The sequence below is a fragment of the Garra rufa genome, chromosome 13 (genome assembly GCF_049309525.1).
Source record: "Garra rufa chromosome 13, GarRuf1.0, whole genome shotgun sequence".
NCBI classification, from domain to species: domain Eukaryota; kingdom Metazoa; phylum Chordata; class Actinopteri; order Cypriniformes; family Cyprinidae; genus Garra; species Garra rufa.
The window spans coordinates 25,472,135-25,537,152 of NC_133373.1; the positions used below are offsets into that span (position 1 = coordinate 25,472,135).

At 35.3% G+C, this 65,018-nt stretch overlaps 4 protein-coding genes across 4 annotated transcripts in view; 2 read left to right on the forward strand and 2 right to left on the reverse strand.

Annotated features, from left to right (window-relative positions):
• Positions 1-17,832: 17,832 nt before the first annotated feature.
• On the reverse strand, positions 17,833-20,724 carry pigh (phosphatidylinositol glycan anchor biosynthesis, class H). The gene is made up of 5 exons (XM_073816751.1): positions 20,456-20,724; positions 20,161-20,370; positions 19,234-19,317; positions 19,055-19,142; positions 17,833-18,964 (listed from the first exon to the last, which is right to left on the reverse strand). The coding sequence occupies exons 1-4, from the start codon at positions 20,630-20,632 to the stop codon at positions 19,068-19,070; spliced, it is 546 nt and encodes a 181-aa protein (XP_073672852.1). The 5' UTR covers positions 20,633-20,724; the 3' UTR covers positions 17,833-18,964; positions 19,055-19,067.
• A 2,177-nt stretch (positions 20,725-22,901) lies between these two features.
• On the forward strand, positions 22,902-37,400 carry zfyve1 (zinc finger, FYVE domain containing 1). The gene is made up of 11 exons (XM_073816635.1): positions 22,902-24,234; positions 26,398-26,902; positions 27,038-27,252; positions 27,460-27,566; positions 31,019-31,127; positions 31,221-31,318; positions 31,404-31,521; positions 31,614-31,784; positions 31,868-32,048; positions 35,500-35,616; positions 36,751-37,400. The coding sequence occupies exons 1-11, from the start codon at positions 23,752-23,754 to the stop codon at positions 36,981-36,983; spliced, it is 2,337 nt and encodes a 778-aa protein (XP_073672736.1). The 5' UTR covers positions 22,902-23,751; the 3' UTR covers positions 36,984-37,400.
• Positions 37,401-41,142: 3,742 nt separating this feature from the next.
• Positions 41,143-53,611, reverse strand: wdr21 (WD repeat domain 21). The gene is made up of 14 exons (XM_073816674.1): positions 53,580-53,611; positions 53,111-53,250; positions 52,646-52,701; positions 52,396-52,553; positions 47,500-47,582; positions 47,306-47,408; positions 46,866-47,009; positions 46,727-46,776; positions 45,246-45,325; positions 45,056-45,148; positions 43,923-44,020; positions 42,086-42,265; positions 41,857-41,971; positions 41,143-41,775 (listed from the first exon to the last, which is right to left on the reverse strand). Exons 2-14 carry the CDS (start codon positions 53,215-53,217, stop codon positions 41,543-41,545), a joined length of 1,500 nt encoding a protein of 499 aa, XP_073672775.1. The 5' UTR covers positions 53,218-53,250; positions 53,580-53,611; the 3' UTR covers positions 41,143-41,542.
• A 2,693-nt stretch (positions 53,612-56,304) lies between these two features.
• The window catches only part of LOC141348453 (chromatin-remodeling ATPase INO80-like), a 58,216-nt gene continuing 49,502 nt past the window's right edge, over positions 56,305-65,018 (forward strand). The window contains exon 1 of the mRNA XM_073852753.1: positions 56,305-56,478. Within this exon, the coding sequence (XP_073708854.1) occupies positions 56,305-56,478 (174 nt within the window). The remainder of the gene's footprint in view (positions 56,479-65,018) is intronic.

Genomic DNA, 65,018 nt, shown 5'->3' on the forward strand with positions numbered 1-65,018 from the left:
GAATTTGCAAAATGTTAATTATTTTACCAAAATAAGAGAGATCACACAAAATGCATGTTATTTTTATTTTTATTTTTTTTTGGCACTGACCTAAATATTTCACATAAAAGACATTTACATATAGTCTACAAGAGAAAATAATAGTTGAATTTATAAAAATGACCCCGCTCAAAGGTTTAAATACACTTGATTCTTAATGATGTGTTGTTATCTAAAGGATTTTTGTTTAGTGATAGTTGTTCACGAGTCTCTTGTTTATCCTAAACAGTTAAACTGCCTGCTGTTCTTCAGAAAAATCCTTTAGGTCTCACAAATTCTTTGGTTTTTCAGAAGTTTTGTGTATTTGAACCCTTTCAAACAATGACTGTATGATTTTGAGATCCATCTTTTCACACTAAGGACAAAGAAGGGACTCATATGCAACTAATAAAGAAGGTTCAAACACTCACTCATGCCTCAGAAGAAGAAAAAACGATGCATTAAGAGCCTGGGGGTGAAAACTTTTGAAAAGAATAAAAATGTGTCATTTTTTCTTATTTTGCCTAAATATAATTTTTTTTCACTTAATACTGCCATTCAGAAGCTACAGAAGATACTTAATTGTTTCCCAGAAGACAAAATAAGTTAAACTTTCCCTGATATTCAAATTCAAAAAGTTTCCACCCCCCAGGCCCTTAAACCATCATGTTTTCTTCTGAAACACGATGCATTAAGAGTTCATTGCTTCAATAAACTCCTAATTTGCTGCTTATTAATAGTTAGTAAGGTAGTTGATTGGTTATACTATTTTTTTTTTCATACTATGGAACTGTTTGGTTAGCAACATTCTACAAAATATCTTCTTTGGTGTTCAACAAAAGAAAGAAACTCAAACAGGTTCGGAACAACTTGAGGTTATTTTTGAAGTGAACTATCCCTTTTACTGATGAACTGGCGTTGTGTTGATCACTTGTCATTATTATGTTTTTATCAGCCGTTTGAACCCATTGTGACGGCACCCATTCACTACAGAGGATTCACTGGTGAGCAACTAATGTTTTTAAACGTTAAAGCAAAGCTATATGGTTTCACCATTTAACGAATTATAATTTTCTAAACCAAATTTAGACTTCTATCACAACTGTTTACATTTAAACTTTTACATGTAAACTTAGACCTCATACAACAGTAAACATTGTGTCGAATTGCAGAAGTAATGGCATAATGCCATTATTACCTGTTTAATGACAGAAACCACAGAGTGAAATTGTCATAGACATGATGGTATTGCTCATGTTTGCAACAAAGACTCTGGTAAGCCCAAAAAAAAAAATGAATCACTTCCACTGTAGGGTTACACTCTTGCTCCCAGAAGAGCATCCTGCTTAAATGAGTTGCACAACTTGACTAATTCCTGTTGCACTGAAGTGAAGCATTATGGATTATGAGGACTAGATTAGGTGTCGCCACTCCTAACAATATGAAAGATCAAATGACACATGACCTCATGTTTGTTCGACCACAGTCTATGTGAAAGCTTGGATAAATGGAATCAAAAAATACAGTACTTTTTCATAAAAAAAAAACAAAAAAAAAAAAACAAAACATCTATAATAGTACATTTCGACCTCAGAGAAATACAGGAAAGCGAGAAATGACAAATTTCTATAATTAGTCTGACATGAGGTAATTAAACTAATCTTCTCTCCTTGTAAATTCAGCCGTGTTCATACACACCCACGGTTCTTGGAGGATGCATTTGTGCTTTTGAGTCTAGGATGATACCGCTTTCCACATGTTGAGCAACAGAGGCCAGGCCTGACAGGTTTAGGTTCCCATGAATGGTGAGGTGTTCATCTCACTTTGTGGTTAAAGAAACGGTTACTCACCTCTTTGTTAGCTTTCTTGCCCGCCCCCTTTCCCAGGCCTCAGACTAAACTGACTAGTGCCTTCTCTGGCACGCAGCCAGTTTCAGTGAGTTTCACTCCTGTCACATTTAACTACAGGCCTCCTGAGAGGAGACAGGTACATAGTCACAGACCCGGCCTGTTTCTGGTCAGCCGAATCACGGATTACTGTTATTGCCAGAGGCTGATTGGCAGACAAGATCATGCATAGGCCTTTGGGACTTGTTTGCGGCTTGTTTTCTTGTATTAAAAAGCCTTCTGATTTGAATTGTACTAATTTTTTTATAGTATTTATAAATATTATAAAATTATTATTTTTTATATTTTTGTTTTCAATTATATTTTAGTTCAAGTTTGAATAATTTTTGTCATTTTGTATTTTGTTATTTCAGTATTATTTATTTTCTATTATGTATTTCTAAATATTTTAATCACCTTTTATTTTTATATTTTCTGTATTAAGCATTTTGCTTTTGTCATTTAGTATTTTTTTTATATTTCTATTTAGCAATGTTATTTTTGTATTATTATTATTATTATTATACTATTTATAAATATTTGGACCCTAATTATAAATAATTAGCTTTTATTTTTATATTTTCTGTTTTTAATTACATTTTAGTTCATTTTATTAATTTTGCTTTTGTCATTTTTTTAATATTTCTATTTAGCAATGTTATTTCAGTATTATTTATATTTTTAAATAGTATTTATAAATATTTTAATTAGCTTTTATTTTTATATTTTCTGTTTTCAATTACATTTCAGTTCAAGCTTGAATAATTTAGCATTTTGTATATTTCTACTTAGCAATGTTAGTTTTGTATTATTTATATTGTAGTATTTATAAATATTTTAATTAGCTTTTATTTTTATATTTTCTGTTTTCAATTACATTTTAGTTTGAATGTGAATAATTTAGCATTTTTTTATATTTCTATTTGGCTTGATTTCATTTAATTTCTATTCATTCAGCCTATATTTTTTATTGTTTATTTAAGGCTTTTTATTTTTATTTTATATTTAAGTTTTTCTTGTCATTTTTTTTTATATTTCTATTTAGCAATGTTATTTCAGTATTATTTATGTTTTATTATAGTATTTATACATATTTTTATTCAGCTTTTATTTTTATATTTTCTGTTTTCGAATACATTTTAGTTCAAGTATTAATAATTTTGTTTTTGTCATTGTATTTTTTTACATTTCTATTTAGCAATGTTATTTCCGCATTATTTTTATTCTATTATAGAATTTATAAATATTTCATTTAGCTTTTATTTTTTATATTTTCTGTTTTGAATTGCATTTTAGTTCAAGTTTTCATAATTTTTGCTTTTCTAATTTTGTAATTTAAAACAAATTCTGTTTAGCCATATTATTTCAGTATTATTTATATTTGATTATAGTATTCATACATATTTTTAATTAGCTTTTATTTTTTATATTTTCTGTTTTGAATTACATTTTAGTTTTAATATATTTGCTTTTGTTGCTTTTGTTATATTTCTATTTATTAATGTTAGTTCAGTATTATCTGTATTCTATTTTTAGTATTTATAAATATTTTAAAATGAGCTTTTTTTATATTTCCTGTTTTTAATTACATTTTATTTCAAGTAATAATGTTGTTTTTTGTCATTTTGTTGGTTTTTAAATATTTCTATTTATTAATGTTATTTCAGTATTATTTATATTCTATTTTAGTATTTATAAACATTTTAAATTTTTTAATTAGTTTTTATTTTTATATTTTCAATTACATTTTAGTTCAAATGTAAATAATTTTGCTTTTGTCGTTTTTCTATATTTCTATTTGGCTTGATTTCACTCAATGCAACATTTCTATTCATTTAGCCTATATTTTCTGATTTTTATTTTATATTTAAGTTTTTCTTATAATAATACTACTATTTATATTTTATTTTATTTTCAGTTTTATATTTCAATGAAAACAATTTTATTAATTTTATTTTTGTTAGTGTCTAAAGTTTTTATGACATTGTGTTCCCTAGATATGGCTAATGTTCATGAGCTTTATTTGACCAATTTATTAACTGCCAATCAAAAAAAACAAAAAGGTGTGCACGCAATAACTTAGAAAATTAATAACACACCTCTTAAAAAAATGATTTGAGTTATATTTCATGTCTGTAGCATACATTTTGTTGTAAAAAAATGAACACTAAAGTTTGAACACTAGTAAAAGTGATAGTAAATGTGTTTTTTTACAATTGCTTTTAGTTTTCATGCATGCAAACTACTTAAAATGTTCTTTACATACGGAACAAAGCCTCATTAGCTTTACAAATTGAAAATGTCTGCATGTAATTCAATTAGCTAATAGTGATGTTTTTACTTTAAATGTAGAATTTCATTGAATCTTTCTAATTAGATAACAAATGTTGTTGTGGAAAAGAACCCTGGAGCAAGGGGAAAGTTTTAATCAGGAAAATAAAAGTAGTGATAACGGACAGCTCGAGGGCTTCTCCTATACTCACAGCTGTTGTCTGCCGAACTGCCTGTAGGCAGTAACGTTACACACTCCCACACTCACTGTCATGTTTATTTGATTCATCCCCAGTTTCGGGTGTGTGGCTTATAAGCTGTTATGGTTTCAGTTCTCACACATGTACTGTAAAACAGAATCCTGTTAAATCTGTTCCTGGCTGTATTGACGGATAACTGGTAAGTAGTCATGTGATCCTGTGAACACTGATTACTTGATAACATGTACATAATGGATTGCCTCATTAGATAATGACAGTTCATCAGCTGCTACAGTAAACGTCTTTCAGTCCGTCTTCAAAGAAATCATTCCTGATCCTCAAACTGGAGCCCTTTCACAAGACTGATGAGCTGATAATGACTTCAAACATTTGATACAAGCCTTGATTGGATTGTTCAATGTAATGGTATCATTTTGACCATTGAACTAAATCAATTGCACGGCTCTTATGCCATTGACATGTCGCTCTTGTCCACGTTATGGTCTGACCTTTTGAAACCCATTAAGCAACTGCTGAGTTGGACCAACAAAAGATCTATCTTGGTCAACATAAACACAAAGATGCAATCTTGTCACAATCGTGTTACATGCTGACATTTTGTTTTACCTTTGATTTCCATTTTTATTGCTGCTGCTGCAAAGTAAGTGCAGGAACTTACTGTATTTAAGACATACTGCTGCAGCACAAATAGCGTATATAATAACCGTAGCAGATCTATACAGGTGGAGCTGGGGAAGTGGAGGGTTTCAGAGGAACTCTGAAATAATGCTGCGAAATGCTACTAAATGTTAACCAGCTATTTAAATGTAGCAGCAAGCTCATTGGCTATGTATGCATCATGAACCAATTAGCTTGTGGCAAGAAGTTGAACGTTGTGAATATCAACGACCCATCAGCCTGCAACATCTATAGTTTCATGACAGAACTTAGCATATATTTAACAGATGAGAGAAATAATAATAAAAAGTAATACAACATATCAACATATATCAAGATTGCTAAAATTTTAATTAAAATGAAATAGTTGAAGTCTAAAGTTTACATACACCTTGCAGGATCTGCAAAATATGAATTATTTTAAAATAAGAGGGATTATACAAAATGCATGTTGTTTTATTTAGTACTGACCTGAATGAGATATTTCACATAAAAGAGAGAATAAGAGAAAATAATCGTTGAATTGTTAAAAATCACCCTGTTCAAAAGTTTACATACACTTGATTCTTATTACTCTGTTGTTACCTGAATGATCCACAGCTGTGTTTTTTTAGTGATAGTTGTTTATGAGTCCCTTGTTTGTCTTGAACAGTTAAACTTGGTTTTAAAAAAAAATTGGTTTTTCAGCATTTTTGTGAATTTGAACCCTTTCCAAAAATGCCACTGCCAATTTACACTGAGGACAGCTGAGGGACTCATATGCAACTATTACAGAAGGTTCAAACGTTCACTGATGTTTCAGAAGGAAACACAATACATTAATGCATTCATTTTTTGAATTTGAAGATCAGGGTAAATGTAACTTATTTTGTCTTCTGGAAAACATGTAAGTATCTTCTGTAGCTTCTGAAGGGAAGTACTAAATGAAAAAATATGATATTTAGGCAAAATAACAAAAATCTATACATCTTCTTTCTGTTCAAAAGTTTTCACCCCCAGTTCTAAATGCATGGTTTCTCCTTCTGAAGCATCAGTGAGCGTTTGAAGCTTCTGTAATTGTTGCATATGAGTCCCTCAGCTGTCCTCAGTGTGAAAAGATGGATCTCAAAATCATACAGCAATTGCTGGATAGGGTTCAAATACACAACGCTGAAAAAACACAGAACTGAAGGATTTTTCTGAAGAACAACAGGCAGTTTAACTGTTCAGGACAAACAAGGGACTCATGAACAACTAACAAACTCACCAACAAAACAAAAAACACAGCTGTGGATCATTCAGGTAACAACAAAGTATTAAGAATCAAGTGTGTGTAAACTATTATTTTCTCTTGCGGACTATATGTAAACATCTTTTATGTGAAATATCTTATTCAGGTCAGTATTAAATAAAAAATAACATGCATTTTGTACGATCCGTCTATTTTGGTAAAATAATTAACATTTAGCAGATTCTGCAAGGTGTATGCAAACTTTTGACTTCAACTGTAGAATGAAAATTTTATATAAAACATATAATTAAATTAATATTTTAAAAGTATTTTTTATACTTTTAAAATTTTTATGCTTTTTTGCTCATTGGAAAATCACTTCATTAATGTTGCAGCGAATGTGAGTCAAGTCTTCTGTTGATTTTGCTGTAGAGCATTCAAAACGGGTCAGCTCATTTTAGTTAAGATGCTAGAAGCTCTTTACATTTTGAACAGAGTCAGACACATACAGTCATGTTTCTAGACAAACCGGCAACATACACAGCCAATATACAGTTCCAGAAACATCAGTAACTTTATTGTAATGATGAGATGCCTCTGTAAAGATAAGTGAATTAATTATGATAGGTCCATCAAGGGTGAGAATCAGGAGGCGGTGCCTTTCTCACACTTTGCATGTAGGGGTGGGGGTGCAGCCACACGAGCCAAATAAGTGGCGCAACTGCAAGTAGGGACAAGATGATAACAACAACCAACAGTATCCCACACTTCTCAACCACCCGAGCCAGTACCAGACGAGAAGGCAAGCTGACATCAGAACATATTTACCAATGGTGCATCAAGTCACATGAACTCTAGCCAAGCTTGCTAAGGCTTGCTGAATAACAAGATCATTGGCTGATGAGAACACTGTCGCACAATCACTGTTCCACATAAGAAACCTATTTATTTTACAAAAAGCTGCATTGTATTCTACATTAATTACTCACCCTCATGTCGTTCCAAACCTGTAAACCTTTGTTCATCTTCAGAACATAAATTAAGATATTTTGATGAAATCCAAGAGCTTTCTGACCCTGCATAGACAGAAAAGCAACGATCAAAGCCCAAAAAGGTAGTAAGGACATGTGACATCAGTGGTTTAACTGTAAGTTTATGAAGCTATGAGAATATTTTTTGTGTGCAAAGAAAACAAAAATAACGACTTTCCAACCTGATCTCATGAAGAAAACGTACCTGTGGGAACTTTTTTGCAAGACGCTAAATACGTACTGCCAAGGACGTTTTGTGACATATTCGATGTGAAATATCCACTGAGTGGCGCTAAAAGAGTGCTCGTTTTTTTTTTACTCGAAACAGATGAACATACATATGGTATGTTTTAAGTGACGTTGGTTTTGTATGCGTCACCTCAATTCTAACTCGAAATGTCTGTTGAGTGGCGCTATAACTCTAATGCTCCGTGACGTTTTAAAATAACGTACCATCTGCACTACAGCTAAACCTACCCGATAGTATGAACAAGTGAGCAAATGTGATGTAAAAACGCCATCGCGAGCATGCTGTTTTAGCTTGTTTTTCGATCTTACATCTTTCAGCTCTTTCATCACGAGTCATGTTTTCATGGGATTCGTATCCAAGGATTCCACATCCGAAATCCAATTCCATGCCAGCTGAGCTACCGAGCAAGCTTGTTACGGCCGGAAAGCAAAACATATGGAGCTGTAATCATAACTGTGTATGAAAATGATTACAAGTGCTCACTGTTTTACCTCCTCTAATGTTCATTTCTGTTGGTAACTGCAGTGATATGTACTTGTTGGTACGGAAAAAGTTCCCACAGGTAAGTTTTGGTCATGAGATCAGATATTTTGGTTCAAATAAGTAAGGCAGAGCAAAATTGCAAGTCATCCTCTCTGTTGAAATCTTTAGAGTATGGCTGGGCAATAAGGCAGAAAATTCAAATCTCGATTTTTAAGTACGTTTGACCGATTCTCGATTTTTTTTAATCTTGATTTTTATCTAGTCAACTGGAAAATGTAACTACAACATGATTCAAGTAACTTTTTCTTTACCCTCTAGTTAAAGAAAATTCTATTTCTGGGATCATTTAGAGTCCTTTGAAGCTGCATTTAAACTGCATTTTGGAAGTTCAAACTTGGGGGCACCATACATATCCATTATATGACGAGAAAGTCTTAAATGTTTTCCTCAAAAAACATAATTGGACTATTTTAATGATGTCCTTACTACCTTTCTGGGCCTTGAACGTGTCAGTTGCGTTGCTGTCTACAGAGAGTTAGAAAGCTCAAACATAACTTAATTTGTATTTCAAAGATAAACGACATGAGGGTAAGGAATTAATGACAGAATTTTCATTTTTGGGTGAACCATCTCTATAATCTTAGAGTTGGCACAGCCATTTTTAACTTGAGTGTGCCAGTAGCTTCCAGCTTTTTTAGCTGTACAAAAACAGTCTTTTATATTGTAAAGACATATTTGTTCTTCCTTCTTCCTCAGCTGGGATCGTTTAGAGCCCTTGGAAGCTGCATTCAAACTGCATTTTGGAAGTTCAAACTTGAAGGCACCATACATATCCATTATATGGAGAGAAAGCCTTAAATGTTTTCCTCAAAAAACTTAATTTCTTTACGACTGAGGAAAAAATAACATGAACATCTTGGATGACAAGGAGATGAGTACATTATCTGTAAATTTTTGTTCTGTAAGTCGTTTTAATCCTTTAAAGCTCTTTGCAGAAGATGCATGAACTACAAGTACATCTTGTACAAACTTGTCTTACACATATGTTAAGAAGTAAAATGAGGAAATTGCTTTAGGAAATTCTCAAGTCAAGGTAATTCAAATTCAAAATGATTGAAGGTATAGTACCTAGAGTATTATTGTGACTATCAATGCTCTGTAAAAACAATGAACAGCAGCTTTCAGCCTGTAATCATGATGCAAACATGAAATTTCAAACATACAGTAGCTCTTAAAAGGTTTTTTATTTGATTGCGCTGCTTTTCAATGTTTTTTTTTTATTTAAACGTGGACACAATTGACTGTTGCACTCGTGCCTCTAGCACTGTCTCATAAAACAGCATTTTAAAAACGCGGTGCTCAATTTAACAGAAGTCCAATCCCATTTTCTTGCATGTTTTTTTTATTCCACTGAATGGTACCAACGATATGAGCGCGTCACACGTGAACGGTTAATCACGTACGCAGACATGAGGTTGAATAGTTATTTTCTCTTCACTGTTTTCATCTGCATATTGTCAAATTTTGTAATTCTATTTTCTACATTTTTGATTTCCAAAAAATAAAATCGTGGCAAAATGTTACATTCAAATTAATACTTTAGTTGTGTTTATGAAGAAATTGTTGAAAAGACATTATTTTTGTTTTCTTTGTGCACAAAAAGTATTCTCATAGCTTCATAAAATTATGGTTGAACCACTGATGTCAAATGGACTATTTTAACAATGTCCTTACTACCTTTCTGGGCCTTGAACGTATCAGTTGCGTCGCTGTCTACGCAGAGTCAGAAAGCTCTTGGATTTGTGACCCTGGACCACAAAACCAGTCTTAAGTCGCTGGGGTATATTTGTAGCAATAGCCAAAAATACACTGTATGGGTCAAAATTATTGATTTTTCTTTTATGTCAAAAATCATTAGGAAATTAAGTAAAGATTATGTTCCATGAAGATATTTTGTAAAATTCCTACTGTAAACCTATCAAAATGTAATTTTTGATTAGTAATATGCATTGTTAAGAACTTAATTTGGACAACTTTAAAGGTGATTTTCTCAGTATTTTGATTTTTTTGCACCGTCAGATTTCAGATTTTCAAATAGATGTATCTCGGCCAAATATTGTCCTATCCTAACAAACTATATATCAATAGAAAGCTTATTTATTGAGCTTTCATGTGATGTATACATCTCAGTTTTGTAAAATTGAACCTTATGACTGGTTTTGTGGTCCATGGTCACATATATAAAAGTTGTGTTTCAAAGTTTGAAGTGAGTTTGGAACAACATGAGGGTAATTTTAAACTTGGCACAGCCATTTTTAACTTGAATGTGCCAGCAGCTTCCAGCTATTTTAGCTGTACAAAAACAGTCTTTTATATTGTAAAGTGATATTTCTCATCATATTATTTTAATTTATCACCATTATCATACAACCACTGGTTTATAGCACAAATATTTTTTACCATTTCCTACACTTTGTTATTCTTCTAGTTAGCTCCCTGTTGCAGCTAATGAATCAAAAGTCTCACATAGTTACAGAAAATAGCTTAATTTTATGTTTCAAGGATATCACGGAACTCTAGAATGCTTGATTTTGATTGGCTGATAAATATTACAGTTTTGTAGTTTGCCAGTTTATTTCAGTCATCAGTTACAAAGCTTCCAACAACAGCAAAGGAACCAGGAAAAACTACAAAAGATATTGTCCGGACTTGTATCTCCCCAACAGACACAAACAGAAACTTCCTTCCTTTTTTTGCTTTATTACATTTACTACATTTCTCATTAGTGAGGTGAAACATGGCTATTTTTAAGTAGCTTAAGAATGATAGAAAGGTGCTGCTGCTGAAGACTGCTATCAGACGAAGTCAGATTAAGTTCTTGATGCTGAGCTAAGAAAAGGAAGTGTACAAGAGCCTTATAATCCTTTGTTAGAATGATCTGGGACGGTTCAGACATAAGTGTTATCATCTGTCAGCTCTAATCGTAGTATTACTGTAAGAATGCAATGCATGCAGGACTGGCATGTGGGTCAGCTGTGTTTCTAATGACATCTACTAGACGTTAAACTCGACTGGTTCTTGCGTACTCAATCTGAAAGAATGGGAGCCGTCAGAGTTTTTGGAAGAAGCTTTACATATTTTTTTTTGTTAAATGATGGAAAAAGACACTGGAGCACCAGTACCACTAAACCCAAACTAGCCAGTCTTAAAAAAGGATGATAACAGCGTTCCTTCAACACTAAAGATAATACTTATTTGTTAGCATTCACAAAAAAAGATGATGATGCAACAAACTAATTTCCCTTTTGAGTTTAAATGTTGAGTTTAACCAAGCTATGAAAACACATACTGTGTCTCTGAATGTAAGTATAAAGAATATACAGAGCAAAGGTCATTGATAAGAGGTAAACTGATGATTTAAACCGAAGTCTGCACGAGGAAGATTTGTTAACAAAGCGAACGCTCACCTGACCGGCTTTACAAGCTCTCTCTCTCTCACCTCTCATCTTAAAAGCCACTGAGTCAAAAGAGCCGGTTTGACTGGAAGAACATCTACCCTGTCAGCCCAGCCTTCAGATCAACTGCTGGTGAGGTAATGTGAGCTGAGAGCTGGGTTAGCACATCAACATCCGCTTCCACAGACTTAAACAATGATATCTATAGATGATTAAGCTCCAATGAAACTGAGGGTCACAGATTAATGTAATTCTTGAGGAAATGACGTATACTTGCTGCAATGTTTAAAACTCGTTTTTAAAGAGGAAGCTATTAAACGTCATTTTCTTGACATCTGACAATGTATGACAAACCTTTTTTACATACACCTTGCATACTCTGCAAAATGTTTATTTATGAGAGGGATCATACAAAATTCATGTTATTTTTTATTTAGTACTGACCTGAATGAGACATATGTTAACATATAGTCAACAAGAGAAAATAATAGCTGAATTTATAAAAACGACGTTCAAAAGTTTACATAGGCTTGATTCTTAATACCGTGTTGTTACCTGAATGACCCACAGCTTTGTTTTTGTGTTTTTGTTTAGGGATAGTTCTTCCTGAATCCCTTGTTTGTCCTGAACAGTTAAACTGCCCACTGTTCTTCAGAAAAATCCTTCAGGTCCCACAAATTCTTTGGTTTTTCAGCATTTTTCTGTATTTGAATCCTTTCCAACAATGACTGTATGATTTTGAGATCCATCTTTTTACACTGAGGACAACTGAGGGACTCATATGCAACTATTACAGAAGGTTCAAACGCTCACTGATGCTTCAGAAGGAAAAACAATGCATTAAGAGCCGGGGGTGTAAACTTTTGAACAGAAAGAGGATGTGTAAATTTTTCGTATTTGCCTAAATATCATTCTTTTCTTTTTTTAATGTAGTACTGCCCTTCAGAAGCTACAAAAGATACTTACATGTTTCCAAGAAGACAAAATAAGTTAAATCTACCTTAAATTTATCCTCAAATTCCAAAAGTTTTCACTCTTCACGGCTTCACGGGTTCAATTACACAAAAATGCTAAAAAAGCAAAGAATTTGTGGGACCTGAAGGATTTTTCTGAAGAACAGTGGGCAGTTTAACTGTTCAGGACAAACAAGGGACTCATAAACAACCATCACTAAACAAAAAATAAGACAAAAACATAGCTGTGGATAATTCAGGTAACAACACAGTATTAAGAATCAAGGGGATGTAAACTTTTGAACGGGTAATTTTTATAAATTCAACTATTATTTTCTTTTGTGGATTATGTGTAAACATCTTTTAAGTGAAATATTTTATTCAGACCAGTACTAAATAAAAAAAATAACATGCATTTCGTATGATCCCTTTTATTTTGGTAAAAAAACAAAAAAAACACTTTCCAGATTCTGCAAGGTGTGTGTAAACTTTTGACTTCAACTGTATATACTACTGTTTAAAAGTTTGGCCTTCGTAAAATGTATGTTTTTGAAAGAAGTTTCTTATGCTCACCAGGGCTCCATTTAAGTGATAGAGTAAAACAGTACTATTGTGAAATATTACAATTTAAAATAAGTTTTCTATTTTTACTTATTATTATTAATTTAAATATGACTGAATTAATTACTTTTAAGCATTTTATTTATTAGTCCTCTCATTTAACCTCAATAATGCATTCCCAACAGATTCTTTACAATAACATCTGGGGTGTGGATTTGAAAGAAAATGGTGTCAGTACAACTATTGTTATTTTCATTTTATTGTAATGAGTTAATAGAGTCACCTTTCTGTTTCATTAGTGCCTGGCCTACTGTCACAAAAACTGCTGTTTATTCCCTCCCTGCCATTCTCAGGGGCTTGGCAGTATAGCAAACTTGAGAAATTAATTTAAGAGGATATCTGGTGGATATTTCTAGGTGAAGGTTCACAGCGAGGCAGATGGAAACTGCACGGTCCAAAACAACCTCAGGGAGAAAGACAGATCTTAACTCTGCAAAGCTGAAAAAAGCCATTTTATAACAGGCTACTGCAAGGCAAAGGGAAAAGACGCCGTCACGTTCCCATGGGTCAGTTCAGGTAACAAAAGATGCATAGCCATAGCACCTGTCCTATGTTTCTGAACACAGAGAAGCTGAAAAGAGTTTAGAAGCCAAGATTTAAACGAAAACTTTGGGCTGAAGGGGTGGGCTTTCTGGTTGAATTTCCAGTAAGAGTTGTGTTATTCAGAGAGGTATGGGGGATGGACAGCATTGAAAAACACAGCAGTATAGCTTCCTGGCTAAAACTATCAAGGCTTCTCCTTTTTCAAAGGCTTTATAATGCCCTCAAACTTTTTTATATCCTGTACAAGTTAATATTTGCTATATTTGCATATCTGAAGTCAATAACTGAAGCAAATGCTGTGAGGTTTTCCGTGTTGTGTTGCTCAGCACTATTTGCATATGTTATCACACAATACAGAAAGCACACAAACACACTTTAGGGAGGGTTTATGTCGCTTCCCGGTAACATAATTACGTCCAACCCATGAGTTTGCAACTGCATACAAAAAATGGTGGCCAGAAGATTACAGCTGGAGAAGGGAGTCGCTCCAGCAGCCCATATTCTATCACCAGGGTGTTTTTGTGTTGCCTCATGGCCTGTGAATGTTACACCTTAGCACATAGTAAAAGTCCACCGGGAGGCAAAGTAGTGTCGGGAGGGGAACTCCCATCACAGCGGGGTTCCTGCACCCTTCCCACACAACTGCTTTTCCCTCCAAAACAACCCATCCTTCAGGCAATCAGATGTGGCCGTTAAATTCCACTCACGAGGGTCTCGGTTTTGAAGAACCTCAGCGAAGAACTATTTTGGGTTCTCTAAAGAACCCTTTTCTACTATCATTTGCATGTGAATCCAAAGCAGAGCTCTTAAGGAGGCTTCCTCCCACTTGAGTTGAAAATGCCAAGTTTTATTACTTAAGTCCTTTAGTTTATAAACCAAGGGAGCTCACGTGTCTCCGGAGTGTTTATGTATACACAACAATATAAACTGTGGTTAACGTCATTTAACCAGGTCATGAAGATGCAGTGTAAACACGCCAATTCGAGCAGCTAAACACCCTGATATATTATTGTTATAAAGAGTTCATTGGAAAAGTGCTGACGGCTTGTTTACCATGTGCTCCGTTGGGTGGCTGGAGGGTAGGACGGGTCTAACCCCCCCACTGACACCCCCCGAGCGGAGTTCCTGGGAGGTTCGCACCTCCGGGAGGGATGATTATCCTGTCAGGAGCATCTTCACAGCAACCTAACAGGATAATTTCAAACCCCTGGGTTGTTTTCACAGCCTCTATGGGAATGGTCATTCCAAATGGTCGGAGGGGAATGAAGCAATGCTACATGGGAAACAGTATTTGAATAACAACAAGGTCTCTGAACTCTGACCTTTTAGGTTCTATTCGGGCCCAAGCATGACTTCAATACAAGTTAAGCTCAGTCGAGAGCATTTGGAAAACAATGTTGATCATTGCAAAATAGACTTGTTTTTAGTTTTTAGTGTTCTCCTGAAAAAAAAAAGGAGCAATCAGGCAGTGACAAAGCATGCAAATGGGGGCAATTTTCAGAGGATTTCAAAGGAAATTCACAGCTTGTTTTGAATTTTTTTTTAAATTAATTGTATAAAATCACTGTATGTCTTTGTTAAAATTTGCGCATTATTAGAGCTCGTAATTTTTACTGTCATTTCACAATGACGTGATAAAATGTTGTAAACTGGATGTACACTACCGTTCAACAGTTTAAGGTCAGGATTTCGATTTTTTTTTATGAATACACTACCAGTCAAAAGTTTTTGAACAGTAAGATTATTAACGTTTTGTAAATAAGTCTCTTCTGCTCACCAAGCCTGCATTTATTTGATTTAAAATACAGCAAAAGCAGTAATATTGTGAAATATTTGTACTATTTAAATAACTTTTAAAATGTAATTTATTCTAGTGATAAAGGCTAAATTTTCAGCATCATTACTCAAGTCTTAAGTGTCACATGATCCTTCAGAAACCATTCTAATATGCCGATTTGCTGTTCAAGAAACATATTTATTAATAAAATTATTATTATTATCAATATTTAAAACAGGTGATTATTGTTTTTCTGGACTCTTTGATGAATAGAAAGATTAAAAGCTTTTGCAACATTATGCACTATACCATTCAAAAGTTTGGAGTCAAAGAAATTATAAAAAAAAAAAAAAACTTTTATTCAGCAAAGACACTTTAAATTGACCAAAAGTGCTGTTCGTCTGAACTTTCTATTATCAAAGTAACCTGAAAAAAAAAATCTACTCAGCTGTTTTCAACATAATAATAATAAAGATTTTTTTGAGCAGCAAATCATAATATTAGAATGATTTCTGAAGGATCATGTGACTGCAGTAATGACGCTAAAAATTCAGCTTTGAAATCACAGGAATACATTACAATTTAAAATATATTCAAATAGAAAACAGCTATTTTAAATAGTAAAAATATTTCAAAATTTGACAGTTTTCGCTGTACTTTGGATTAAATAAATGCAGGCTTGGTGAGAAGAAGAGACTTCTTTAAAACACATTAAAAATCTTACTGTTCAAAAACGTTTGACTGGTAGTGCACTTCTATTTAGCAAAGATGCATTAAATTGATTAAAACTGAGAGTAAAGACAATGTTACAATAGTTTTTTACTTTAAATGTGACCCTGGACCACAAAACCAGTCTTAAGTAGCAAAGGTATATTTGTAGCAATAGCCAAAAACACACTGTATGGGTCAAAATGATACATTTTTCTTTTATGCCAAAAATAATTAGGACATTAAGTAAAGATCATGTTCCATGAAGATATTTTGTAAATGTCCCACTGTAAATATATCAAAACTTACATTTTGATTAGTAATATGCTTTGCTAAGAACTTTTTTAAGAAGATTTTTTTTTTGCTCCCTCAGATTCCAGATTTTCAAATAGTTGCATCTCAGCCAGATATTGTCCTATCCTAACAACTCAACTGACATCAACGAAAAGCTTATTTATTCAGCTTTCAGATGATGTATAAATCTTAAAAAATAAAAATAAAAAAAACCTTATGACTGGTTTTGTGGTGCAGTGTCACAAATAAATGCTGTTCTAAACTTCCACAAAAATACTGAGCACCACAACGGTTTTTAATATCGATAACAATAGAAATCCTTCTTGAGCAGCAAATCAGCATATTAGAGTGATTTCTGAAGGATCATGTGACACTGAGGCCTGACAAATTACACTTTAAAATATGTGCAAACACAGAAAAGGTCTGAAAGTGATTTTTTCCACAATAAAAAACTGTTGACAAATATTGTTGACTCTATTGACTACACTACTGACTGAAAAAGTGAGTATTTAACAATAACTAGTGACCCCATTTGCATTTATCCAAGTTTCTCAATGTGAACCCAAACCTTATTTGGCAGTCAACATAATGCATATTAACACTGTTATTTAAAATCTAGTATTGAATCCAGTGCATTCAATTACGCACAAGGGGAATTCTTGTTCTTCATCATTGCGAATGTTTCTTTTAAAAGTGAAGTGAATGTTTCACTGTGTGTAAAAACAAAGCAGCATGACCACAAATAAACAAGGGTGGTTTTTCTTTCCTTTTCCCAAAACGGGTAAACTTGAATGACAACTTTAACACGTGTCTATGCAACGGGGAGCAAGTTCCTATAAGGAACTTGCGGAGTATTTAAAAAAAACGGAGGTGGCATGGAAAACATTTCCTTAGAATTTGCAAAAGTTATCAGAATTCTAAATAAAGATCATTTGTGTTTTACAAAACCACAGTAAGAGCTATAGTGTGATGAATGTTCACAACAGCTGCGCACTAGAAATACTGTGAAACTGATATCGCAAGAAAGCTTCACTCGCCTTCTGTTGTCTGACCTCCGGAAAGCATTTACTTGGTACAGACAACCACAGTATACATTTCCACTTCCCATTTATAAATTGAACACAATTCAGACATCAATAAAATTAAAGAACATTCATCACCTAAGCAACTCAGAAGCTTCTACAAGAGCTCAGATAAACTTAAAGTGAGTTGAGTCTGTATGCCAACTCTCAGACATAAACTGCTTTGGATAACAAGACATCCTGACAAAAGCAGGAACACAATTAAATGCTGACCCAACAAAAAATAAATGAGATGGATTAGCATAATCCCTCAAGGGACCTACAACAATGGTGGCCAGAAAAAAATCTGCTTTAAAAGCTGAATAATACACTGATCCACCATACTTTTAAAAATGTAAATAAAAACTATGTATTGTTTTTATTTATCAAGTAAGTGATTATTACAACTTTTAATAAACAAACAATTTAGTTCATGTTTCCACTTTGATTTTTTTTAAATAGGAAAAAAAAAATTACTAACAAAATGACTTATTAAAAGTCATGGGTTAAAATACTTAAATAGAAAATCGTTAATACTACAACAATCTGAGTTGGTTCCAGTTATCAAAAATTGGCACACATGTCCCCCTAGTGGTTAATTAAGGTCAGAATCAGAAGGAAAAATTATCATCTATGGTAACACTTTACAATAAGGTGTCATTTGTTAACATTAGCTTACATTGTATGTATTAACTAACACATTTATTACACTATTTATTTATTAATCTGTATTAATGTTAGTTAATAAAAATACAGTAATTCATTGTTCATGTTAGTTCAACGCATTAACTAATGTTAACAAACAACTTTGTGTTTTTTGATTTTAATAATGCATTAGTAAATGCTAAAATTAACTAAGATTAATAATGTTAACTAATGAACCTTATTGTAGTGTTATACATTTAAAACATTTACTACACATTTTAAATATCAAAATCAGGAGTGTACCTAACTAATATATATATAAAAAAAAAAACATTATAAGCACTAACAAATGTGACCCTGGACCAAATAAAATCTTAAGTAGCAAAGGTATATTTGTAGCAATAGCCAAAAATACACTGTATGGCCCAACATTCTTCTTTTATGTCAAAAATCATTAGGATGTTAAGTAAAGATCATGTTCAATCAAGATACTTCAATTTCATACTGTAAATGTATCAAAACTATTTTTGATTAGTAATATGCCTTGCTAAGAACTTCATTTAGTAAACTTTTTTTATAAAAGGCGTTTTATTATTTGGATTTTTTTGCACCCTCTGATTCTCAGGCATATATTGTCCTAACAAAGCATACATCAATGGAAAACTTATTTTTTCAGCTTTAAGATAATGTATACATCTCAATTTAAAACACTGAGGTCCATATTTGTGGTTCAGGGTCATACTTGATTATAAAATAAAGTATCTAACAAACCACATGTAACAGGAAACTTTAGTGTGGGCGACAACACAAAAATGACCAACAATACGCTTATGGTTCATACTTGGGTTTTCCAATCTTCATCTTGTTTCACAGAAAGACTCTGTAGAGTAAAAGAGAGCCATAAAGCATTTATAGTCACAGAGCTATGTCAATTATGTAAAACATGTATAGTATGAAGCATAACATGAACCATTGCCTCGGCGTCATCTGGACTGCGCTAGAATCTCCTGACAGCTTCTGTACACTTGAACCAAACAATTCAGCCGAGGCTTTGAACTCTGGCGGAAGAATGCAACATGTTAATTTACAAACTGACGTCAAAGATTCCTATAACTTTGCTTTTGCAATAGAACAACAGCTGCTTCATACCTGGAAGAGAGGGACAACACTGCTCACCGTCTCAGGATCAGCTGGGTCCTTGATCAATATGCACAGGTAGTATATAATGCTGTGCTGAGGTGGAAAAATACAGGGGGTGATTATTTTTGACTAATAAGTCAAGTCACCTTTATTGATATAGCGCTTTTAAAAACACAGATTGTGTCAAAGCAGCTTCACAGTATTAAAGGAGTAGTTCACTTTCAGAACAAAAATTTACAGATAATGTACTCACCCCCTTGTCATCAAAGATATTCATGTCTTTCTTTCTTCAGTCATAAAGAAATTATGTTTTTTGAGGAAAACATTACAACATTTCTCTCCATATAATGGACTTCTACGGTGCCCTCGAGTTTGAACTTCCAAAAAGCCGTTTAAATGCAGCTTCAAAGGGCTCTAAATGATCCCAACCGAGGAAGAAGGGTCTCATCTAGCGAAACGATCCGTTTTTTTTCTTCCGAAAAACATTTATAATTTATATACTTTTTAATCTCTACACGGAGTACACACAAAGCTAGACAAAACTGTCATTCGAGGTTAAAAAGTATATAAATTGTAATTTTTTTAGAAAATAACCAATCGTTTTGCTAGATAAGACCCTTTTTTCCTCGGCTGTGATCATTTAGAGCCCTTTAAAGCTGCATTTTGGAAGTTCAAACTCGGGGGCACCATAGAAGTCCATTATATGGAGAGAAATCCTAAAATGTTTTCCTCAAAAAACATAATTGGATGACAAGGGGGTGAGTACATTATCTGTAACTTTTTGTTCTGAAAGTGAACAACTCCTTTAAATAGGAACATGGTGTGCCAATAATGCAAAATGACAATAGTAAACTCTCAATTTTCATTTAAAGTCAGTTTATCATTGACTGACGAGAACAATGTCACAAGGGTCACTAGAGAAAATGGTATGTTTACCATATAAACAGCCTCGTTGATGACAATGTCTTTCAGCTTGCTCATCTCAATAAAGATCGTACTTTCTCGTCCAGATGCGTAAGATGAAGACAGCTGGACGCCGAGGGAACCGATTATGAGGAGGGTCTCATGGTCCACCTTCACGAAGTGAATATGAACCATCATCCCAACCAGAGTGAGGATGATGGCACTCGACAGGATAGCCGTGTTCTAGGCATTAACAAAGTCATTAGTAGTAGAACAGTCTCATAATAAGCTTACGTGTTCTTATTCTTGCAGTTTAAAATGTTCTTACCTCGGTGAAGAAAAATACAGCATATGCAAATAACCATACGAAACAGGTGCAGACCGTCACCTTGCGCAAGGACAGTTTCGGTGAGGTGACTGTAAACTCTCTGCAAAATGCAGAGTGGGTTTGGCAGTCTAAAGAAATTAAGTTGCCATTTATGTCTGTGAACTCTTCCTCGGCCATGCTGACTACCGTCAGAAAATTATATGAATGCGCATTTAGGATTAAATAGCTTTGCTTCGACAGTCATTTGACAACAAACAGTTGAATCTTCTTCTGTGTTTGGCGTTGGAACATTACCAGAAAAGTGTTTTTCCGCCACCTACTGGACTGGGGTGTGGAAAATGTAAGAATTCGATCTAATTGACCCTTTTCAGGGTAGTTAGGCCTATTATTTAATTTTACGTGATTAAAAATTAGGATCAGACTGTCAGTTTAGTAGGTTGTTGCTATCCCCTGCTGAAAAAAAAAAAAATCTAATAGGCTGGTTGGCTGGTCTTAGCTGGTTTAAGCTGTAAGTGACTGGTTTTAGCTGGTCTCCCAGGCTGGTCAGGCTTTTTTTAGCTGGTGGTTTCCCAGCCTGACCAGCTAAGACCAAGTGGACAAAACCCCTCTAAAACCAGCCTGCCTTCCAGCTATGACCAGCTAAAACCAGGCTGGTTGACCAGCTAAAACCAGCCAACCAGCCTTGGCTGGTTTTAGCTGTTTTTTTTTTTTTTTCACCAGGGACTGTTGTGTATCTGGATGTGAGACATGTATTTAAAATGCATGTTTGCAAAATAAATAATCACAATAACATATTGTAAAAATTAGACATGATTTCTACATAATGTCGAATTTTCACAACCATATGTGACCCTGGACCACAAAACCAGTCATAAGGGTCAATTTTTTTGGAACTGCGATTTATACATCATCTAAAAAGCCAAATAAATAAGCTTTCCACTGATGTATAATTTGTTAGGACAATATTTGACCGAGATACAACCATTTGAAAATCTGTAATCTGAGAGTGCAAAAAAAAATCTAAATATTGAGAAAATTGCCTTTAAAGTTGTCTAAATAAAGTTCTTAGCACTGCATATTACTAATCAAATTAAGTTTTGATATATTAACAGTAGTTTTATGGAACATGATCTTTACTTAATATCCTAATGATTTTTGGCATTAAAAAAAAAAATCTATCATTTTGACCCATAAAATGTATTTTTTCGCTATTGCTACAGATATATCCGTGCTACTTAAGACTGGTTTTGTGGTCCAGGGTCACATACACTCTGCTGTTCAAAAGTTTGGGATCAGAAAGATTTGTAATATTTTTCTAAATAAGTCTTTTCTGCTCATCAAAGCTACATTTATTTGATTAAAAATATAGAAGAAAAAAAACTGTATTATGAAATATTATTGCAATTTAAAATAGTAGTTTTCTATTTTAATATACTTTAAAATAAAATGCATTCCTGTGATGCAAAGCTGATTTTTTTTAGCATCATAACTCCAATCTTCAGTGTCACATGATCCTACAGAAATCATGCTGATTTATTATAAATGTTAAAAATAGCTTTTTATTTTTTTGGAACCTGTGATACTTTTTTTCAGGATTCTTTGATGAATGAAACGTTAAAAAGATTTGTTAAAATAGATCTTTTGGAACAATATACACTACTGTTCAATGTTTAGGGTTGGTACATTTTTTCTTTCTTTCTTTAAAAGAAAGTAATACTTTTATTCAGTGTTAAAACTAAAAAAAAAAAGTGATTGTAAAGACTATATTTTGAATTAATGCTGTCCTTTATAACTTTTTTTTTTTTTTTTTTTTCAAAGAATCCTGAAAAAAAGGATCAGGTTCCAAAAAAAATTAAGCAGCACAATGGTTTCCAACATTGATAATAAATCAGCATATTAGAATGATTCCTGAAGGTGTGACACCGAAGACTGGAATAATGGTTGATGAAAATTCAGCTTTGCATCACAGGTATAACTTATATTTTAAAGTATGTTAAAATAGAAAACTGTAATTTTGAATTGCAGTAATATTTCATAATAAATGGAACTTTTATAAGCATACAATTTTTTTTAATATATATTGTTATAGTATAAGTGTACATCTTTAAAGCACAACAATTTAAAATAAACTTTAAAAAAAGAATTTGACCTTACAAAGTGTACTTTTTAAAGGTTTAGGAAGAATAGGAATAGTTTAGATAGGAATTCCCAAAGGGAAGCTATTATTCTGTCCCCTCCCCTCATATGTTCCTCTTGCACCATCTTGTTTTTGAAATCATATAGCTGTTGACCTTTCCCCACCCTAAAGGATCCTGAAACATCCTGCAAGTGAAATTTGCTTGTGGAGAATGGACTGCGATTCCCATCTGGCTTTGCGGCTGGTAACCTTCGACTTCCGCTCCAGTGAAAACAAGCCGATCAGCTGATCTGACCTGGCAACAACATTCACCCGAATCTACCGGGGAGGGGAATCATTTTACAAGCTGGTGGGGAAAAACAGCTATCTTGACATCAACCGGCTTATTAATTTGTGTTTATCAAGGGGTCGTTGTCGTGTGCGATGTTTCAGGGAATTCAGCAGCTTGTTTGATGAAAACTGCGGTGTGATTCTGGCTCGAAATCAGCTTGTTTTGTTCGGTCAAAGCTGTGTTGATCAATGTGTTGTTGGGTGAACATACTTTAAGGACAGTCTGTATGATACTAAACAATTGTTAATTCAGCCGCATTAGTCTTATTTCTAACCCCATAGTATTTGTAGTCTTTGAAATTAGAGGTGTTTTTACAGACACACATGCTAAGCTTAGCTAGCTTGAGTAACAAAGCACAGGACGATAACAACACCCGAATGTAGCTGTTTTCTTAGTGTTTACACCTGCTAATAAATACATGTCGATGGTTGTTGCGTGTAGTTTGTAAGCTTAGACACTTTAGACTGCTTGATCACTTTAAAATCAACCAGAAAGCTAGACAAGTCTGACCTAGTGCCAGTGCTTTACGGATGTCAACTGATCTATTTATAGTTCATATTGAATATTTGATTTTAAGCCAGTGTCATAATTTGACACATCACATTTCGAATTCTTATGAAATTCAAGGCAAACGAGTGAGATATTGTGTTTAAAATCATATGCGAGGCATTATATCATCTCTCGTTGACTGTACGTTTAGGTTGGGCTCTGCTGTTGTAACTTAGTTGGATCAACTTTGAGGAGTATCTAGTCAGTGTGTTTACACAGGGACTTTAGTGCTTTAAATTCGGTTCGGTTCGCTACCTCGCTGTTATATTTAGACGTATAATGAGCAATCAGGGTTCGTCGGCGGAGAAGGGGGTGAACGGCGCCCTGGTTTGTCAGGAGAGCTACGCCTGCGGTGGCTCCGACGAGGCCGCCTTCGAGTGCGACGAATGCGGCAGCCTGCAGTGCGCCCGCTGCGAGCTGGAACTCCACCGTCAGGAGCGCATGAGGAACCACGACAGGATCCGAATCTCACCTGGCCACGTACCTTACTGCGATTCATGTAAAGGGGACGGGGGCGTTCCGAACGGGGGGCGGCTGAGAGCAGTGGTCCGCTGTCAGGGATGTAAAACCAACCTGTGTCTGGACTGTCAAAAACGGACTCACAGCGGGGTCAGTAAAAGAAAGCACCCTATCACCGCCTACCCTCCCTCGAAACCCGTCGAGAAGAACTGCAGCACTGGAGATGAACAGCTGGATGCGTTGAAAGCTAAACTGGAGCAAGTTACCAGCTTTCTTCTGGTGGATGAAAAGGAAGATATGCAAGTAAGTCAACTTTTGTAACCTTTGTACTTTAGAATTGTTTTCCCTTTTATACAGCAGTTAGTTTCTGGTCCTCAGATTTGATTGGCTGAGGGTACTCATCAAAGTTAATTGATTGAAGCTTGACCCCTTTTTTGGAAAATAGAAAATGGATTTCGCAAATGGAAACGGATTTGTGTGCTTTTTTCCCCCCTATATATCCCATTTCCTGTATTTTAATTTGCTGAAAAAAATATATAAAAATTCATCATATATATATATATATATATATATTTTTTTTTTTTTAACTCACAATTCTGACTTTTTTTCTTAGAATTGTAAGATATAAACTCGCAATTGGGAGTTATAAAGTCAAAATTGCAAGATATATAAATGCACAATTCTGACTTTTTTCTCAGAACTGAGTGACACAAACTCACAATTCTGACTTTTTTCTCAGAATTACGTGACACAAACAATTCTGACTTTTTCCCCAGAATTGCAAAATATAAACTCACAATTCTGACTTTTTTCTTATAATTTCCTCATACAAACTCACAATTTTTTACTTTTTTTTTCTCAGAATTGCGACATATAAATGCACAATTCTGACTTTTTTTCTCAGAATTGCGAGATATAAACTCACAATTCTGACTTTTTTCTTAGAATTGCGTGATACAAACTCACAATTCTGACTTCTCAGAATTGTGAGACATAAACTTGCAATTGGGAGTTATAAAGTCGTAATTGCGAGATATAAACTCATAATTCTCACTTTCTTCTCAGAATTGTGAGATATAAACACAATCGGGACTTATAAAGTTATAATTGCAAGATATAAATCATAATTCTCACTTTCTTCTTAGAATTGTGAGATATAAACACATAATTCTCACTTTCTTCCCAGAATTGCGAGATATAAATTCATAATTCTCACTTTCTTCTCAGAATTGTGAGATATAAACACAATTGGGAGTTATAAAGTCATAATTGCAGGATATAAACTCATAATTCTCACTTTTTTCTCAGAATTGTGAGATATAAACACAATTGTGAGTCATAAAGTCAGAATTGCGAGATATCAACTCACAGTTCTGACTTTTTTCTCAGAATTGCATGATACAAACGAACAATTCTGACTTTTTTCTCAGAATTGCGAGATATAAACTCAATTTTGACTTATTTCAGAATTGTGAGAAACTCGTAATTGGGAGTTAAAATGTCATAAATGCGAGATATAAACTCACTATTCTGACTTTTTTCTCAGAATTGCGAGATATAAACTCATAATTTTCACTTTTTTTCTTAAAATTGTGAGATATAAACTTGCAATTGGGAGTTATAAATTCAGAAATGCGAGATATAACCTCATAAATCTGACTTTTCTCAGAATTGCGTGATACAAACTCACAATTCTGACTTTTTTTCTCAGAATTGTGAGATATATAATCGCAGTTAGGAGTTAAAGTCAGGATTGCAAAATATAAACTTACAATTCTGACATTTTTCTCATTATTGAATGATAAAAACTTGCAATTCTGACTTCTTTCTCAGAATTGTGAGATATAAACTTCTGACTTTGACTTGCAGTTTTGAGTTTTGGAAATAAAGTCACAATTCTGAGAAAAATGATATAAACTTGCTTTTGCGAGAAAAAAGTCGGAAATTGCAAGTTTCTATTACACAGTTCTGACTTTACCTCTTAATTGTGAGTTTATATCTCACAATTCTGAGAAAAAAGTCTCAATTGCGAGTTTGCATCATGCAGTTCTGAGAAAAAAGTCAGAATTGTGAGATAAAAAGTCGCCGTAGCCTTTATAAAATATTTTTTATTTAGTGACGTAAATGGGCTTCATAAATTCGTGATCGCTCCAAACAAGTTTTTTTCCTCACTAGTCAGGTGGATTGGAAAGTGGAAAACATGGAGTTGGAGTGATCACAGAATGCCTTGAGCTGGAAGGGAACTCACTGTCGCTCCACTCCACTCATTTATGTTGTTCCAGACCAGGTTTTAGATTACGTTGCCTTGTGACAGGCAAAGCACAATTATTATTATTTTTTTTCATTTTAACTACTTGTTAGAAGAAAATGACAAACTAATCAATTACCAAATTTTGTCACAAGGAAAATGTGACAAATGTATGAAATCTATTAAACAATATATATTGATTTCCACAACCTGAACAGGTGAAGGATGAGGGCGAGTTTGTGAGGAAATTAGGCTGCAAGTCTGAGGAGCTCTTGAAGGTGGTGTCCATTTTCGGCAACACCGGAGAAGGCAAATCCCACACCCTCAATCACACTTTCTTTTTGGGTCGTGAAGTTTTCAAGACATCTCCAACCCAGGAATCCTGCACCGTCGGGGTGTGGGCAGCAATGGACCCTGTTCATAGGGTGGTGGTTGTTGACACAGAGGGACTCCTGGGGGCAGGAACTAACCAAGGCCAGCGAACCCGCCTCCTCCTGAAGGTGCTCGCAGTCTCCGATCTGGTCATCTATCGGACACATGCTGACCGGCTACATGACGATCTTTTCAAGTTTCTGGGAGATGCATCAGATGCGTATCTAAAGCATTTCACGAAGGAGCTGAAAGCTACAACTGCTCGCTGCGGTTTGGACGTGCCCCTTTCGACTCTGGGTCCTGCCGTTATAATCTTCCATGAGACAGTCCACACCAAGTTATTAGGCTCAGGTCAGTTTACCAAGTTTGGAATGTTTTCCATTTTCCTGTCCTTTGCACCCAACAATAATCAGTTAGGAATGACATAGAAATAGAGAAGGTATGAAGAAATAGTTATTGTGTAATACGTCTCTCTTACACCTGTAGACAAGCCATCAGAATCAGCCGAGCGGCTTCTTCAGGAACGTTTCAGAAAGCTTGGCCTCTTTCCGGAAGCATTCAGCTCTGTTCAGTACCGGGGCACTCGAACCCACAACCCCCCCACTGACTTCAGCGGTCTGCTGCGCAGCGTGGAGCAGCAGTTAGACAACAACACTACACGATCTCCACGGTCTGCTGGTGTCATCCACAAAGCCTTGCAGGTATTTATTTATTTGTTGGTCTCCCATGATGTTTCCTCAACTTTGCAGAAGGCACACATACATTTTTCTGTTATGTGTTTAGTCTACTATAGCAGCTTGTTTTTGTCAAATTCTTGAGCTTTGGCCTTGAAATATTCCAAAGCCATTTCTAGGTATGGATTGTAATGTACAGTAGTTTGTGTGGCTGATCGAGCTGTTTTTCTCCAGGCTTTGAGTGATTGCTTCAGTGGAGAGATTCCTGATGAGCATCTGGCAAGCAACTCTTTCTTTCCAGATGAATACTTTACCTGCTCCAGCATCTGCCTCAGTTGTGGGTAAGTCTTACAGTCTCAGGAATCACTCTACTTCTGATTTCAAATCTGTTTAGCATTTTTAAAGCAACACTCTTTACATACTTACTTTTATGTTCATAAATACTTCCTAATGTTTGGGCGTTGTATTTTTTTTTTTTAATGTTTATGAAAGTAGCATCTTAAGTTCACCAAAGCTGCATTTATTTAATCAAAAATACAGTACAAACAGTATTGTGAAATATTATTACAATTTAAAATAACACTACTATGTTTTTTTTTTAAAGAAGTCTCTTCTGCTTACCAATCCTGCATTTATTTGATCCAAAGTACAGCAAAAACAGTAAAATTCTGAAATATTTTTACTATTTAAAATAATTGTTTTGTGTTTGAATATATTTTTAAATGTAATTTTATTTCTGTGATCAAAGCATCATTACTCCAGTCTTCAGTGATCCTTTAGAAACATTCAAGAAACATTTCTTTATAATTATTAGTATTATTATTATCAATATTTAAACGTTTTTTTTTTAGGATTTTTGAGTCCATATACTTTTTCAGTATCGTTTTTGTGGGGGAAAGAAATTATAAAAATTAATACTTTTATTTAGGAAGGATGCTTTAAATTGATCAAAAGTGATGATGAAGACATTTATAATGTTACAGAAGATTTCTATTTCAGATAAATGCTGTTCTGCTGAACTTTCTGTTGATCAAAGAAACTTCTGCTCAGCTGTTCTCAACAACATTATAATAATAAAAAATGTTTTTTGAGCAGCAAATCAGAATATTTGAATGATTTCGGAAAGATCATTTGACTGGAGTAATGATGCTAAAAATTCAGCTTTGAAATCACAGGAATTAATTAAATTTTAAAATATATTCAAATAGAAAACAGTTATATTAAATAGTAAAAATATTTCAAAATTGTACTGTTTTTGCTGTACTTTGGATCAAATAAATGCAGGCTTGGTGAGCAGAAGAGACTTCTTTAAAAAACATTAAAAATCTTACTGTTCAAAAACTTTTGACTGGTAGTGTATTTTAAAATGCTATTTATTTCTGTGATGAAAAAACTAAATCTTTAGCCACCACTATTTCAACTTTTGTAACATTATACTGTCTTTCACTTACTTTATCAATTTAATGCATCCTTGCTGAATAAAAGTATTCATTACTTTAAAAAATATATATATCACTGACCCCAAACTTTTAAACGATAGTTTTTGTGAAATAAGTGTCACTTTAGCTTTTTCGTTCAAAGATTCAGATGGAATCTGTGACTGTTTTTTAATGCTGATTTTGAGGAACAAAAATTAAAGCAAATATGGTAGTAATAATACGATTAAAAAACTTTCGATATTAATTTTTTTTTTTTTCATGTGGGCCTATTATCTTCAAATGATTGTTCCAAAAAAATAAAAAAAAATAAAAATAGAAAGACATTTCTCTAAAGTACTGGTTCTTAACTGGTTTAGCCATGGGACCCACATTTCCCCATGGTCATTAAGCCATGATCTTCAATTTTTTTATATAGTAAATTTGTTTACATAAACAGAAAAAAAAAAAGTTTTTTTTTCACAAAAATGGATAACACACACAAGCACCATCCACCTTTACTTTACATACACATAAATTGTAATAATATGACTAATACTGATGCATAAACAGCCTAAGGTAAGGCTATTAAATAGCAGTCCCAACTGGTTTTTGTTCTTACAATTAAGTTGGTATGAGCCACCACAGTCATCTAAACATATACAAAATAACACAAAGTGAAAATAACATGGCATTTTTGGGTTATGGAAACAATAACTACTGTGGTCAATACACAATACTAACATAAACTGTTAATGAAACATGGAAACTGCTTCTGTTAAATTGGCCCATGTGTTTATGCTGTCGAAACCACAGAAAAAACCTAAATCATATAGAGAAGGGCTTAGTAAGCAGGAAAGGGCACAATATTTTGCCAAAATAAAGTTAATAGGTGGTAAAGGTATGTATGAGCAGTAATAATTAAGATATTAGCCTAATATTTCACCTACCTGATCGAAAATAAGAACAAACACAAATGTTGTCAAGAGTCTTGGCCTGGAAATCCTAGTTCAGTTTGGCCAACACCCAAACGCATTTTGTTCCTCAGACTCTTCTTCTTGATTCGTTATAACTTTCGGCAGTCTATAGTACTCTAAATGTTTATCCCAGTCTGCCCGATTAGTACAGCCCAAAACATGACAATAATTGACCATTTTCAGCAGCAATAATCAGCAAAATATGAGTTTTGTTTGTTCAGTGCCGTCAATATGGTCGATTGATGGCACGTTACGAAAACACTCTATAGTATAACACCTGACAATACAGTACAGTTCGTTTTTCTGAGGTGAGACCACAACAAGTTACGAAAATAATGCTAGAATAATGACACTGACATTAAGCCTGACAACATCTCATCCGACTGAGTTTTTCTTTCTTAAAGGAGTAGTTCACTTTCAGAACAAAAATTTACAGATAATGTACTCACCCCCTTGTCATCCAAGATGTTCATGTCTTTCTTTCTTCATTCGTAAAGAAATGGTGTTTTTCGAGGATGACATTTCAGGATTTCTCTCCATATAGTGGACTTCTATGGTGCCCCCAAGTTTGAACTTCCAAAATGCAGTTTAAATACAGCTTCAAAGGGCTCTAAACGATCCCAGCCGAGGAAGAAGGGTCTTATCTAGCGAAATGGTTATTTTCTAAAAACATTTACAACTTATATACTTTTTAATCTCAAACACTCGTCTTGCCCAGATAAACAAGACGAGCATTTGAGGTTAAAAAGTATATAAATTGTAATTTATTTTTTTTTTTTAGAAAATAACCCGTTTTGCTAGATAAGACCCTTTTTCCTTGGCTGTGATCGTTTAGAGCCCTTTGAAGCTGCATTTTGGAAGTACAAACACGGGGGCACCATAGAAGTCCATTATATGGAGAAAAATCCTGAAATGTTTTCCCCAAAAACAAGTTCCTTACGACTGAAGAAAGAAAGACATGAACATCTTGGATGACAAGGGGGTGAGTATCTGTAATTTTTCGTTCTGAAAGTGAACTACTCCTTTAAACTGCATCTGACAGAAATGTCAACAGCTTTCACGGACATCTTTCAAACTAAAAGTCACGCATCCGAAAAACATTTACAATTAAAATGAATACTTTTAACTCCCAAAGAAAGTTTTTTACAATTGAGTTACAATTGATTCAACCAAAGTATGTAAACATTTTGAGAACCGGTTTGGTTGACTCATCTAAAAGAACCGGTTGAAAAGTTATTTATATGGCTCGACTCAGGTGTCTAAACTAGTAATTAGATGTATGACTACACTAGTTTTGACTCTTGTAATGCATGTAGAAGCGTCCTTGCGTGAACACCCTCGCAAAACCTGTTGTGAATTGCATATTTAAACAAATGTAATTCTCATACTTTTTTTTTTTAGCTCAGGATGTAAAAACAGCATGAATCACCTACGAGAGGGTGTGGCGCATGAGGCTAAACACCGCTGCCGCTACTCAGCCCACTATGATAATCGCATCTACACCTGCAAGGTAGGTCGTAAACAATGAAACACATGACCTGACCCCGACACATGCTCTGGAACTGCCCAGGTCTGACATTATGCATGAAACCTGCTATTCCAGGCTTGTTATGAGAGTGGCAAAGAGGTGATTGTAGTTCCAAAGACGACGGCATCCTCTGACTCACCATGGTTTGGCTTGGCTATATACGCTTGGTCTGGGTGAGTCGTGTTATTGAATTATATTCGTTAAAGGTTTATTTAGTTCATTTAGATGTACAGGACTAAGTTAGGTTTTCCTTTGCAGATATGTGATTGAGTGTCCAAACTGTTCAGTGATCTATAGAAGTAGGCAATACTGGTATGGAAACCAAGACCCTGTTGATACAGTGGTTCGAACTGAGATCCAGCATGTCTGGCCAGGGGTGAGAGAAGTAATCTGCTGTTTTTTTCTACGTTTCTACTATTTAAATAGCAAAACGAACAAGCTTTGTTTACTTTCGCATTTCTGTCTCAGTCCGACGGATTCCTGAAGGACAACAACAACGCTGCGCAGAGGTTGCTGGATGGTGTGAACTTTATGGCTCAGTCCGTTTCAGAGCTAAGCGTCAAGCCTGCCAAAGCGGTCACCGCCTGGTTAACAGACCAGATTGCGCCTGCTTACTGGAAGCCCAATTCTCTCATCATTGTGAGTTTTAATGCTAGGCAATTTTAATGTGGCTTTTTTTTATTGAAGAAAAGTCTTCACTAACACACTAAAACTTTTTCCAGAGATGTAAAAACTGTGGAGTGGAATTCCAAGATAATGATACGAAGCACCACTGCCGGGCCTGTGGAGAAGGTTTCTGTGATGGTTGCTCCTCTAAGGCACGGCCAGTCCCTGAGAGAGGCTGGGGCCTGGCGCCTGTGCGAGTCTGTGATGCCTGCTTTCAAAACAGAGGAATCTCTGAAGGTATCACAGAAGATACACACACAAACATTGTATATGTGACCCTGGACCACAAAAAACAGTCATACGGGTCAGTTTTTTTGAAATTGAGATTTATATACCATCTGAAAGCTGACTAAATAAGCTTCTGATGAGCCATCAAAAGCCATTGATGTATGATTTGTTAGGATAGGACAATATTTGACCGAATCTGAGGGTGCAAAAAAATATATATTTATATATAAATATACATATGTCTGTGACCCTGGACCACAAAACTAGTCATAAGCGTTAATTTTTTGAAACTGAGATTTCTAACTCATCTGAAAGCTGAATAAATAAGCTTTCCATCAATGTATGGTTTGTTAGGATAGGACAGTATACAACTAGAGGTCGACCGATTTTGGTTTTTACCGATAGCTAGGTTGGACCACACTTGCCGATACCGATTAATTAACCGATAGTTTTTGAAAATGGATACTGATAGGCAACTAAATTTTTTTTTAAAAGTACTAAACCATGCTTTGTAAATGAATAAAAATATTAATATAATTATATATTGATCAGTTATTTCATAGTTCATTAATGTTAACAAAATAAACTTCAAAATTTAACAATATATCAGTAAATGTTGAAATTAATACTCTAACAAGGAACAACTCTTCTATTCTCCAGCTTTCATCAATCTTAGTTGATGTTACAAATGGGCTCATTGTAAAGGAGTGGGAATCTTTACATTTTAACAATATGTAAAACTGCAGTTTTCAGTACTGCCATCTTAAGATTCAATTTAATTAGATTTATCAAATTTATTTCGTGCAGAATTTACTTTTTTTTTTTTATATAAGCAGGCTACTTTTTAAAACAATAGACAGTGGCTGCTTTAACAGGCTTCAATGAATGCACAGATCTATTTAGATATATCAGATGGTTTTTCCTGCTCTGAAAACATAACTGACTGTGTGTACTGTATATCAGTCTTGTATAAAAGTATTCGAAAATGCAAGTGCATTTAACCACATTCGCAATTGAGCTTTTTAGTACGAACAAACACAAAGAGCATGTGAAAGTCTTCCAGTGCGCTAGTTTTGTGCATCTAATAGTACTCCATTACAAACGACAGAAATGAAGCCATATCTAAAGTGAAACACACTGGAAGCACACACGTGTCTCATAGTGCAAGTTCTGTGCAACGAAGCCCACCGCGTCTCTAGCGCGCACACGTGCCATATGCAGGGAAAACACAAGCTCGTTGAAGAGAGGATTGCGATGCGTTGGAGAATCCATTTTTCACCCACCCTTAATGAAACCGGGCAAAAGTGCAGCGCTGCGGTGCGCGGACAACTCGCAGGTAGAGGTATCACACACACACACACACACACACACACACACACACACACACGACTCATCGCGTGTAGTTCAAGGGGAAGTCTAACACAGTTTATTTAATCACCAAACGGGCAAATGTTTACTTCAAGAATGCTAAAAAAAGCGGCAAAGATTAGTTTAAGCAACAGATCAAACGAAAAGAGAAAGAGCGATATATATATTCTTGTAGCCATTTAAGATTTTTATTATGTTTAAATATTATTTGTTTGTTCAATCTGTTTATTACGAAAGAAGTTTGTGTAATTAATTTGTAAATGTCATAAAGGACGTGGTATGAATTGGACGGCAATACGCCGGGAGAATTTGAGAGGGTCATACACAATTTTTTGACCATTTCGTACGTTTTTATTTGTGGAAAATCCCTTCTTAAACGAATTTCGTTTTGTATAATTTTTATCTTAATTTTTAATACATATTTTTGTTGATCAGTTATTAAAATCAAATAAGAACAAGGAAAACTGGCATTGTTAAATAAAGTGCGTAACTGCCATGCTTCCATAGCCTGAAGAAAAGGCTAAAACATATAGCTCTATATGAAGCATACAGATTTTATTAGAGCTACAGAAATACAAACGTTTTGCTTAAATGCACAATACTTAATCTTCCAGCCCAGGGTCAAGTCTTTATGAACATTAACAACGATTTTGGGACAGATTTGATGTAATGTAAAACTATGAATGGCGCGCTTTCAGTCGGCTAAATGAACACAGTTTGCTTTCTCACATCATGTCTTTAAATCTGCAACTTTGCTGGCTAACAATATGACCAGCCTGATATAAACCAACTCAAATATATGGTAACAATCCTGACATTAAACATTGGTGTCGGACTTAACCTCTCATACTTTATGACAGTGGAGCGGAGTGTGTGCAGCTTCAGCAAAGAACGCAACCCGGAAAAACTATCGGCAAGGACTTTTGCCGATAACCGATAGTTCCTCCAATCAACTATCGGCAAAACCGATACATCGGTCGACCTCTATATACAACTATTGATATACTATTTGAAAATTTTGGAATCTGAGGGTGCAAAAAAATAAAAATATTGAGAAAATCGCCTTTAAAGTTGTCCAAATGAAGTTCTTAGCAATACATATTACTAATTAAAAAATAAGTTTTGATATATTTGGTAGAAAATTTGCCAAATATCTTCATGGAACATGATCTTTACTTTTTCTTTTTACTTTTTTGGCATAAGAAAAATCTATAATGTTGACCCATACAATGTAGTTTTGGCTATTTCTACAAATATAAACATGCTACTTAAGCCTGGTTTTGTGGTCCAGGGTCACATACACACATACATATACACAAAATCAAACCTGCACTTATTTGATCCAAAAACAGTAATATTGGGAAATATTATTACAATAAAAAAAAAAAAAAAAGTCAAATGTAAATGCATGTCCCAGTTGCATTTCCTTGGTTAAATAAATTTTACTTACACTATTAGATAAAAAAAAGAAGAAGAAAAAAATAATTCAATTTTGTATTTATTAAAACCTAGGATGAATCTCATCAAATAGTTGTTTTTCAGCATTTTACATTTATTCCAAAATAATAACTTAAAATATTAGTTCACTTCCAGAACAAAAAAATTACATCATTTACTCAACCCCTTGTCATTCAAGATGTTCAATCATATCGCAGTCTCGGACGTGACTTTCCCCCATTTTTCCTCGATTACCCCCCACCAAACTCACTGCACAGTTTAGGGGGTCTATTAAAACTCAGTGGGCTCAGGGGAGGCGAGAAAGACGTGCACTCCCATTGTAACCTTACCTGCTGGTGTCACTGTTGGACAATGTTTCCTTAAAAATGTTAATGTTATATTTTGTAATATTGGCATTGTTTTATTTTTGTACTATGAATTTTTTTCTCATCAATATTCCGAGTAGACACGGCCTCCCTTGCCTCCTTGGAGGCAACACCCCTGATATATAGGAAGCTCAGTGTATGATTTAAACAGGTTTGAATAATTTTGAAAGTACTACATGCTTGGTGTAAGATACTGGTGCAAAATGTCGTGATAAGTATACAGTATTTCAATCCATAATATGAATAATATCAAACCTTTTCTCACATAGAACTACTGGATGCAGCACTAGAAGAAGAGCAAGGTGGGACTCTGATTGCCAGGAAGGTGGGAGAAGCTGTTCAGAACACATTAGGAGCGGTGGTCACTGCTATAGACATCCCTCTCGGTGAGTTCTTCACTCCTGTAAAAAAGTTAACATGACAGTACAGTTGAGGTCAAAAGTTTGCATCCCCCTTTCAGAATTTGCAAAATGTTAATTATTTGATCAAAGTAAGAGGGATCATACACAATGCATGTTATTGCTTATTTAGTACGGAGCTGAATAAGATATTTCACATAAAATTTGTTTACGTTTAGTCCACAAGAGAAAATAGCTGAATTTATAAAAAATACCTCATTTAAAAGTTTACATACACTTGATTCTTAATACTGAATTCTTACCTTAATGATCCACAGCTGTGTTTTTTTTGATTTAGTGATAGTTTTTCATGAGTCTCTTGTTTGTCCTGAAGGGTGAAAACTTTTGAACAGAATGTTTTTTGTACACTTTTCTTATTTTGCCTATTTTTTTCCCTTTATTACTGCCCTTCAGAAGCTACAGAAGATAGTTACATGTTTCCCAGAATACAAAATAAGTAAAATTTACCCTGATCTTCAAATTCAAAAAGTTTTCACCCCCAGCTTATAATGCTTCGTGTTTCCTTCTGAAGCATCAGTGAGCGTTTGAACCTTTTGTAATAGTTGCATATGAGTTCCTCATTTGTCCTCAGTGTGCAACGATGGATCTCAAAATAATCATACAGACATTGTTGGAAAGAGTTCAAATACACACACCAATGAATTTGTGGGACCTGAAGGATTTTTCTGAAGAACAGCAGGAAGTTTAACTGTTCAGGACAAATAAGGGACTCATGAAAAACTACCACTTAAACAAAAAAACACAGCTGTGGATTATTCAGGTAACAACACAGTATTAAGAATCAAGGGGATGTAAACTTTTGAACAGGGTCATTTTTATAAACTCAACTATTATTTTTTCTTGTGAACTATATGTAAACGTCTTTTATGTGAAATATCTTGTTCAGGTCAGTACTAAATAAATAACATGCATTTTGTACAATCCCTCTTGACCCCAAACTTTTGACCTCAACTGTATGTTACTACTAACATGAATGCAAACTAGACATACAGTTGAGTATCAATCAATTACAATGTTTACTGATAATGAATCTCTCGCTTGTTCAGTTACATTCTTGCACAGAAATATCAGCATATGTAAATGATCAAATGCATTTACTAGGTCTGGTAAAAGATGCCGCCCGTCCAGCATATTGGGTCCCCGACCAAGACATCCGTTGCTGCCACCATTGCCAGCGTGAGTTTAGTGCCCGCCTCTCTATCCATCACTGCCGTGCATGTGGACAAGGAGTATGTAACGACTGCTCCCCTGATCGCCGGGCCGTGCCCTCCAGGGGTTGGGACCATCCTGTTCGGGTGTGCATCACCTGCAACCAGAAATCTGGAGAGCTCTAGCAGAACCGAACATCACTCCACAATATAAGACACCCCCATATGTGGCCACAGCGCTTCAGTACAGGTCGGAAGGAAAGAAGCGCTGCTCTCGAACCAATGAATCCAACAAATGATTGTTTGAGAGGAACATCTCTGCTTTTTGTCCCAACTCTTCATTCACATCATGCTCCTCAGCTCTACATAAGCTGTTCACAGTTTAACATATGTAATGGCCTAAGTATTTTCTTCTTTTAAAGGTTAAATTCAGCAGGAAAATAAATGTATGTCAAACCCTCGACAATCCTTTGTCTACCATGCAATACGTTACCTGTGGGCAGGCCCAGATGGAACGTTGGAAAGAACGTTTTTGGGGAAAATCTGCAGAGTGGGTTTAAACATGGTAGAAATAAAGTGTTAAACATGATCAAAGGTGCAAAATATGAGTATGTCCGTTCCATTTCTGTGGCTGCAGATCCATATGGGTCTTCCTGTGGGAGCGAAGGCAGCTAACATATGGCCTCTATATGACACAAACCGGTGCACAAATATTAGTTACATTGTTTACCATCCTCAGTTTTCAGTTTTAGGATTTTACTTGGCTTTTGCCCATTTAAAATGCAAGATTGCCCATTTTGTTTTGCATTCCTTTACCCTCCAAGAAACCCTAGTGTAGATTTTAGATTATTTCCTATTTGTCTCTTATTTGCTGCCTGTTTTGAAGCAGATCTAGCATGATCATGCTAAACTATCAGATGTTGTTCAGCATAATTTAAAGACTTCTCTATCATTTATTTTAAATGTGTGTACTCCAGCAGGAAGGTTTTTTTTAACAGACCTTTATAATGAATCACTACCACTGTTGCCGAATCAAACTGCATTCTGACTTATAACACAAAGCCATGATGAAAACACAGAAATTATGTGGCTATGCATTATCTGTCAAAAGAGATGCCAATCCACACAAAGCCCCTGGTATGTGTTATGATCACTGTCAGTTCAACGGTTTTCTTGGCCAAACAAACACTCATTATTTAGAATCAAGTCATGATAGACTCAGTGAGGCATTATGTGCAGATGACCGAACATGAAAGACACAGAGATAAGAAAAATGGATATCATTTTATGTTCTTTGCACCTTGTATGCTTATTAAATTAAACTTGAGTACCTCTAAGAGTGTGGCTTAAATATAAAAATGTGTAAATGCATATTTGTACTTATAAAGGGACAGTGCACCCACCCCTTGAAAAAGATTAGTTTACTTGCAGAATAAAAAAAAAATTCTTGATAATTTACTCACCCCCATGTCATCCAGATGTTCATGTCTTTCTTTCTTCAGTCAAAAAGAAATGAAGGTTTTTGAAGAAACATTCCAGGATTTTTCTTCAAATAGTGGACTTGGAGTGGCAGCTAATAGGTTTAAAGGGAAGTTGTATGCAATCCTTATCAGCACTATAGTGTATACACACTGACCCACACTGCGTTCACCTCCCTGGTCAGAGTTCTGGCCGCTGGAAGTTTTTCAAGAAAGTAGTCACGGTTAGTTTCCGGGGCCTCAAAACTGTGCGTTTTAACGTGAAAAAAAAAAAATACGTTTCAAAGCTTGATTAATTTACATCACAAAAAACACTCCTGACAAAAATCATACCTCAGTTTTAATCGGCACTATATTCTTTTCGTTTCCATCAATCCGCGCTGCTGTCAGTTCGCACGTTCCGATCAGCTGTTGATAGCGCGACTCGCTGACATGTCTGACTACGAAACTTCTGATGATGAAACCAATTTTAGCACAATGTCAGACGGAACAGACGATATATATATTTTTATATTAGACCTCGTTTCACGTGATTTCCACAGGAGTCTAAACATCAGATTGTTTACTGTACAGTTTAGACATGGGATCTCCAGTCCTCGTGAGCTACTGTCTTGCTGGTTTTAGTTTTTCTCTGATGCAACACACCTGACTCAAATCAACGGGTAATTAGCAGGCTTGTACAGAATGTCTCATTTGAGAAAGGTGTCCTGTCATAGGAAAACATCGAGCTGCAGGAATGTAGCTCACGAGGACCGGAGTTGGAGATACCTGGTTTAGACCTACCTGTATGTGACTTCAAGCACACTTATAAACACGATGATACCGACACACGTTCCGCATAGTTACAGACAATAACAAATATAGCAAAGCATCATATTTTGTTGTGTTATATAGATTCAATTAAATTCATTAGTTATGACATTTGCCGATTTTCTCACCACATAGACAGTCGATTATTGTCGATGCTATCACTGCCCCGGTTAGAATATTCTCAGTGTAACGTTAGCCTAAAAACCGACGTTAGCTTCAAAATAAACCTGTCGTATGCGACATAAAGTTAGTAAATAGAGCTTACCCGTGGTACTGGTACAGCAGAACTCTTTAAAATCCGTTTTTTGATTTTTCCTCCTTGGTTGGGGATGTAATCGTCTTCGCTGAAGTGAGCACTGCACACACGAAAATCCTTGATACTGGATATTTTAGCTCCCGCAGAGTAGCCGATGGCAACCAGCCAAAGCTGTCTCATAACTATATCAGAAACAGGAAAACGATGGAATCTGAACGGCGATCCCTGCACATTCTTGTGGTCACAACCTGGGAATTTACAAGTTCGCACCATTGTTAATTTTCTACTTTTTACGTCGTTGTCATTCGAGTGTGTAATGGAACAGCTGATCGGAACGTGCGAACTGACAGCAGCGCGGATTGATGGAAACAGAAAGAATATAGTGCCGATTAAAACTGAGGTATGATTTTTGTCAGGAGTGTTTTTTGTGATGTAAATTAATCAAGCTTTGAAACGCATATATTTTTTTCACGTAAAAACGCACAGTTTTGAGGCCCCGGAAACTAACCGTGACTACTTTCTTGAAAAACTTCCAGCGGCCAGAACTCTGACCAGGGAGGTGAACGCAGTGTGGGTCAGTGTGTATACACTATAGTGCTGATAAGGATTGAATACAACCTTCATGTCTTAAATGCTCGAACTATCCCTTTTTAAGGTCTAAATTGCAGTTTTAGGGTGTGTTCACACTTGGTCCTGGCCTGCTTACGTTCACACTGGCATTTTTGACAGCGAACTTAAAAGATACCGAACCTAATAGTGATAATTTCATAACATAATTGGTCTGGTTGAATGACGTATATTTTGTGACGGAACTCACCAAACACTCCAAACAAAAGAAAAACGTGTTCGACCTAAAGTGGCCTAAAGATAAAGTGAGTTTATCACCTGCTAACTCACAAAAAAGAGCTCATAAAACGCACTTTACCTCATTGTTGCTCCATGTTTTCCCTCTGGATACACAGCTTGTTCCCTTCATAAAATCTGTCGCATCTTGTCGCATCACTTTTTGTTTTTGGTTCGTTTAGAAGTATTTGGTCCATGTTGCATTCATATTTCATTCGAACCACACCAGAGGTTGTTTGGAAGCGGACCGAGACCCATCTTTTTACTGGTCTTGGCCCGCTTGTTTGGTGCACGGCAGGGTTCGGATGGCAGTGTTCACACTTACTCAAATGAACCGCACTAACAGAGCAATCGCACCTGAATTCGTTTTAATCGTACCAAACATGACAAGTGTGAACACACCCTTAAAGGGCTCTACATGATCCCAGCTGAAAAATAAGGGCCTTATCTATTGAAATGATTTTCATTAAAAAAAAAAAAAAAAATTACATACTTTAACCACAAATGCACATCTTGCATTAGCTTAACTTCACGGATTCCGTAATCATGTTGGAAAATGTACTTTGGTTTGAAAAACTTTTTCTCAATTTCTCCTCTAACTTCAGAAACATCCAACATCATTGTTTTACCATTTTTTGTAAGGGTAACAAACCTTTTGAAAACACTGGGTCAGTACTTCTGCCTACGTCACACAGCTGGGATTGTGTAGAGCCCTTTGAAGCTGCATTGAAACTGCAATTTGGACTCTCAACCCATTGATCCCCACTGAAGTCCACAATATGGAGAAAAATCCTGGAATGTTTTCCTCAAAAACCTTAATTTCTTTTTGGCTGAAGACAGACTTGAACTGGAATATTAGATAAGTCCAATAAAAAGTCAATGGGGTCCAATATTGTTTTTCATTGTATGGACAAAAATAGTTAAAGCATTAAATTCATGTTGGGATTTGAACTAAAGATACAGATAAAGAAAGTTTGGATTTATTTTGAACATTGAAGCATTGTTTCCCCTCTTTTTTTTTTTTTTTCCCAAAAAGTTCCAGCATATATCAAAGTAAAATGTTTCCAAAAAAACATAAAATTGCACTTTAAGGAGGTATGTTTCAAGTGGCTATATGCGACTATAATTTAGTATATCGAATAAGCTTTTCCAAAAATCAGTCTATTGATGATATAACGGACAAGACGTATTCTGAATCCATCACAGTCTAATCTAGAACAATTTTTTTTTCTTTTTAAAAAGAGAAAAACTAAAGGCAAATGGTAAAATGGCAACAGTTCGGTCAGTAGGACAAAGTAACAATGACAACAGATGTATTTTCCACACAGCAGCCTGATTCTCGTTTTAGATGGTAATTGTTAGCACTGACCCTCCAGTGTTAGTCCATCCTGGTAGTCTTTGTTGTAAGAGTAGTAGTACAGATCATGACGAACAGCCATAAGGAGTCCTGGAAGTCCTCTACTGCCACCCAGCTGGGGGGAAAACACCACATTTGGTATTGAGTCTTTCCCTGCAGGATGAGGTGAAGGTATCGTCCTAAGGAGACGGCTGTCCTGGAGGCTCCAGAGTCGTGTGTAGCAGTCCTGACCCACTGCAAACGACACACAATGAGATGTGGTACAAGAACTAAGATAGAACAGAACTGAAACTGGTTTGTATGAAAAAGATGTACCAGCAAGCAGCAATCCTTCTGGCTCATTGACATGAATGGGTAGGTGGGCGTGTTCGTTGTGGTGTCCTTCGTACTGTTTGACGGACCGCTTAACGCGGATGTCCCACAGCTTTATCTGTTCAGCGACAATATGAAGGGAGATTAAAAATTAATTAATAATTCAAAGCTCTAAATTGTTATTAATAGCACAATGGTCAGTGGTCATTTGAGTTGTTTATCATAGACAGACCTTGCCCAGCATGTCAGCAGCGAGGAGGTAGTTCTCATCCTGTAGCAGTTGGATCGAGGTGATGGCTGACTCCTGGAAGAAGCGGCTGGTCTTCCAACCGTGACTGCGACCCCTGTCACGCTGACGCAGGTCAATGCTGAAGATCTCTCCCGAGCGACAGCCGTTGAACAGCACGGGAGCCTAAAATACAAGGCGCATGGCACAAATTGTTGCACAGATATATAAAAAAAAAAGATATATTTTTACTAGTTTTTTAGCTTATGTACATAAAGTAAAAAAGTGAGAGAAAATTGATCAAATTTAGAAAAGCTTTACCCTGCAGAATGTTATTAAATGATTAGTATACGGCAGAATTAGAATTTCCTGGTAATTTACTCCCATGTCATCCAAGATGTTCATGTCTTTCATTCTTTAGACAAAAAGGAATTAAGATTTTAGAGAATTAAACTCCAGAATTTTTCTCCATTGAACCATTTGATCCCTTATTGAAGTCCACTATCCTGCAATGTTTTCCACAAACACCTTAATTTCTTTTTAACTGACGAAAGAAAGACATGAACATCTTGGATGACATGGGTGTGAGTAAATTATCAGGAAATTTTAATTCTGGAGTGAACTAATCCTTTAATGACTTCGAGCACCTTTAAATTACAGTAAAATTGAGGGAGACTGTAAAGTAGGAGACAACAGAAAGAGACAGACATACGGAGCCCCTTACGTCAGCTCTAGAAGAAAAATAATTAATCCATGGGGACGGTTTTGCAATTCGTTCCCTCAGTTTATAAACTGTACTCACAAATTCTTAAACTGTTCCCTCGGTTTAACAAACCATGCCCACGAATTTCCAATCCGTGCGCTCAGATTTTGTAAACCGTACCCTCGGATTTTGAATCCGTACCCACAAATTCATAATCCGTGCGCACGCTTTCGTAATCCGTTCCCACAGTTTGTAAACTGCTCTCACGGATTTGTGGCCCCGCCCCCAAATTCAACCAGGACACCTGTTTAGGTGCTGGATGCATTGTTTTGCATTTCTTAAACTTTATTTCTCAGTAGGCTATATGAGACTATGCAACACTGACAAAACAGAGTTTTTAGCTTTATTTATATTAATCACCAATAGATTAGCTGCCAAAACACCATGTATTTTATCCTATTGGTTATTAATGTAAAATAAACGCTAAAATAAAGCCTGTTTTGTAAGTGCGGTCATTGTACCAAAATAAAATAATAAGTGAAGAGCGCTGTTCAAACGGCTTTGTTTTATTTAATAATATTTTTCAAAATATAAAATTACCTGAATTAAAAAAAAAAAAACAAAAAAAAAAAAACGAGTTTTTGGAGAGGAGAAGGTAAAAAGCAATACAAAACAAATAATGTACAGGTTATGTTGCCATTCCTTTGCTCTCAAACTAAATGCAATGTAATAATAGGCCTTATTAAATAATAACATTAATAGTGCAGCATGCATCTAACTCTGGGTGAAAAGTTTATCATAATCACAAATCCGTGAGAGCAGTTTACAAACTGTGGGAACGGATTGCGAAAGCGTGCGCACGGATTATGACTTTGTGGGTACGGATTAAAAATCCGAGGGTACGGTTTACAAAATCTGAGCGCACGGATTGGAAATTCGTGGGCACGGTTTGTTAATCCGTGGGCACGAATTGTTAAACTGAGGGAACAGTTTAAGAATTCGTGAGAACGGTTTATAAACTGAGGGAACGAATCGCAAAACCGTCCCCACGGATTAATTATTTTTCTTCTACAGGTGACGTAAGGGGCTCCGTACAGACATGATGTTACTTGTAATAAAAAAATCAGCTCTTTTCCTCACCCTCAGGGCAAACTGTTGAGCTAGAACATCACTGCCTGCGAGGTACGTCGCTCTACGTCCAGTAACAGCATCTGTCACAATCACTCGTCGAGAAAGGCCTAGGTATACAAAAGAAATCAAATGCAATAAACTGTCCTATATATGTATATAGAAAACATGCATATAAATAAATATACATACATACATGACAAAGCAAAAACCAGATTTGCAAATTTTACAAATTTATTAAAAATAAAACACTGAAATAAGTACATTGCATAAGTATTCATACCCTTAACTCAGTACATAGTTGAAGCACCTTCACAGCCTCAAGTCTTTTTGGGTATGATGTGACAAGCTTTGCACATCTGCATTTGGCAATTATCTGCCATTCTTTGCCTCACCTTTTCACCTCTCAAGCTCTGTCAGCTTGGATGGGGGCTGGCAGACATTTTCTAGAGTCCTAGTTGTTCCAATAGTCTTCCATTATGGATAATGCTTCTGTGAACCTTCGATGCAGCAGATTTTTTTCTGAACTCTTCCCTAGATCATTGCCTTAACGCAAGTCTGTCACTGAGCTCTACAGGCAGTTATCTTGACCTCAGTTTTTGCTCTGATATGCATCTTCAGCCGTTAGACCTTTTCTAAGAGGTGTGTGCCTTTCTAAATCATACTCATTCAAATGAATTTTCCGCAGTTTAACTCCACTCAAAGTGTAGTAACATCTAGAAGCAATATGAATGCTCCTGAGCTAAATTTCGAGTGACCCAGAAAAGGGTATGAATACTTATGCAACGGGATCTTTTCAGTTTTTTATTTTTAATAAATTTGCACAAATGTTAAAAACCTATTTTTTGCTTTGCCATTATGGAGTAGGGAGTGTAGATTGATGTGGGAAAAAAGTAATTTAAAGTAGTTTAACATAAGGCAGCAACATAACAAAATTTGAAAAAAATGAAGGGGTATGAATAATTTCGCAAGGCATTGTGTATATATATATATTATTATTATTATTATTATTATTATAACAGTCAATTATAATAATATTTTGCAATATTACTGTTTTTACCAACATATTGGTCAAATAAATGTAACCAGTGTGAGCACAATTTTCATTTCAACAGCATACTGTAGAAACACATACAAAAACTCACCAGTGCTGAAGGTTTTATCAGCCTGTGGGTTGAGGCACCATGCACATGACCAAGCTGTGGAGATCTTAAAACTGCACAGCATCCCTGGTTGATCTGATAAAAAAAGTCATTTCAGTTTAATAAAGGGAAAACAAATAAAAAGTGTTTTTAATTTAAAACTGTGGGAGACCCAAAAGGAAAAGATTTGTACCTGGATTGAAGTTGCTGAAAAGAGAAGCAGGCAATAAGCTTACGCAGCCTGGGGTCTGAGAAATGCCCACCAAACACAACCTGAAAAGACTTGTCAAGAAACACTTCCTTATTGATTAGAGATGCTTGTGACCATCTGGTCATTGATGAATTGTCATTAGAGTAAATATGCTGGTCTGCTCCTATTTTAATTATAAAGGCTATGCACTTTATTCAAACTAAGAGTTCACAGTTAAAGGATTGGTTCACTCCAGAATTAAAATTTACTCATAATTTAGTTACTCTTATGTCATTCAAGATGTTCATGTCTTTCTTTCTTTCTTTAGTCGAAAAGGCTGGTTTTTGAGGAAAACATTTCAGGATTTTGTCCATATAGTGGACTTCAATGGTGGCTAACAGGCTGAAGGTCCAAATTGCATTTTCAATGCCGCTTCAAAGGGCTTTACACAATCCTAGCTGAGGGGTTACGCATTTCTTTTCGACTAAGGAAAGACATGAACATATTGTATGACATGGGGGCGAGTAAATTATCAGGACATTTTAATTTAGGAGTGAACTGATCTTGTAACAAAGTAAAATCTGAATGAAGAAAGAATAAATGTATTACAAACTAAGATGTTAACCAATGCTAATATCCACATATCATCAGCATAAAGTGTTTAAAGTCCTCCTCTGCCTCCACATCTGTTTTTTGGTAATCTTAACAATTACCTGACCATTTATTTTAGTGGTCGCCGATTATGAAAATTCCTGAAAACTGACATCCCATTAAGTTTTTATTTAGTAAAACAGCATTACAGATCTACATAAAAAAAAAAAAAAAAAAGCATAAAAATAAATTAAAAGAGTAGTTCACTTTGGAACAAAAAATTACAGATAATGTACTCACCCCCTTGTCATTCAAGATGTTCATGACTTTTTTTTTCCAGTCTTAAGGAAATTATGTTTTTTGAGGAAAACATTTCAGTACACTTCACTCCATACAATGGACTTCTATGGTGCCCCCGAGTTTGAACTTCCAAAATGCAGCTTCAAATGGCTCTAAATGAAAAAGAAGGGTCTTATCTAGCAAAACGATTGGATATTTTCTATACTTTCTAACCTCAAATGCTCATCTTGTCTAGCTCTGTGTGTACTCTGTGTAGAGATTAAAAAGTATATAAATTGTAAATTTTTAGAAAATAGCCAATCATTTCACTAGATAAGACCCTTCTTCCTCGGCTGAGATCATTTAGAGCCCTTTGAAGCTGCATTTAAACCACATTTTGAAAGTTCAAACTCGGGGGCACCATAGAAGTCCATTATATGGAGAGAAATCTTGAAATGTTTTCCTCAAAAAACAATTTCTTCACGACTGAAGAAAGACAGACATGAACATCTTGGATGACAAGGGGGTGAGTACATTATCTGTAAATTTTTGTTCTGAAAGTGAACAACTCCTTTAAGATTTAGCTTTTAGCATGTGAAATGTGTAAAGGATACAGAACATGAGAGTCTGTATGTGTCACAGACGCCCAGCATACAGAGTTCACCTGAAACAAAATAAAAAAAAGAAAATGTTTTCAGTGATTTGAAATCTTATTTTTGGTAAAAGGAATTCATTTTTAATTCCCCAGGTTACCTTGCGGTTAGTAAAATAAAGGTTATCGCACATCTCCACTGAAAGAGAGCCTTTTCTGCAGCCGTGGAAATTCATAATGCCGTACTTGCAGCCTCCGTGCGACACATCGTTTACTGTGAAGACTCGCTCACAAGCTGAATCCGCCTAATAAGATGCATTCAGAGAAAAAAAGGAAAGGAAAGCACAGTCTGAAACCACAATCACTGCCAAAACTTAATCTTCCTTCTGCTAGTTTTTTAAAGAACAGACAACTGGAGGCCAAAACCTCCAGTAACACCTGCCAGCAATCCACTTCCATGAAAACAAAGAGTAACCCACAAACGGTTTGACTGTTCTCAAGTTCCTTAGCATAACAGGCTGTATTTCCTTTGAGAACACATTTAAATGGACTGAGTTGCCTTTGAGTTTTAAGTTCTTCCAGTAAATAAGAAGAGGCTTACAACAATAAGATGGAAGTTGTCTGTGTTTGGGCTGGTGGAGTTGGAGCTTTGCACCTCCAGCCTGTGACGCTGCATCCCGCTGACTTTCACTTCATGGATCAACCTGCAAATGAGAAAAGCATTGGAACCAATGAGAGAACCTGGTAAAGTGCTTTCTGAAAAAAGTTGTGTCCGTAAGATATTTTATGTCATACCGAGAATAGGAGCTTGGGGGCAGCAGACCCAGATGTCTCTTCTGTAACAGCAATGCAGAATTCAGCCCAGTCCTGGGAGCTTTCTGAACATATTAAGAAGAAACAAGGAGACAGTGAATACCTGCACATCTCAATCCTATGATTTATTACTGCAGGTATGATTTTACATCAATAGATTTCTTTCTTAAAATTTTACAGCTGGAATTTAGGAATTGAGAAATGAACATATAAGGGCCGCTCTACAGAATTGGTCCAAACTGATGTCCCACAACCAAAAACAAAAAACAAAAACACATTTAAAAAGCATTTAATTATTCAAATCTTGTTTACTAAGATCCTTTTATTATCTATTAAAACCCACAATAATATTTAAAATATGTGACCCTGGACCACAAAACCAGTCATAAGGTTAAATTTTACAAAACTGAGATGTATACTTCATATGAAAGCTCAATAACTAAGCTTTCTATTGATGTATGGTTTGTTAGGATAGGACAATATTTGGCCGATACATCTATTTGAAAATCTGGAATCTGAGGGTGCAAAAAAATCAAAATACTGAGAAAATCACCTTTAAAGTTGTCCAAATTAAGTTCTTAACAATGCATATTACTAATCAAAAATTACATTTTGATATGTTTACAGTAGGAATTTTACAAAAAATCTTCATGGAACATGATCTTTACTTAATTTCCTAATGATTTTTGGCATAAAAGAAAAATCAATAATTTTGACCCATACAATGTATTTTTGGCTATTGCTACAAACATACCCCAGCGACTTAAGACTGGTTTTGTGGTCCAGGGTCACATATCAGTAAGCTTAATTTATATAAAATCTAAAATTTAGTGGTGGGTACTTGCAATTGGGAGGTGGCTGTCCCAAACCCTAACCCCTAAATTTTAAGTTATGAAAATGATATTTAAATACTTTTGCATTTTATTCCATTGTTGTTTTTAAATCTGAAGTTCAAAAAAAAATTTATATTTTCTTTGTAAATTATGCAACTTTATGTAAAAAAAAAAAAAAAAAAAAAAAAATTGTGCCCCACATTTTCATGTCACTACCACAACAGTATATGTTTTAGTCTATTGGCTTTGACTGATTTTAACTACACCCCTACATTTATGATCAGGACATTTTCATGTGTCACTCTCTCTCATAGCTACATGGTGAATAGATAGGCCCCATTATTTTGAGGTAAATGTGTTCAAAAGTATGAAAAATCTGTGTGTAACTTTAAAGAATGTCACTACCAAACATCATTTTTCTATAATTAAACACTTTTTGGAGTTATTCCATAGCATTTAGTTTTTATGTGTACAACTATTCAGAACTGTGCTAGTTAGCCATGTGCTGATTAGCATCTTTGAACTAGGTTCATATCTAAAATTGTCACCACCGAAACAGTTATGACCGAAACATTTGGTGAAGTTTCTGTTTTGATTTCTGTAGTTTTTTTGGGTGTTATTCCCTAAAATTGTCACTACCGTAACAGTCACAACTGAAACACGTCATCATTGTTTCGGTAGTGACAAAAGGGAGCGCATAATCTTTTATTTGGGAGAAATAAACAAAATTTCAGAGGTGTAAAAAGTACTCAAAAATTTTACTCAAGTGAAAGTACAGATACTCAGTGAAAATTTTACTCAATTAAAAGTACAAGTATCTGGCCAAAAACATACTTGAGTACAAGTAAAAAAAGTACAACTTTAAATTATACTCAAGTATTGAAAAAGTAAAAGTAATTTTTTTTTCCTGATAGACATACAGACATATGGTTAAAGGGAGAGAATGAAACAAAATGCAATGGCACAGGTTAAACACGTATATCTAGTGCAAGAACAACAATTAAAATGAAGCACATCGGGGGAAAAAAAATACAAGAAAAGGAACTTAAAAAGGAAACTCCATCTTTTCCACCCTCACGCCATCCCATATGGCTTTCATTTATCAGATGAACACAAACTAAGTGTTTTAGAAAAATCTCTTAACACAAGTGTAGGGGACATCCAAAAATGACACTTCAAAAACTATATACAAAGTGAAAATGACAGTAGTTTATGCAACTCATGTTAATGAATCAGGGTCTTCTTAAGTTAAATGAATAAGAATACAAATACTAATATTTTACTCTTGACCGTCGTGTTCACTTTGGGTGGTTTCTGAAGTGGTCCTGTCCCCTTGCATTATATTCACTAAAAATCTGTTCATGTTCATCTAAAGAAAGAAAGTCATAAACATCTGGGATGACAGAGGTTCAGTAAATAGTGAGAGAAATTTCATTTTTAGGTAAACTATCCTTTTGAAGAGCAAGATGTGATGCAGAGGCTAGAAACATATTTCAGACAGAATACAAGAATGTGTTGAATTAATGAGGCGAGTCATAGAATTAAAACATAAAACATTAACATTTTCTAAGGCCACTTTTTTGTGTTGTCTATTCAACGTCACTGTCTGAAAGGATAATTAAACTTTTAATTGTTTATTTGGGACATTTAGGTTTTTTTTTCTCAGCAAATACCGATAAATAATTATTTGCGACTAATTAGATTAATTAATGAGCAAATAATGTAATTATTAAGATGAAAAAAATATAAATTCCTACTGAATGTGTCATATAACGACATATTGTAACTGCAAACTATCCACAATCTGGTAAGAACATGACTAAACATGAATTACAATTAATTTAACATACAATGTTTATTTACATACTTTTTTTTTTTGGAGATTTGTAACATTTATGAAAAAAAAAATTCCCACAAAAAATATTAATTGTATTTAAATTCTTATCCCTGATTTCATTTGCACTCAATGTTGTGCATTCAGCTAATATATTACACAGCTAATAGCTCTATAAAAATAATGAACAAATAATGAATAAACGTTTTTGGGGGGAAAACGCAATTTTGCTACGTCAGTATGTTTCCTCAGATTTGATGGTTAAGTTTTAAAGCCAGCCATTTATTTACCTGATAAAAGTCATAACTAAAGTAGCAATGTGTGTGCTTGATGCATGAAAACACTGATCATTGATTGTCACGTCAGGCATGCTCGTTTGAGCTTCCGTTTATGATATTTAATGTGCATAAGATACAATAAAAATGTAATGTACTTTTCAAGATGAAATAAAATTGTAAGGAGTAAAAAGTACTGTTTTTTTCTTCAGAAATGTAATCAAGTAAAAGTACAAGTAGTCAGTTTAGTTTGTACTTGCATAAAGTACAAATCTCCCAAAATAATACTTACGTTCAGTAATCAAGTAAAATTACTCAAGTATTTTACACCTCTGCAAAATTTTAGTGCAGTTTTGCAAATTTTTAGTGTTTTAGTAGTGTTTTAGTATGTAGGTTAAAACTCTGTAATGTGATGCGGTCGCTACCGAAAATGTGCTGTCACGACCGAAACATGGGATGTTTTGTCAAAAAAAAAAAAAAAGATGTTATGATAGTGTTTGGTTCAATGTATATTCAAACTACTGAATCCTTAAAGGGATAGTTCACCCAAAAATGAAAATTAGATGTTTATCTGCTTACCCCCAGGGCATCCAAGATGTAGGTGACTTTGTTTCTTCAGTAGAACACAAACGAAGATTTTTAACGAAAACCGGTGCAGTCTGCCAGCCAAATAATGGAAGTGGATGGGCACCAGAGCTTTAAAAGTAAACAAAAACATGCACAGACAAATCCAAATTACACCCTGCGGCTCGTGACGATACATTGATGTCCTAAGACACGAAACGATCGTTTTTTCTGAAAAACTGAACAGTATTTATATAATTTTTTACCTTTGATACACAGCCACGTCCATCTGTCCTGAGCACAGCTTTTCTTCCGGCTCGTTAAACGTGTACGCACTCTGGCGTAGTATACGCAAACGCCGGAAGGGGAAACCGGTGAAAAGTCCCGGATGAGTTTGCGCAAGCAAACGTAATCTTTTAGCTTTAAATCGGTTTGAACAATCGGGATAAGCCAAAATAATTGCCATTTTGAATAGCCGCTATACCCACAATCTCTGTGCACTGTGTAAAGATGAGTGTTGTATACATGCGACAGATCGCTTCCGGTGTTTGCGTATACTACGCCAGAACGGGTACACATGTAACGAGCCGGATGAAAAGCTCGTGCTCAGGACAGATGGACGTGGCTATGTATCAAAGGTAAAAAAATGATATAAATGCTGTTCAGTTTTTCGCAAAAAACGATCGTTTCGTGTCTTAGGACATCAATGTATCGTCACGAGCCGCAGGGTGTGATTTGGATTTGTCTGTGGATGTTTTTTTTTTTTTTACTTTTAAAGCTCTGGTGCCCATCCACTTCCATTATTTGGCTGACAGACTGCACCGGTTTTTGTTAAAAATCTTCGTTTGTGTTCTGCTGAAGAAACAAAGTCACCTACATCTTGGATGCCCTGGGGGTAAGCAGATAAACATCAAGTTTTCATTTTTGGGTGAACTATCCCTTTAAGTTTGAAATCAGTATGATTAACTTTTTGCCTTTTAAAAAGAAAATTTGGATTTAAAATACAACAAATCTCATAAATCACACCTGAAATATTGTTAAAATAAAAAATATTTACATTTACAAAGAAGATGCAAGCAAAATCTTAATAGGTCAATATAACCCTTCTAATTAAATTATATATTACTGTGTTTCGGTAGTGACAAATTTGGGGAGAGGACAAATATCCCAAAACTTTCAAAAAAAAAAAAAAACTGCACAGTTACTAGAAATGTGTACCTTGGATATTATACAATTTGTATACATACAAAATTTGTGGAAAAAATATATTTTTTCCAAGACTGACATTTACAAATCTGACTGTAGAATTGCCCATAAACTTCATTTACGTACAGCTAGGTGACATATACTGTACAGTACTTCCCCAACTCACCTTTCGAGGACCATCATCTTCTGCCAGCAGTGCTGATCTCTTTTTCTCCTCTTCCTTTTTCTGGAGCCCTTCTTTTGTCAGAGGATTACAGTTGTTGTGCCCAGGCAACAATCGGAAGTAGCGATTTTTCTCGGGGTCAAAATAGAAACCTGGCAACTCTATAAACAATAATAGATAATGGTTAAGTGAATCGTTTTGGACTGACAGGACCAAAAGACATGAAGGGCAATAATGTAAAATAAAAGTTCACCTGGTGCAGATGAGGATGCTGAGGATGAACCTGCATCACCTGCTGCACTGTCAGAACTAGAAAAATACTAATGTTAATTGTTAATATAAAATAAAATACAAGGCTAACGGGAAGAAACTGAACTGCCAAAACCGCTGACTCTAGGTCTCAATACTTTTGTATGAACACGTGCTGATTTGGAACACACCACACATATTAAAGGGATTGCTCACTAAGAAAAAAATATCCTGTATGACCTTCTTTTATAGAACATAAAAGATGTTATGCAGAATGACAGCATTCACTTTGACTGCATCTTTTGTCTATACAATAGTACTGAGGCATTCATTCTGCTTGACATCACCTTTTGTTTTCCACAGAAAAACTCAAACAAGTTTGCAACAACGTGAGGGCGAGTAAATGACATCATTTTTATTTAAAGGAGCGTCTGGGTGAAAAATGATCGACTCAGTGTGTGTTAGCTACCTATATTCCTGCTCATCGTGGGCTGAACGGTGTCTGCTCCGCCAATGTGACTGACTGTGCTGTCGGTGACGGTCCCTGCCACTCGATCGCCAGTTACTCCGGTTCATTTCTACTTCTCAGGAATCATACCAGTATACCTGCTAAATTAGTCAAACCAGATCAATGTCTTTAAATATACATAAAGAGAACAAACTGTGTATTCATTTGTAGTTTTAGCACACATAAATGAAAACCTAAACTTTTTGGAGCATTGCTCAGAAAATGAGCAGTGATGAAAAACACTGATTTGTTATGGAGCTGAACAAGGAGCTAACATGCTAAGACTACTATTATAAACATTTACGTGGCTCATTTATGCCACGTGAATTTATATTAACGGTTGTAGAAGATAATTTACGTTAATATATATATATATTGATCGCTTAAATAAGTTGTAACTTTATGTAAAAAGGAGTCGTAATAAACTCACCTGATAAAGATGCACTCGTGCTGACTTCTTCCTGTTTGGAATTATGATTTCCTCATGACACCGATAATTCCCGCCTGCTTACTGTTCATTGGTGGAACTCCGAGAGTTTTCAATGTGATTGGATAATGAGCTGTCAATCACGCCAGGGGCTGTCTCGTTGATGTACAAAAACATTCACGAAGCTAAAGAAATACATTAAAATGTGAGTAGTTATGATTAACACAATGTGAATGTGTTTTAATGATGTATGTATTTAAATTGTAAAAATACTGATATATAAAATAATAATATTTTATCACTTATTATTTATATTACCATTGTTAATGTTGTTAATAAATTAAATTACATTTTTAGATTTAAATAGATTTAAATATAATCACCAAGCACAATTATGTAGCTAGCAAGGTGCAATAATACAATTAAAATAAAGAATCTAGTTTGAACTAACAAATAAACGTATTTTATTAAGGCTACAGGAGGCTCTTATTCTGCCGCTGAATGTAAAACATAATATAAAAAAGGGTTACTTCATCTCTTCAACTTGCCAAGCAAGCAGTCTAAGTAAAGATGTTTAAATAATTTTTATAATTTTGACAGCTCTCAGAAGCCACGCCCAGATTGTGATTCCTAGTATTGTATTGGCCAGACTGCCGGACACTGAGGTCCGTATTGGCTGTTTTTCTTTCACAAGGTTCCCAAAGAACTCAGAGATTTGGAATATTGGGTTACAGTGTGGCAAAATGGCGACTGTCATTCAGAATCCGCTGAAAGCGTAAGTAATTCTAAACATTATTTTCGGTCGTTTTCAAAAATGTGCTGTATTCCGCATGATTTAGAGCGTGGGTGCAAACCCAGTCGCGAAATAGGACCGTAGACCGTGCATTTTGTATTTCAAGGAATTCTGTCCCAAACGAATAACTGTTTAATCCATGTAGTTTCTCTTTGTGTGCGTGTGAAATGTATACATACACATGTAAACACATTAGAAGCGTGGTGTTCGGACATTCGTTCTGCAAATATGCAATATGTGTGTCTCAGCATTCAGCCTCTGATGGTCAGTGTTAGTGCAGCATTATTTCGGATGCAATGCTTCGAGAGTGTAACGTTACAGACTCCGTTGACTTCTTTGCAGGACACCTAGATAAAGCCTTGGCCATATGTGAAATCTGTCGGGATGAGCTGTCATATGACTACACGAGCGCGCTGTATGTTACGCTACACAACTTACAACGTCAAATAATCATTTAAAGATTCACATGATGAACTAAAATGATTGTTTCGCTTGCATTAACTTACTGTCTTAAAATGCATATAGGAAGGCATCGAATAATTACCCCGTTGTGGCCTATGGAAAACTGGCATGCCCTGTCACATAACGTTACACATTGAGAATTGGAAAGTGGCAAGTTGCAGAATGCGTTTTGACGTTAAAATATTAAACATGTTCATTTTCCATAAGAATTAATTAGATAACTTTCTCCAACGCACACACAGTTTTCAGTTGCGTTTTTGTACACCCGCGAGACAGTAAACATTAAACCGGCTCTTGTTTGAAACGATATATAGATTGAAATTTGCGTCATGTCTGCTAAAGAAACACCGGTTTGTTTGGGATGATATATTACGGTAATACAAAAAACAGACTAACAATCATGAAGTCAAGTGATATAAGTGAATAACAATGGAATTTACTGTCCTGTTCTCTGTTGTTTGTCTGTTAAAGTGCATGTGACAGCATTCCAGGTTCTATTGCATTACATTTATTAGTGCTTCAAGATGAGGTCAGAAGGGCTTGCCCTTATTACTGGCATTTGTCAATACCTTTTGGTTAAAAATGGTCCCAATGTGGAATTTTAAATATTTGATGGAGAAATAAATAATTTACTTACATTGTGATGTCTAATAATGACAGAAATACATGTCACCCTTTGAATTTAAGATTACTTATTATGAAAGTTGAATAAATAAGCTTTCCATTTGTGTATGGTTTGTTAGGATAGGACAATATTTGGCAGAGATACAACTATTTGCAAATAGTGAGAAAATCGCCTTTAAATTTGTCCAAATTAAGTTCTTAGCAATGTATATTACTAATCAAAAATAACATTTTGATATATTTGCGATAGGAAATTTACAAAATATCTTCATGGAACATCATCTTTACTTAATATCCTAATGATTTCAATGAATAATTTTGACTTATACTACGTATTGTTTGCTATTGCTACAAATATACCCGTGCTACTTAAGAGGTCCAGGGTCACATATGCATTACATTATTACATAGTGAGCGGACAAAATGTGGAATATTTGTAGTTCGGCAGGCATTTAAAAGAAAAAAAAAAACGCTCATGCTATATATGTCATATATACGCAATATCTAGTTTTATAACATATGTATTATATGTGTGTGTATTGCATGACAAGAGCAACTACATTATTTACAAAAGTGTCTCTTTTCTTTGGTCATGTCTTATCTTGCAAAGGACTGAGCTAGGATTGCATGTGGTGCCTCCTCAAAAAAAGAAAAAAGTAAAAAAAGGTTGCATTACACCCTTGAATTCATACCAGCCTAAATCATAGTTACTTTAGTGATTCATCTCCATTCGAACCCAAGCTGATTTGTCGATGTAAGTGTGTACACTGAGGGGGATGCACCATCTCTAAATGCTGTGCTGGAGCAGATTAGCAATATCCCAGGATCCCTCAGTACCCATCTGTTCCGATGACTAGCCGCAGAGATGTCAGTGGGCAAGAGACGGAGCCCCATCTGCTCCAGATCAGGGACATAAAGCTCCCCTCCCATCCCACCAAAAAGACATCAGGGGGTCACCGGGAGCAGGAAAACGGAGCCGAATACACCTGTCCGAGCGCACTTTTATGTTTTTACCCTGTTTTTGTAATACTTTGCTATGAAACGACAAAGCATTTTGCCTTATTGTGTTATGGAGGAATCTGTGAATGTTTGATTTGGTTAACAAAGGCTGTTGCCGGTATAATTTGGCTGTTTTGGCTATGTCCTCTATAAATCTCATTATGTTGCCCAGGCAAATAATGTGTTTCTTGTCTGGTTCGTTGTGCTTGTTCGTTGTGAATGAGATTACTTCCCACCACTGCAAGGAGCAGTCATATATACCTCATTCAGCAGCATTTAGTCTATTCATTTATTAGTGTTTGGAGAGCGGGGTCAGGTGGTTTGCGTTCGTTTCGTCCCTTATAAATCGAGGGGGCGTTGAGGGGGTGAATATGTGGGGTTTAGGTTAAGGCGCTTGCAGTAGCCTGCTCCCCTCCCCCCATCTTCGTCTGTCTGGATGCATTTCGCTTTCGCATTACAACTGCACTACAAACACCGTTGAGCCCGAGGTCTTTGTGTGTCCAGAAACAGGGGTTTGTGTTGGGACAGACTCCTGTTCCTGTTCAGCATTTGTTTCTTTTTGTATATGCCGAGTCACGTTTATGGTCAGCTGAAATAACATGGTTAGCAAAAGAAACGGACATAAAATAATAAACTAATAATAAACAACTGAAAGGAAAGCATATTTTACATGCCTCTCTTCATTCCATTCCGTAATCCGTTTGCAAACAGTCTAGACCTCTGCGTCACCTTTTTTCTTCTTTTTTAAATAAAGACACTAAATATTTGCTAACAAGGCCGGCAACTCCACACTCCATGACTTCTTCAAGCTCTTCTGGCCTCTCTCTCTCTTGCTCAAGGCCCTTTCTTTATTCACCGCTGAGGGGTTTCTCTCAGAATGTGAGCGATATCATGAAAGCACAGCGGTCTGATGGGGCACCTATGTTTAGCTTCTTCACAGCCTAGATTTGCTTCAAACTCTTCAAGACTGACTAAAGAGGTTCAGAGCAAAGCTGAATTAGGCATTGCATTTCCATTAAAGTCACACATGATTTCATAGATTCATAATAAAACATAAAATCACAATTTTTCAGAACATCCATGTGAATTACCATAAGAAAAGGCATTTTCTAAATACATACACTATGTGTTTTATACTGTGGGGGAGTATAAGCTTTAAGTATAGTTTGTTTAACTATACATGATTTGCCTTATGAATAGGGATAGGAGTTTATTAGAACACTAAAACAAAAATATATAATATATATAATAGGGCTTGTTAAAAAATATATAGATTTCTCGATTTTAATTGATTCTCATGTATACAAAACGATATTGATTCTTAAATCACAAGAATTGATTAGTCTAGCTTGTATGCAGTTAATGAATGGAACATTGTAGCACGACTCCCATCTATTAAATTGCAATACACTTTGTGCTTTTTTGCTTTTGATATGAAACAGTCTCAGATTTACAGTATTTCAAACGTGTTTAATGTGGAGTGGCGGATCGCTGTAGCGCCTCAGTTCAAGAGAAGTGGCAGCTAATCATATTCCCCTGCTTTAATACCAGTTTTAGCATGGAATAAACATGAATAAAACATTAGAAGGTATGTTAAAAGAAATAGTACAACCGAAAGTCTCATGTAATCGCTCAATCAGTGTTTCAACTGCAGAAAGATGTCTATGTAACAACTTGTAAACAAAATGTCACGTAACGTCACAAAAAACATTGGGTGACCATAAACTCAACAGTTAGCTAGAAAAATGAATTCTAGAAAGGAAAATTTAGCTAAATATATCCACCATATAACATATTTAATATAATTTACTGTTCTTCAATGTTTAATTCATGTTGGAATAAATCCGTCAAGTTTTTATGACTTTTCTGATACGTTTATACTTCAAAAAACTAAATAAATAATTATGTAATTTTAACATTAATATTATAAAAACTTCATTGTGTGTAATTTAAAGGAGAAGTTCACTTCCAGAACAAAAATTTACAGATAATGTACTCACCCCCTTGTCATCCAAAATGTTCATGTCTTTCTTTCTTCAGCTGTAAAGAAATGTTTTTTGGCGTTTTTGACAGTGGGCTTCTATGGTGGCCCCGGGTTTGAACTTCTAATTTTAACTCTAGCACTAAATGATCACAGCTGAGAAAGAAGGGTCTTATCTAGCGAAACGATCGGTTATTTTCTTAAAAAAAAAAAGACCTCAAATGCTCGTTTTGTCTAGCTCTGCGTCAACTCTGTGTATTCCGGTTAAAGAAGAGTTAGGGTATGTCGAAAAACCTAATGTTTTCCTCAAAAAAAATAAATAAATAAATAAACTGTACAATTGAAGAAAGAAAGACATGAACATCTTGGATGACAAAGGAGTAAATTATCTGTACATTTTTGTTCTGGAAGTGAACTTCTCCTTTAAGCATTTGTATACAAATCTGTTAATTTTAACCTTCAATATTATAGTATAGTACCAACTGACTTTTACAGCATTAGTTGTAACATTTTTTTTTTTCTTTCCTTGAGAAAATATGGCATGAACTGTACCTGATGTATATCCAAAATAAACAATATTGAATTCAATTGAATCAGAAATCGGATCAAATCAAAAGCTTGTGAGTCAGAATCAAATCGAATCATGACATTTGTTTATATAATATTTAATACACTACCATTCAAGTTTAGGGTCAGTAAGATTTTAATCAGTATTAATATTAATATTGTTAAAAATAATAATAGTAATAATATATAGGGGTGGGAATCTTTAGGCACTTCACGATCCGATCCGATTCCGATTCTGGGAGTCACGATCCGATTCCAAAATGATTCTTGATCTACATTTTTTCCCCAATTAATTTTTCTGCTGTGCAAATACAACTTTACAATTTTAAAAACATGTAAAATTGCAGTTTCTATGCTTTTTGTTTATAGTTGAAATCTCTGTAAAAGTAGGTGTGTCAATCTTCATTGGTTTCAAGATTCAGTTTAATTTAATTTAATTACTGTTTTCATTAAATATCACGATGCTCACATTCTCAGTTTTCAATGGTACTGCACATGGCTACATTTTCATATACGTTTTATATCAAATTTATTTTGTGCCAATTTTACTTTATTTTTTAAATTATAAGCAAGGTACTTTTTAAAACAATTACTTATTGAAAATAAGTGTTCTTTAGGTATCTGAAAGTTTACAGACAATAGTTTTTCCTTTTTTCCTTTATTACTTATTACACGGCTCTTTGGAATGCTTGATTCTGATTGGTCAGTTGAGACATTTGCAGGTTCGTTCTTTTCAGAGCCATATAAAAAGAGAGTTGCGACACGCTTTGATCTCGCCGCCGCACGGTCACGTGGTTCATGGAGCTCTCAATAGTTCCAAACAGCTCCGCGCTGTCAATGTGTTTGAATGGAGTTAAATAGGATAGACAGCAGTTTTACTTTATTTGCAGCAATTTCGAGTAATTATTAACACATAATGTGCATTGATTGTGTATTAATAACTTCTCTGAATACGCTTTACAATCGCATTTTATTCTGGGGAGTGATAAAGAGACATAATTAATATGTTCTCATACTCTTTGGCAGTCAAATGTGACCAAACACCTTAAGTGTAACTTTTATTCAATTAAATAACTGTAATATATATAGTTAAGTTCTATTTAGTAAATATTTTGAGGAGGTTTTTTTTGTACTTAATATGTGCAATAATGATCCTGACCATTTAAAAGATAATATAGTATTTAGATTACAGTTAGTGTAATATTTAAGGTTAAATACATCTGCATGTGTATTTGGACATGATCAAACACCTTTTTTATACAGTATGTTTCGATTTAACGATTTAATGTTAAATTAAAAAAAAGTAATTTACTCTTGTTTTATGATATTCAAATATACAACATAAGTGAATATTATAAAAAATGGCATTTAACATAATAGAAAAGATGAAAATAATGTTTAAAAAACACAAGGTAACGAATTGCATTCAGCATACATTTTTATCGTGTTTCTTGAATGCAGTCTTTACTGAAACTCATTCAACCTCCTACAGTGAGAGAAAGATTGCAGAAAGACTAAAAACATAAAAATATGACAACTAGTATCTGGTTATGGTCCCTATTACGGTGTTTCTCACGTTATCCAGCTGCATTTACAGTTTAACTGTTTATTTTTTAACGATAAACATTAACTATAACACGCTTCATAAAACACCACTATTGGCCAGTTTTCCGAGAGGTCAACTGATGCGTTAAAATGTAAAGAAATGCAGTAATTTCTTCAATATACTTGCGACTGTGCTTGAGAAGCGGTGAAATGAATGGGCTTCAATGGAGGAGCTATTGGTTGTTTGGAACTATTGACAGCTCCATGACACGCTTTACTTCCGCATTCCTCAGTTCCTATGGAAGCCTATGGGAGTGTCGCAACTCTCTTTTTATATGGCTCTGGTTCTTTTCAAATAATCACCGCTCCAAAGTAATAACGCATAGCCGGTACTACTTGTATGTTTAAAATCCCTACGAGCCAACAAAGATTACCGTTTGGCGCCATCTTGTGACAAACACTGGACAACCACAATTAACAATGGAAAATTTCGACATTAATCTATTTAAATTGTCTTACTAACGTACATAGTTTGAATGTTAGTCACGTGGTACTATATCGTTTCGCGGAAGGATAAAAATGTTAATTTAAAACAAATATGCCAATAAAAGATTTCAAATTCATATTCATGTCCAGTTTTTTTCCTTATGTGGCAAGTAGCCGTGTAATAAGCGGGATAATGTACAGGCAGCCTGTAGTTATCGCGAAATAAGCCCCTTCAGTGTGATACAAGACCCTCCGCTTCGCGTCGGGTCCTGATCACACTGTCGGGGCTTATTTCTGCGATAACTACCGGCTGCCTGTACATTATCCCTTACTGATGAGATCATAGACAGGCAGTTTTAACAGGCTGCATTCAAACTAATGCAAAGCAGTGGTGAGCGGTGACTTTTTTTTTTTTTTTTTTTTTTACCAGGTATGCTGAGTGCTAAAACCACCAGTAATACCAAAAATAATAATATCTTTAGATTATTTAAAAAAACAATAAAATCAGAGACAAAATCATATTTTAATATTTCCTCTTTTTCCTGTTTATTATTATTTAAAAAAAATTATAGACATTTTATATATGCTATTTTTTCAGTGGACTTTCACATTTTGAATTGTTGAGAAATTATGATAATATACAGTTAGGATGTTTTTTTTTTTTTTTGTTTTTTTTCCATTTGATTTAGTCGAGTAAGTTGTGCATCAAACACAATATGATTTTCGGCAATCAGGATCTGGCAGCAACAGCGCGTTTTTCAGCTTGGGCGAGAGCTTCTCGGACAGCTTACCCCGCGAATGAAATCATGGGCATGGCAGCAAAACAGAGAATGCGCATCAATTCTGAGGAGTCGAGAAAGATGCCGACAATCTGCTTGCCCGGAAGATTCTATCTCAAATAAGGGATCGACTTATAAGCATGTTTATATTAATTAACACGTGAACGCATTCTCTCTGACAGCCTGGGTATACGGAGCATTAGCAGCTTATATGGACGGAACGCCACTGATGCACAGATCTATTTCGATATATCAGATGTTTTGTCCTGCTCTGAAAACATAACTGACTGTATGTACAGTTTCGTTTAAAACTATTCGAAAACGCAAGTGCATTTAACCGCATCTGCGATCGAGCTTTAGGACGAACAAACAAAAAGCGCACGTGAATGTCTGCAGTGCAGGAGTTTCGTGCATCTAATAGTACTGCATTCCAGACGGCAGAAATGAAAGCATAACTTAAAGGAACACTCCACTTTTTTTGGAAATAGGCTCATTCTCCAGCTCCCCCCGAGTTAATAAGTTGATTTTTACCGTTTTGAAATCCATTCAGCCGTTCTCTTGTTCTGGCGATATCACTTTTAGCATAGCTTAGCATAAATCATTGAATCCTATTAGACCAGTAGCATCGCGTTCAAAAATGACCAACGAGTTTCGATATTTGTCCTATTTAAAACTTGACTCTTCTGTAGTTCTATCGTGTACTAAGACCAGCGGAAATGTAAAGCAGCGGTTTTCTAGGCTGATAAGAATAGGAACTACACTCCCATTCCGGCGTAATAGTCAAGGAAGTTTGCTGCCGTAACATGGCCGAAGCAGGCGCATTAATATCACACAGCGCCTGAAATTAGATCCCAGCTAGGTAACTTCCAATGTGACCGGTGCTAAGTTTGTGTAATTCCGGTTGTTGCAGCTGTCAGAGTTGCAGCTGGTAAATTGTTAGTGGCTGGATTTACCTGTGTGTGATTAGCTATGGTTATGTGCATTGTAAGGGGCTGTGATAGTAAGTCGAAGACGTAATCTACTACCATCTTTCATAGAATCCCACCAAAAAAAAAGGAATTTCGACTAATGAATCAATGGCTGGCTGCTCTGAACATAGATCTCAAAACACCGTTAGAAACGATCAAGAAATGGCGTGTTTGCTCCAAGGATTTTGAACCAGATGTCTATTTGGATAGTTTTACCGATACTACAGCACGGCGTCTAAAGGACACGGCGATCCCAACAATCTTCAAACTAACATTACAGACAGGACAACAAGGAGCATCGCCCACGGCTGTAAGTGAAACATGATTAATTGCTAACGTTACCTGTGAAATGCAACCCCTGACGACTAGGTTTGGGCGAACAGTTGGCTTAGTATTTGCTATGACCAAATTCCATGTGTGATTGCAAAAGAAAGTTATTGCGAACAGTCGGTGGTGTTTTAAAGTCAGTTTTGAGTAAAAGTGTAACGTTACATCATGAATGTAAGCCTGAAAATGCAAACTGACAGTATGCATTTAAAATCTTTATATTATATAATGTAGCAGGAATAACTTACTCTTGCGACAGCTGGCCATTAGGTCCACTCGGCGTGTGACGTTTTTTCTAGTTTATTTTGTCAAACCGGAAAAAAAAATCGACTATTGCAGGATGCAGCATTGCATCCAAGTCCTCGGATGTTGCGACCTGACACTTCCTCATCAGGTAGATCCACCCTTGCCATCGATGGCAATACCTGGTCCCACTCGCGACAACACAGGCACTCACTTTTAGTTGGCATGGGTTGGCAAGCCCCACCAGCGCGAATCTGCTCTCCTCATCCCTTCTGTCCCAGGCAGTTCAGACACACTTTCTTGTCTTTCGCGTACCAAAACCTTAGCTTCAGTGAATTCTGGTTCAAATTGATACGGTTTAGGATCTGCACCAAAGTAAATATCTTCTAAATCGTCTCTCACAAATGTCTCCATGGCGAGGAACGCTGTCTGTGCTGTGCATGCACGTTGGATATGTTGACGGAAGTAAACTTTTGCACATGTGCTGTGTGGTATTATTGCGCCTGCTTCGGCCATGTTACGGCAGCAAACTTCCTTGACTATTACGCCGGAATGGGAGTGTAGTTCCTAATCTTATCGGCCTAGAAAACCGTATCTTTACATTTCTGCTGGTCTTAGTACGCGATATAACTACAGAAGAGTCAAGTTTTAAATAGGACAAATATCGAAACTCGTTGGTCATTTTTGAACGTGATGCTACTGGTCTAATAGGATTCAATGATTTATGCTAAGCTATGCTAAAAGTGATATCGCCAGAACAGGAGAACGGCTGAATGAATTTCAAAACAGTAAAAATCAACTTATTAACTCGGGGGGAGTTGGAGAATGAGCCTATTTCCAAAAAAAGTGGAGTGTTCCTTTAAGTAAAACACGGCGGGTGGAAGCACACAATGTCAAGCAGTGCGCACGAGTCTCACAGTGCAAATTCTGTGCAGTGAAGCCGGCAGCGTCTCTAGCGCGCACACGTGCCATTTGCGGGGGAAAAAAACAAGCTCAGAATCAATTCTGCAATATTAGGAATCGATTCAGAATCGTTTAAGAGAGAATCGCGATGCATCGGAGAATCGATTTTTTTCTCCCACCCCTAATAATAATACATTTATTCAGTAGGGGTGCATTAAACTGATCAAAAGTGACAAAAATTCTGTCTTCAATGTCAAATAAAGGGTTTTCTTGTGAACTTTTTATCCTTTTTATAAGAATCCTGAAATAATGTATCATGGATTCCACAAAAAAATGAAGCAGCACATGTTTTAACACTGATAAAAATAATTTACATTTCTTAAATAATTTATTCAAGCAAATCAACATTAGAATGATTTCTGAAGGACCTTGTGACACTGAAGACTGGAGTAATGATGCTGAAAATTCAGTTTTGCCATCAAAGGAATAAATTAAAGTGAAATAATATTTAATAATAATATAATATATAATAATATTTTACAGTATCACTATTTTTCTCTATTTTTTGATCAAATAAATGCAGCCTTGGTGAGCATAAGAGGCTTCTTTCAAAATAATTTTGAAATCTTACTGACCAAACTTTAAATCAGCGTATATTTCCATTGTCTGCTGATGATTAATATGGTCCCGATATGTCATGCAGTGACAGTAAAAATAATCTGGGTACGGTTTATATGCCATTAAACAAAAATGAAACCCGCAATT

What these genes read in the sequence shown, in the direction of transcription:
- pigh (XM_073816751.1), bottom strand. Translation starts at nt 20,632, where the DNA reads ATGGCCGAGGAAGAGTTCACAGACATAAATGGCAACTTAATTTCTTTA. An exon ending in CTGTATTTTTCTTCACCGAG is followed by an intron (nt 20,371 to 20,455) that starts GTAAGAACATTT and finishes GTTAATGCCTAG; the next exon opens with AACACGGCTATCCTGTCGAG. An exon ending in TCAACGAGGCTGTTTATATG is followed by an intron (nt 19,318 to 20,160) that starts GTAAACATACCA and finishes TTTCCACCTCAG; the next exon opens with CACAGCATTATATACTACCT.
- zfyve1 (XM_073816635.1), top strand. Translation starts at nt 23,752, where the DNA reads ATGAGCAATCAGGGTTCGTCGGCGGAGAAGGGGGTGAACGGCGCCCTG. An exon ending in CACCAAGTTATTAGGCTCAG is followed by an intron (nt 26,903 to 27,037) that starts GTCAGTTTACCA and finishes TTACACCTGTAG; the next exon opens with ACAAGCCATCAGAATCAGCC. An exon ending in TCCAGCATGTCTGGCCAGGG is followed by an intron (nt 31,522 to 31,613) that starts GTGAGAGAAGTA and finishes TTTCTGTCTCAG; the next exon opens with TCCGACGGATTCCTGAAGGA.
- wdr21 (XM_073816674.1), bottom strand. Translation starts at nt 53,217, where the DNA reads ATGAACCGGAGTAACTGGCGATCGAGTGGCAGGGACCGTCACCGACAG. An exon ending in AAGATGATGGTCCTCGAAAG is followed by an intron (nt 47,583 to 52,395) that starts GTGAGTTGGGGA and finishes TAATATGTTCAG; the next exon opens with AAAGCTCCCAGGACTGGGCT. An exon ending in CTGCTGACATGCTGGGCAAG is followed by an intron (nt 41,972 to 42,085) that starts GTCTGTCTATGA and finishes GTCGCTGAACAG; the next exon opens with ATAAAGCTGTGGGACATCCG.